At 42.8% G+C, this 54653-nt stretch overlaps 1 protein-coding gene across 4 annotated transcripts; it reads left to right on the top strand.

The window, feature by feature from the left end:
* Positions 1-3911: 3911 nt before the first annotated feature.
* On the top strand, positions 3912-33418 carry Chi3l2 (chitinase 3 like 2). 4 transcript variants are annotated; one of them, XM_042679182.1, is made up of 12 exons: positions 10559-10627; positions 21687-21801; positions 22691-22720; positions 23384-23585; positions 23899-23955; positions 26877-27027; positions 27735-27859; positions 28436-28565; positions 29868-30050; positions 30643-30759; positions 31899-32099; positions 33245-33418. In XM_042679182.1, exons 2-11 carry the CDS (start codon positions 21777-21779, stop codon positions 32055-32057), a joined length of 1179 nt encoding a protein of 392 aa, XP_042535116.1. In that variant the 5' UTR covers positions 10559-10627; positions 21687-21776; the 3' UTR covers positions 32058-32099; positions 33245-33418. The 4 variants fall into 4 exon arrangements, with proteins under 4 accessions (XP_042535097.1, XP_042535106.1, XP_042535116.1 ...); XM_042679163.1 differs by lacking the exons at positions 10559-10627; positions 21687-21801 and adding an exon at positions 3912-3996; XM_042679172.1 differs by lacking the exons at positions 10559-10627; positions 21687-21801 and adding an exon at positions 3912-3996 and having other exon boundaries at positions 31899-32103.
* Positions 33419-54653: the final 21235 nt, after the last annotated feature.

Here is a 54653-nt window from a genome sequence, read left to right as displayed (position 1 = left end):
CTTTTGCTCAAGGCTAGTGCTCTACTACTTGAGTCACAGCACCATTTCCTGCTTTTTATGAGTAGTTATTGGAGATAAGAGTCCCACAGACTTTCCTGTCCAGCTCACTTTGAACTTCGATCCTCAGATCTCAGCATCCTGAGTAGCTAGGATTATAGGGATGAGCCACGGGTGCCTGGCTTCTGTCCCAGCATCTTGTACATGCAGCTATCTCTGCCTCTCATCCCACTGCCTTCTAGTCACATTTTTTTTTTTGTAGTGGTGCTCAGGTTTTGAACTCTGTTCATTGCGATCAGGTATTCTTTTTTTGAGGGGAGGGGTCCAGTCGTGAGCCTGAACTCTGGGCCTGGGCGCTGTCCTTCAGCTCTTCAGCTCAAGGCTAGCGCTCTACCACTTGAACCACAGCGCCACCTCCGGCTTTTTTTTCTGCATATGTGGTGCTGAGGAATTGAACCCAGGGCCTCATGCATGCAAGGCACCTTCCCAGCCCCTATCAGGTATTCTTGAGCAATGTCCCTGGCTCAGTTTTGTGTTATTTTTCAGATAGGATCTGGTGATTTTGCTTCAGAGCCAATCCAGTTTATGCCTTCCAGGTAGCTGAGACAGCAAATAAGCATCATTATATCTGGACTACCTGTTGACTTGGGACAGTCTCACTCGTTTTTTGCCCAGGCTGGCCTCCAATGTGCCCCTCCTGGTAGCTGGAATTATAGGCATTAAGTCACCATACCTGGCTTTTGATTCATCTTTTATATCTTACTTAAATGCCTGTCATGAGAAGACTTCTTTGATTTCTGCTCTAATTTAGGCCAGAATTTCCTGTTGGGACTTCAGATCACACTGTCTCCTCTTTTCTTCTCCCTCTCCCTCTCCTTCTCCACTCCTCCTTTGCTCTCTTCTCCCCTCCAGTCTTGCCCTCTTCTGTACTCTTCTCCCCTCCCTTCTCTTCTCTTCTCTCTTCTCTTTCTTTTGCAGTATAGGAATGGAACCCAGGATCTTATCCATGCATGCATCCTAGGCAAGCATGCATTCAGTCCACAGGCTAGACTTTTTGTTGTTGTTGTTGGTTGTTGTTAGTTGTGGGGCTTGAACTCTGGGCCTGGGTACTGTCCCTGTGCTCTTCAGCTCAAGGTGAGTGCTCTACCACTTGAGCCACAGCACCAATTCTGGTTTTCTGATGGTTAATTGGAGATAGGAGTCTCATGGATGTTCCTGCCAGAGCTGGCTTTGAACTGCGATCTTAGCCTCCTGAGTAGCTGGGATTACAGGCATGAGCCATTGGCACCCAGCGTAGCCTTTTTTTGGAGACAGCATCTTGCTCATGTCAACCAGGCCGGTCTAGAATTCACAATCTTCTTCTCAGCCTGCTTAGTGATGAGATTACAGGTATGTACCTCCATGCCCAGGCAATACTGGAGATATCTTCCGTGTGAATTTTAATTAAGTAGTTGGAATTAGAAATTTCTTCTCACACCTGAATTACAATGGAATATCCATTGCCCACTTGTTTTCCCCATTTCCCCATCTTGTTTGTGCCTCTGTACTTTACCAATGTCAGCAACCAGCAAATTCTAACCATGTAGTGAAAGAATTTATTTATTTATTTATTTATTCGTGTATTTACTTTTGTCGGTTGTGGGGCTTGAACTCTGGGCTTGGGTGCTGTCCCTCAGCTCTTCAGCTCAAGGCTAGCACTCTACCATTTGAGCCACAGCACCACTTCCAATTTTATTTTATTTTTTACCAGTCCTGGGACTTGAACTCAGGGTCTAAATGCTGTCCTTGAGCCCCTTTGTGCTCAAGGTTAATGCTCTACTACTTGAGCCACAGCACCACTTCTGGCTTTTTCTGAGTAGTTTATTGGATATAAGAGTCTCATAGACTTTTCTGCTAGGGCTGGCTTTGAACCACAATCTTCAGCTCTCAGCCTCCTGAGTAGCTAGGATTATAGGCCACTGGCACCCAGCTAGAATTTAGAATTTGAAGTGTCAATAGAAAAGACAATATGAAAGACATTCAGGGAGCTAGAAATTATGCTGGGCACAGTTTCAGCAGTGGGGACATCAGGGCAGTGAGAGGCTGTCAGAACCAGAGTCCAACAGGGGCTCTCTGTCCTGGTCCTGTCTTCTTTGATGGACAACTGTCTTCTTCTTCTTTTTTTTCCTTAAGCAACAGAAACAAATAACAGAGACAGTAAGCCCTTAGCACAGTTTAGAACATAACAAATATTAAATATGTATTAATTGATGAACTCCTTACCCCATTCTTCTGGCTCACCCCAATAACAAAGCTAAAGAAAGCATGACACCAGTGTCCCAACAATTTTCTTCCTCTCCCCTCCCCTGTGACCAACTCAGGAAGAGCATTGTACAGAAGGACTAGCTGATAAGTGACCATGCCATGTGGGGAAGCTGAGGCAATGACAAAAGGCATGGGAAGATAACCAGAAGCAAGAGGGAGAGCCACAGCGGGAGAAGGCTGGGCGGAAGAGATCATGGCTAGGGTTGCTATGGGGGCGGGCAGCAGAGGGGGTTTGGATCCCAACCATGCCACATACGGGGAACTCAGCCAGGACTCTGTCTTCTTTCCTTGTGGGCTTCTTCAGAGAGAATCATGCCTCCTTTCCTCTCCTCTCACCTTGCTTTCCCAACACACACACACACACACACACACACACACACACACACACACACACACACACGATAATAATACCAGGACATGATAAATTATACAAGACTCTAGGCATCCAAAGTGAGACCAAAGGAGGAGGATATTTTTAGGGAGGAATGCAAAGGCCCAATGCCTATGAGCCTCTGATCATATTAAACAATATTAATCTAAATGAACTCCAGGAAACTGAAAAGAAGATAGATACATATGGTGTGTGTGTGTGTGTGTGTGTGTGTGTGTGTGTGTGTGTGTGTACACCAAGTAAGCATCTATCTCGAAACTGATGAATGTATCCCCTCCAACTGAGTATCCTGACTTGTGCACTTGGAATTAAATAGCGCATAAGGTCCAGCCATAGCTTCAAGATATATTTTTATCTTAGCAACCAAAAGAGATTATAATTGTAATTATTGAAGATCTTGGCTTGAAGCCAGCTTGGGAAGACAAATCTAAGAGACTCTTGTCTCCAATTAACCAGCAAAAAGCTGGAAGGGGTGGTATGGCTCAAATGGTAGAGTACTAGCCTTGGGCAAAATAGCCAAGTGAGAGCATGAGGCCCTAAGTTAAATAAAAACAAATAAAAATAATAAAAAAAATAAAATAAGACCCAAAGAGCCAACCTTTTTTAATCCTTTCCCTACTTCTCTGTTCACCTGTAGATTTTATTCTGAGTCATCTTCACACAGACAGCTGCCACCTCTTAAGCATCAGGCTGCTGAGTGCTTGGGGCTAAGTCATACTAACCCAAACTCAGTTCCAAGGAGATATCATTCTAGCCTGTCCAAGGACATTTTCCATCCAATATACCTTCCTGAATTATTGCAAAGGCCATGGGTAATTTTAACTAGGAAAAGGCTTTAAAAAATTAAGAGTGATATGGGTGCTGGTAGCTCATGCCTATAATCCTAGCTACTCAAAAGGCTGAGATCTGAGGATCGTAGTTCGAAGCCAGCCCAGGCAAAATAGTCTGTGAGATTCTTATCTCTAATAAACTACTCAGAAAAAGCCAGAAGTGGTGCTGTGGCTCAAGTGGTAAAGCACTAACCTTGAGCGAAAGAAGCTCAGGGATAGAGCCCAGGCTCTGAGTTCAAGCCCCAGGACTGGCAAGGAAGAAAAAAAGAATTAAGAGTGTTTGAGCCATTTACAACAATGGTTTGTCTAACAGTGCTCAAGTATCAGCGAATCAGACCACAGTATCAGCGAATCAGACTACAGTATCAGCAGCATCTGTGGGGCTGCAGGTGGGATGTGAGGTTGGAGCAGCAAGGAAGCTGTAGGTCGCTTGAGAAACCATGAACATCCAGTTCCCAGGGCGAACCTGCCTGGGTGAGTATAAAAACGACTTTGTTTCTCACTCAAAGGAAACCAAATGCAAATTGTACAGGTTGTATAGAGCCGAGCTACCAGTCCCCTGTTTATCAGGAAGCTCAGTGGTAGCCACAGAGCCCGTGCCAAAGGCTGTTTACCAGCTGGTGCCAGGGGAGGAGGTGGGGTCACACCCACAGGCCAACCAGCGGAAGCTGCCTGCTCCCTCAAGGTTGCTATGGGACTTCCTGCCACACACGTGCCAGGACAGTTCATGACGGAGGAGAAGCCACCCCTCACAAAGGTGAAAAATGTGAAGGGCCGACCATGGCCTCCCAGGAAAGATTTGAACTCACGGACCTCAGGCAGGAAGAACTGTAGGGATGGAGGCAGGAATTCCTGCCCTGAGATTCTGGTCTGCCATTTGGAAGTTGCTCAGGAAACTCTTTCCCTCGATAGCATGGGGGAAAGACTAACACCCACTGGCAGTGAGGTTTCTAGAATACTGTCTCCCATTAATTTTATTTTGTGCCGGTACTAGGTCTTGAACTCAGAGGCTGAGTGTCTTGCTTAGGTTGTTTTTTTTTTGCCCAAGGTTGTCACCTTCCCACTTGAGCTATACCTCCACTCTGGCTTGGTTAAGTGGAGACAAGAGTCTCAGAGAGGGGCTGGGAAGGTGGCTCAGTGGTAGAGCGCTTGCCTTGCATGCATGAGGCCCTGGGTTCGATTCCTCAGCACCACATAAGCAAAAAGAAAAAAAACCAGAAGTGGCGCTGTGGCTCAAGTGGTAGAGTGCTAGCCTTCAGCTGAAGTGCTCAAGGACAGCGCCCAGGCCCAGTTCAGGCCCCACGACTGGACCCCCCCCAAAAAATAAAAAAAGAGTCTCAGAGACTTTCCTGCTTGGGCTAGTTTTCTTGCCTGGGCTAGTTTTGAATTATAATACTCAGAACTCAGCCTCTTGAGTAGCTAGGATTACAGGCTGAGAGCCACCGGCATCCAGTGTCCCATCCATTTTAATGATTTCCTTTTCTTCCTTAGTTTCCAAGATTTCTTTTTTTTGGGGTGGAGGTGGTTTGGGTCCGGTCATGGGGCCTGAACTCTGGGCCTGGATGCTGTCCCTCAGCTCTTCAGCTCAAGGCTAGCACTCTACCACTTGAGCCACAGCGCCACTTCCGGCTTTTTTCTTTTTGCTTATGTGGTGCTGAGGAATCGAACCCAGGGCCTCATGCATGCAAGGCAAGCACTCTACCACTGAGCCACCTTCCCAGCCCCTCCAAGATTTCTTTATCCCTCCTCTTTTACTGTCAGCACAAGCTGAACATTCTGCTCATTATGCAATTTGTTTTCTTTATTTCCTTCCTTCTTTCCTCCTTTCCTTTTTTGTTCTTATCTTCTTGACTTTTGTCCCAAGATGTTTATCCATTGTTCCTTTCCGTACTGGAATTCGCAGATGGGCTCAGAGGAAGTAAAGGTTGAAGGAGCCAAAGGGACAAAATGGTGTGCTTTCCTTCAGCCTTATCATCTGAAATGATGCTCTCCTCCCAGGCCCCCCTGATTGCTTGTGCAAGCAATCTCCAGTACTTAACAACTCTTCATAATCATGATTTGCTAACACCCTATCATTGCAAAAATCAGTGATAGAGCTGTCTTGGCATCTGTTATTCTAGCTTCTTGGAGGCTGAGATCTGGAGGATCTATAAGGTTTGAGGCCACCTGGGCAGAAAAGTTTGTGAAACTCTTCAAAATAATCAAGAAAAAGCAGGGCTGGAAGGTGTGACTCAAGTGGTAAAGTGTCAGCTGAGAAGCAAGCCAAGGGAGTGTGAAGCCTTGAGTTCACACCCAAGTACCACCAAAAGAAATCAATAGCAGAAATTGTCCATTATCAACTCACCATCTTCTGTCTTGGTCTTGTATCATTTCTTCCTACTAATAGGATTCTTGTCCGCTAGAAACTCATGGAAATCCTTTGACACACCTTTATTGTAGTTTTGTTCATTTGTTTATTTGTTTTCAGACAACAGCCCAAGCTAGCCCGATCCTACTCACAATCCTCCTTTTTCTACTTCCTGTGTCCTAGGATTATAGTCCTGCACTAGCACGCCCTTCTGAAATCCTTCCCTTCAAAGAAAGGAGATGTGGAGTTCAGGTGAGGGAGATTTAGAACTATGCAGGCAGCACAGAGAAGAAGAGAATCAGGATCCACTCCAGAGGGGAGAGGCCTGAGGCCCCTGGATCAGAGCCGGCCTGTCTATGCTCTGAGCCTTCTGAATATGTGCTCTAAAGCAAAGGTCCAATGAAGATGTTCTCAGGAAAACATGAACATTACACTTGCCAAGTAGGGAAAGACAGGACTATGCTTGACATAAGGGTCGGGGAGGGGATAATAGAGATACAAGGAGAAATCCAGGAAGAGGTCATTGCTCTTCCTGCCCTGGGACTCCTCTTTGGAGAAATCTATTACATTTGCTTCCCACTAACTTAGCTCCTGTAATAAATCATTCACTCTTACACTCTGTCTCTTGGCCCTTATGGCCTTTCAGGTCTCCTATGGGGTAAGGTGGCTCTCTCTGGTCAGGGGGTTATACCTACTTACCAGTTACCAACAGGTAAATGGTCTGGGATTCTTCTTTTTATTGCTCCTTGCTAAACTCTCAAATTCTTACTCTATCTTTCTCAGTCCTTTCTGTCAATCATTTACTGAATTGAAACAATGAACCCAAGGCCTAGGTGGTAACATAATTGCCAAAGGACTAAATTATACAGCAATTTAAAGGTCTGTGAGTATGAAGAAGCCACATCCATATTGAAAAGCCTGCTTTGGCTTTGGCTGATGAGAACATGATTTGTTCAAAAGCAAAAAGACTATCTTTGGTGACTTTTAATAATCATTTCCTAAGAATCTGGTAGCTTACCTGAGATCCACGTGGCTACTAGATGAGAGTATAGGAATGTTGTATCACTAAAGTTTGACCAACCTCCCACTTGCATCAACTCAAAATCTAGAAATGCGGTAATATCTGAATTCTGTAGAAGATATTTCCTTACATTGTTACGGCCCTGTCTACCCGCAAAAGGCTAAGGGATAATACCTAAGCCCTGAGTTCAAGTCCCAATACCAGTACACACACACACACACACACACACACACACACACACACACACACACACACACACACACACACACACACACACACACACACACACACACACACACACACACACCAGGATAAGAAATTGGCTGGACCAAAGAGATTGGTTTTATAGACAGAGAAAGACAAAAACAAAGAACAAAAAACAGCTTGGCCATTTTAAAGTTAATTTCCTTGTAAGGCCCATTGATAAGTTATCTTTCAGTTATCTTAGGATAAGTTTTGTACAGAAGGATTAATGCAGAAGAAACATCACTACTGTGCCAACTAATATTAGCCTGTTTTTTTTTTTTTGTTTTTTTTTTTTGCCAGTTCTGGGACTTGAATTCAGGGCCTGGGCACTGTCCTTGAGCTTCTTTTGCTCAAGGCTAACACTCTACCATTTGAGCCACAGCGCCACTTCCGGCTTTTTCTGTTTATGTGCTGAGGAATGGAACCCAGGGCTTCATGAATGCTGGGCAATCACTTTACTACTAAGCCACATTCCCAGCCCCTAACTTGAGCCTGTTTGAGAATTTTTCCTGTTGTCTCTTTCTCTCCTGATTACCAACACCAACTCCCCACCCCCCTTCTCTTTGTGCCAGAACTGGGACTTGAACTCAGGGCTTCACACTCTCACTTAGCTTTCTTTTACTCAAGGCTGACTAGTATACCACTTGATCCACAACTCCACATCTGGCTTTTTGCTGGCTAATTTAGATAAGAGTCTCATGAACTTATTATTTTTTTTTGCAGGGGGGGCCCGGTCGTGGGGCCTGAACTCTGGGCCTGGGCGCTGTCCCTCAGCTCTTCTGCTCAAGGCTAGCGCTCTACCACTTGAGCCACAGCACCAATTCCAGCTTTTTTCTTTTTGCTTATGTGGTGCTGAGGAATTGAACCCAGGGCCTCATGCATGCAAGGCAAGCGCTCTGCCACTGAGCCACCTTCCCAGCCCATCATGAACTTATCATAATGCAATCCTCTTTTAACAGAAGCACTTTGATCAACCTTTCCCCTTTCCATTTATTCTCACATAGCATCCAGAACTATTGCATTAAAATCTAAGAATCACTCCTCTCGTAAAAACCCCATTGCGGGGTTGGAGCTGTGGCTCAGGCTGTAGAGAATGTGTCTAGCAAGCATGAGGTTTCAGGTTCTACTCCCACTACCACCAAAACACAACAAATGGCATGCCTACTTATTCAGACCTGTCCGGTTTTGTTTTGTCTGTCAGGGACTTAAACTCAAGGCCTGGGTGCTGCCCCTGAGCTTTCTTGCTCAAGGCTAGCACTCTACCACTTGAACCTCAGCTCCACTTTTGGCTTTTTTGGGGAGGGAGGAAGGGCAGGGATAGTTAATTGGAGATAAGAGTTTCATGAACTTTCCTTCCTGAACTGGCGTTGAACCACAATCCTGAGTAGTCGGGATTATAAGCACGAGCCACCAGCACCTGGCTTCTCTTCTTTTTCATTGCGACAAAGATTTGAACATCTAGAAATAAATAGAAACTACTATTTGATAGTATGCATTGCGTAGTTCACATGCATTGTCCTGGTTAATTTCCCCAGGCGTCCAGTAGGAGGTGTCTTATCTCCATGTTATCCAACCTTCCTAGACACTGCCTTGCAGAGGTCAGGACAGGTCCAAGGTGGATGATGAATGATCAGCTCAGTGCCTTGAGTGTCCCGGCTCCATTTCCACAGCATGAGTGCCTGTGGGTGGCTTGTTTCTCGTGACGGGCTGCTGCTGACATCCTCTTTATTTCTCTTCCCACTCAGCTCTCAGCCGTGCAGATGTGGCCACGCCTACGGAGGCCCCACTAACAGATCAGAGGCACTGTCTGTGCTCTCCCCCCACCCTCAGAAATAGGAAGGGGAGAAACTCTTAGCCCACATCCTGCTTTTAAGTGAAGTTCCCACAGGTGGGTCAACCAGGCAAAAACTGATGCAACATCTTTCAGTTCCTAGCAAACCTAGTCACTACGACGCTGGGCGCCCAAGAGATCACCTGTTCATTATCATCAACAAGAACGGACCTGCTGTGTACAGGGCCTGCTGGAAGTGTACAAATGAATGATGCATTAATTATTATTATTATTAGTGTGTGTGTGTGTGTGTGTGTGTGTGTGTGTGTGTGTGTGTGTGTGTGTAAGTCCTGGGGATTGAACTCAGGGCCTGGCTGCTCTCCATTAGCTTTTTTCACCCAAGGCTGGCTCTCCACCACTTGAGCCACCACTCCACTTCTGGTTTTCGGCTGGTTGTTTGGAGATAAGAGTTTTAGGGACTTTCCAACCAGGGCTGGCTTTGGGTGATCCTCAGATCTCAGCCTCCTGAGTAGCTAGGATTACAGGTGTGAGCCATTGCTGCCTGGCTCACTCATCCATTCCACACTTGCTCATTTAACAGTGACTTGTGGAGCACTTCCTTTTTGGTTTGTCTGTTCATTTGTTTATTTGTTCGTTTTGAGGGAAGAAAAGCCTAGGTTAGTCTCAGACACTCCATCTTCTTGCCTTTGCCTTCCAAGGGCTGGAATTATAGCTGTTCACTGCTAAATCAGGCTCTGAAGCACTGTTTTGTTTAAAACAAAAGTTCCAAGATACATGAGAGATGGGCAAGAAACAGCCTGGTGCTCACATCCCATTTCATGGAAGGAAGAAGGATTAAAGCCCTTTATTGAAGTTATTGTTTCTATCAGTCCAGCACACAAAGTCCAGAAGAATGTATGCGAGAGATTTTTTTAGCTCAGGTTTGACAGTAATTTCTCATGCGTCTCATAACTTCTCAGTGACCTTTCCGTGCAAGGTGGGTGTTGGGGATGGGGGCGGGGCCTTTGGTGTTCATTTTCTTCCTCTCTGCTTTTTCACTCGCCTGAGTTTATTTAGGCTCCCTGCAAGCTGCACAGGCTCATAGCGCTCAGCAGAGGGCAAATGCCCCTCTCCTTTACAGCTCTACTCCCTCTCTGAGTCCTAAGACTTGAAACTTCTCTCCTGTGTCCTCTTACTGGATATCCCACTGGTGCTAAGATGTGCTAAAAACAATTAATCTCTTCCTCAGACTTGAAAAATTACAGCAAGTTTAAGCCTAAACCAGGCCCCCAAAGCAAGGAGAGAAAGGTGAAGCCTCAAAAATTCAAGTGAGACCAAAGGACGATACTCTTAGGAGTGGAACACAATGGTGCAATGCCTATGTGTGTCTGCTCATATAATATAATATTTATTGAGCTGGATGCCAAGTGGCTTACACCTGTAATCCTAGCTACTCAGGAGGCTGAGATGTGAGGATCATGGTTTGAACATAGCCTGCATGGGCAGATACAGTACCTTCTCTGGACACTAGCACTGAGCCATACAACTGTTGTGTTACCTGCCAACTGCCACAAGAGGGCGATGTTTCTTTTGGTCACCTGCGGCTGGAGGTAGCTCAGAAGTAGAGGAGAGCTCTCCCTGCAGCCAAGATCTGGAGTAGGCGACAGTGCCTCAGCTTTGCATTTATATGGCAAGAAATAAACATCCTCATACCTGTCTGGTAAGTCTCAGTTCCCATGGTGCCCCTAAACTCTCATTCATCATCCCCAATTGTTCCTGTCTGCAATAGGGAACCTGATGCATACTGGAGACCTCTCTAAGGATCTACTCCTTCTTCCACTCTCTGAGCCTGATCCCACCACCCAGCTCAAAGCCTGCTCTCTGGAGAAAGCCAGCCTGGTTCATACACAGCAGTACAGAATTTCCCACAATCCTCTTTTCCAGCTTTGGTATTTGCCCTTAATTCTCTCCTCCATTTTTCCTTGCATATAGCACTTATGTGCAACCTCTTTCCCAGGTTACAAGCTGGAGCTGTAAATCAAGATATACTGATTGGAGTACATTATAATTTTTTAATTGACCCCAATACTATAAACAAAATATAAATATTTTTTATTTTTCTTTTTAAATTACCTTTAAGTAGTTGTACAAAGGAGTTGTCATTTATGAATATACTATATCATGATTAATGTCACCCCTTTCAACATTCTCACCCATCCCTCCCCAACCATCTCTCCCCTCACTCTTCTTTTTTTTCTTTGTGTGTGTGTGTGTGTGTGTGTGTGTGTGTGTGTGTGTGTGTTTTATTGTAAAGTTGATGTACAGAGGGGTTACAGTTATCTCTAACTTAATTGTAAAGCTTTTAAATGGGGACAAATCACAGAAATATAAAATATTCATTTACATAATACATAGAAAACTCTTAAAAATCAATAGTAAGATAATGGATAAACCAGGTGTGATGCCTGTAATCTTGGAATTCTGGAGGCTGAGACAGAAGAAGTACTTGCTACATAGCAAGATCCTGTTTCAAAAATAAATCAGCAAATAAGTAAACAGGTAAATGGATCATGAGATTAAAAATGGATAATCCAATAGAAATGAACAAGCAACTCAAAGGAATAAATAATATTGACTATAAATATATGAAAATAGTTGTGCTGCTTTTAATTTTAGTAGAAATTAAAACGAGGTGGTCAAGAATGCTGGTGCATGCCTATAATCCTGGCTATTCAGGAGGCAGAGGCAGGAGGATCATGATTCGAGGTTGGCCCAGGCAACAGAAACAAAAAATCAAAACAATAAAACAACTGGGCACTACTGGCTCATGCCTGTAATCCTAGCTACTCAGGAGGCTGAGATCTAAGGATCACGGTTCAAAGGCAGCCCAGGCAGGAAAGTCCCTGAGACTCTTATCTCAAATGAACCATCAAAAAGCCAGAAGTGGAACTATGGCTCAAGTGGTAGAGCACTCACCTTGATCTGAAGAGCTGAGGGATAGCGCCCAGGCCCAGAGTTCAAGCCCCATGACTGAAACAACAACAAAACAGAACTGCGACTCATGAGCACCTGCGCAGCAAGCATGAAGATCTGAGAAAGAAAGAGGAGAGAAAGAAAAAAAGAAAGAGAGAAAAGGGAAGAAAGAAGTTAAAATAAGGCATCATTTTATCTTGATTTTGACTTTTTGGTAGTACTGGGGTTTGGATTCTGGACCTTGCACTTGGTAGGCAAATGCTCTGTCATGTGAACAACATTTCAGCCTCAAGCATCATTTTTAATATGAAACAATGCTGAACAAAGGGTGAACAAATGCAGCAGTGGTACTCACTAACACTATGTTGAAAACAAATTATACAACATGTGGGTGGGGATGAGAGGGAAAAACTGGGAAAGATTGAAGAAAGGGGTGATATTGTTCAAAAAGAAATGTATGCTTAGTCAGGCACTGGTGGCTCATGCCTGTAATCCTAGATACCCAGGAGGCTGAGATCCGAGGATCATGGTTTGAAGCCAGCTTGTTCAGGGAAGTCTGTGGGACTCTTACTCCCAATAAACTACTCAGAAAAAGCTGGAACTGGCTGCATGCCTCAAGTGGTAGAGCTCTAGCCTTGAACAAAGAAGCTCAGAGACAGAGCTTAGGCCCAGAATTCAGGCCCCCAAGAGTGGCAAAACAAACAAACAAACAAAAGAAATGTACTCTTTTTCTGACTTATGTAACTGTAACCCCTTTGTACATCACTTTATAATAACAATAAAAAATTAGATACTTAAAAAAACCATATTGTCAGGCACAGGTGGCTCATGCCTATAATCTTAGCTACTCAGAAGGCTGACATCTGAGGATCACGGTTCAAAGCCAACCCTGGGCAGCAAAAGTCCCCATGGAGAATCTTATCTCCAATTAGCTACTCAAAAACCAGAAGTGGCACTGTGGCTCAAAGGTGGTAGACCATTAGCATTGAGCAAAAAGAGCTTAAGGACAGCACCTAGGCCCTGAGCTCAAGCCCCACAGCCAAAAATAAAAATAAAGAAAGAATGCTGATAACATCAGCATTTATTAGGGAGGAGTAATAGGTATTCCCTCCAGGTAACTGAGAGAGAGTATACTGGAGCTTATGTTGAGAAATTGGATAGAAATGGCTGGTAATTAACCAAGCTCATAGGAGCCTGTGTGTGTGTGTGTGTGTGTGTGTGTGTGTGTGTGTGTGTGTGTGTGTGTGTGACTGTGGCATTAGGAACTGTTGTAATACCCAACCAGACAGATGTGCCTATTGAAAAGTATATATAGAGCCAACTACTCTGGAGGAAGGGTAGTTGGAGGTTTGAAATTTGAAGTCATCCTATGTAAAAAGTTAGCAATACACTAATAGCTAGACTTAGTGGTGTTCACCTGTCATCCCTGCTATGCAGGAACTATAAATAGGAGAATCATGGCCCAGGCTGGCCCAGGCAAAAAATGCAAGACCCTATTCCAACAAGAACAAAAACAAAAAGGACTGAGGACATGGTTCAAGTGGCAGAGCACCACCCTAAAAAGGGCAAGAGCCTTTGTTCACACTTCAGTACCAAAGATAGAAAGAAAGAGAGAGAGAGGGAAGGAGGGACAGAGGGAAAGAGGGAAAAGCAAGCATACAAGCATATAAATTATATATCTGTTGTCATGCATCACTTAATGATGGGAAATGCATTGGTAGGTGATTTTGTTATTGTGTACACATCAAAGCATATACTTAGGCAAATCAAGTTAGCTACATCTCTGGGCAACATAGTCTTATGAGAACACTGTATTATTTGTGTCTTGCTTTAAATTTTTGTCTTTGTGTTTATTGTTGTATTTTGTTGTGTATATCTGTATGTGTGTGAGTGTGTGTGTGCACATACACACTGGTACTGGGCTTGAATGGGCCTGGGTGCTGTCCGTTAGCTTTTTGATTGAAGATTGGCATTCTATCACTTGAACCAGAGCTCTACTTTTGGCTTTTTGCTGGTTGACCAGAGATAAGAATCCCTTGAATTTTTCTGCCTGGACAGGTTTCAGAACTCAATCCTCAGGTCTCAACCTCCCGAGTACCTAGGATTACAGAGCTGGGCCATGTGCGTCTGGCTGTATCTGTATTGTGGTCACATGAAAGGAAGGTTCAGTGTAAATGTTTGAGTGAGAGGGAAAGACAAAGTGTATGGAAAGAGAGAGGGGGAGGGAGGGAGGAGAGGGGACAGAGGAGAGAAGAAAAGAGAGCTAGGAATACTACATACCAGGCTTAAGAGTAGTTTCTTTTCCTTCCTTCCTCCCTCCTCCTTCCTTAATTCCTTTGTCTGCCACCCCCCCTCCCCCAACCCCCACCAACCCTTTCTTCTTGCCAGAACTGGGGCTTGAACTTAGGGCCTTTCTTGGCTTTTTCACTCAATGCTGGCACTCTACCAGTTGGGCCACACCTCTACTTCTGGCATTTTGGTTAGTTGGAGATGAGAGTTTCATAGACTTTTTTCTGATTGGGCTGGCTTCAAACCAGGATCCTCAGATCTTAGCCTTTTGATTGGCTATGATTACAGGTGTGAGCCACTGGCACCTGGCAATAGTGTTGTATTAAAAAAAAATAATTCGTTTATTAAGATTGAGTGATTACATAAATCTCACAAATTTCATAGCATTGTGAGACAGTGGTACTTAGTTAAAGTCTCACACACACTTTTTTGTTGTTGTTGTTGGATATGGGGCCTGAATTCTGGGCCTGGGCACTGTCCCTCAGCTCTTCAGCTCAAGGCTCGCGCTCTACCACTTGAACCACAGCACCACTTTTGGTTTTTTCTGCTTATGTGGTGCTGAGAAATCAAACCCAGGGCCTCATGGATGCAAGGCAAGCACTGTACCACTGAGCTACCTTCCCAACCCAACACACACAAACATTTTAACCATCACAAGGCAATAGTGTTTTTATTTTTTTATGTATTTATATTTTTAAGAGAATGGGTACTTTCATTTTCTGCTTTCCATTCTCCTCTTCCTCCTCCTCCTCCTCCTCCTCCTCCTCCTCCTCCTCCTCCTCCTCTTCCTCCTTCTTTTTTTGACAGTCATAGGACTTGAACTCTGGGCCTGGGTGCTGTCCCTCAGGTCTTCAGCTCAAGGCTAGTGGTCTACCACTTGAGCCACAGCGCCACTTCCTATTTTCTGACTATTTATTGGAGATAAGAGTCTCAGGGACTTTCCTGCCTTGGCTGGCTTTGAACCATGATCCTCAGATTTCAGCCTCCTGAGTAGCTAGGATTACAGGTGTGAGCCACCGGCACCAGGCTTGCTTTCTATACTTATATCTCCTTTAGGATTTGGCTATTACACACATTTGTACAATTATACTTTAAAAATCTTCATTTTGGAAGGGAAACAAAACTATTTATACAGTTATTTCTCCATTCCAAGCATAAATTACTGGAAAGCTGAGATCAAATAACATTGAGTTCCTATTTGCTTTACTGTTTTAATTTAATTATTATTTATTCAATTTATTATTTATTTTAATTGATTTTCTGTTTGACCAGGCAGGTGCTTCATTTTGCATGTCCTATATTCCTGACAGTATTATATTTAGGTATACTTACAAATCCTTCTGCCTTGATGCACATCACATGCATCCTCTGTAGACCGTTAGGAGCACATCACATACTTTACATTTTCCTGAAATGTTCATTGGACTTGAATGCTGGATGACTGAAAGCCATACTTCCTTCTTGGGCTCTAATACTTGCATTCATTCATGTTCTCTACCTTTTTACCAATGGAGCTTTTAGTTTAAAATGCATTACTGACTTTTTTTTTGTCATTTGTAAGGCTTGAACTCAGGGCCTGGGTACTGTCCCTGTACTTTCCATTCAAGGCTAGTACCTTGAGCCACAGCACCACTTCTGGTTTTCTGTTGATTAATTGGAGATAAGAGTCTCATGGCTTTTCCTGCCTGGGGTGGCTTTAAACTGCGATCTTTGGATCTGTCTCCTTAGTAGCAAGGATTATAGGAGTGAGCCACTGGTGCCAGGCTGTATTAGTGACTGCATTGTGACTGGGAAAGAGCATGAGTATCGTAAGCAATGTCAAGGTTAGGTTTGAGTTGAAATAGGTAATGGTGCAGGGGAAAATCTTGCTTAGGAACCAATCCACAACTTGGCACTGGAATGGTAAATTATACCAGATTCTAGGCATTAACCCACAGCGAGACCAAAGGAGGATGCTCTTAGGGGAGGAACACAAGGGAGCAATGCCTATGTGTATCTGATCATATGGAGTAATATTTAGTGCCATGCAGAGGTGGTACATGCCTGTAATCCTAGCTACTCAGAAGGCTGAGATCTGAGGCTCACAGTTGGAAGGCACAGGGACAAGAAAGTCTCTAAGACTCTATGTCCAATTAACCAACAGAAAACCAGAAGTGGTGCTATGGCACAAAGTGATAGAGCACTAGCTCTGAGCAGAAAAGCTCAAGGACAGCACACAGGCTGTGAGTTCAAGACCTAAAACCAACAAAAAAGAAAATAGTAGTAGTAATATTTATTTAAATGAACACCAGGAAATGGAAACAAAGGTTTCTTCTTCTTTGCTATTTTTGATTTCTTTTCTTTTTATCTTGGTTATGTGTCTTTGGGAGAATAAGGATGGGGCACAGAAATGGAGCAACAAAGGGTGAACAAATGCAGCAGTGGTACTCACTAGACACTGTGTTGAAAATGAATTCTACAACTTTGGGGTGTAAGGGAAAAACTGGAACAGAGTGAGGGAAAGGGTGACATTGTCCAAACAGAAATGTACTCTTTACCTGACATATAACTGAGACCCCTCTGTACATCACCTGTATAATAACAATAAAAAAGTAAAAAGTATACAAAGAAAAAGAAAAAACAATCCACAACTTATTCCTGGAGGGAGACTTATTTAAGAAAGAGGTTTACATACAATGGTCCGGATGTTGACAAATGGAAGTCTAAATCTGATTGGTGGTTTCCCTCTGTCACCTGGGCACCACTGAAAGAGAAAAGACACATCACTTCGTTCACTGATATAATGAGACATAATTTTCAGGAAAGGGGAGATAAAATCCTTAATGATTTTTGATAATGTATTGTCAGTGGACAATGTCACCTGTTAAAATACTGAGAAGGATACCTGCAAAGAAATGCAAACAAGTTTTCAATTCACAAGCACATTTGAGAAATGATTGAGTTATCCTTTTTATAAGGGAAAGACAAAATGGCTCAAAAACCTCAACGTCAAACCTGAGACTTTGAAATTATTACAAGAGGAAGCAGGAAAACACTGGAACTTACAGACGTAAGCAGAAACTTTTTACGAAGAGTCCCAGGGGGCACAACAGATAGGAGAGAAACTTGACAAATGGGATTTCATCAAAATAAAAAGTTTCTGCACAACAAAGGACATAGTTCCTAAACTAGGAAGACATCCTACAGACTAGGACAAGATCTTTTGTTGTTGTTGTTGTTGGTTGTGGGGCCTGAACTCTGGGCTGGGTGCTGTCCCTGAGCTCTTCAGCTCAAGACTAGTGCTCTACCACTTGAGCCACTGTGCCACTTCCAGCTTTTTCTGCTTCTGTGGTGCTGAAGGATCGAACCCAAGGCTTCATACACACAAGGCAAGCACTGTACCACTGAGCCACCTTCCCAGTCCCTAGGACAAGATCTTTAACAAAAATACTTCTAACAAAGGCCTAATATCCAAAATATACAAGGAGCTCAAGAAATTAACCCCTCCCAAAGCCAGTAAACCAGTGATGAAATGGGCAGTGGAGAGTCTTCTCGAAAGAAAGATAAGAAAGGTAAGAAGGGCAAAGAAACATATGAGGAAATGTGCAACATCCCTGGTCGTAAAGGAAATGCAAATCCAACAGCTGTAAGATTCCATCTCAGTTAGATTGGCCAATGGTCATGGTCATGAATTTGAACAACAAATGTTGGCAGGGATGTGGGGAAAAGGAATCCTATTGCCCCACTGGTGGAATTTAAACCAGTACTACCACTCTGGACAGCCATCTGGAGGTTCCTTAAAAACAAAACACAGCACTGTGCTACAACCCAGCCATGCCACTCCTAAGCATCTTCCCAGAACATCACAAGCCAGGATACCGTAGGGACATTTGCCCATCTATGTGCATTGCTGCAATATTCACAACACCCAAGTGATGGAAACAGCCCAGATGCATGGATCAAAAAAAATGTAGCACCTATATACAATGGAATTTTACATAGCCATTAGAAAGAATGACATCATGTCATTTGCTGGGAAATGGGCTGACCTAGAACAAATTGTATTAAGTGAGACAAGTCAAGAGACAGAGATTCAGAGAAACAAATGGTGCCTGTTTTCTCTCATATGTAAAGATAAATCTGAAATACTTGGGGATATGATGTTATACAGGACTCTAGGCATTCACACACAGTGAGACCAAGGGAAGAGACTCTTAGGGGAGGAAGACAAAGACACAATCTCTCTGTGCTTCTGAGCATATAAAATTATATTTGTTGAATGAATTCCAGGAAATGGAAACAAGAGGTTTTTCTTTTCCTTTTCTTTTTGTCTTGGTTGTTCAGGTATCTGATTTGGAGGGGTAAGGGAGGCACAGAAGTGGAGGGGCAAAGGGTGAATAAATGTAGCGGTGGTACTCACTAGACACTATGTTGAAAATGAACTCTGCAACGTGTGGACGGGGACAAGAAGGAAAAACTGGGGGACAGAGAGGGAAGGGATGACAGTGTCCAGAAATAAATGTGCTCACTACCTGACTTATGAAATAGTAACCCCTTTGTACATCACCATGACAATGACAATAAAAATGTCGAGCAATTTAAAAAAAGAAGAGAGGGACTGGGAATGTGGCTGACTGTTAGAGTGCTTGCCTAGCCTGCATGAAGCCCTGGGTTCGATTCCTTAGTATCACATACACAGAAAAGGCCAGAAGTGGTGTTATGGGTCAAGTGGTAGAACACTAGCCTTGAGCAATAGAAGCTCAGGGACAGTGCCCAGGCCCTGAGTTCAAGCCCAGGACTGGCAAAAAAAAAAAGAAGAGAAGGAAAGATGGAAAAGATGGATGTAAGATGGAAAGACCCCATTTCAGACTAACAAAGAATACTAAATTGAGATCAAGAAGCTGGAGGTTGCTGGGCAAAATAGTTGATGCATGTACTTCCAGCTACTTGTGAGATTTTTTTTTTTTAGATTGAAAGGACTGATTCAAGACCAGCCTGGATAAAACATTAGTGAGACCCTATTCCAGCAAGGCACATAGTTGTATTCCTAGTCATGCAGTAAGCATAGTTAGAAGGATCATAATCCAGAGGCAACCCTGGACAAAATGTGTGAGATCCTATTGGAGATGAACAGCAAGCTAAGGAAAACCAAACAAGGTTTGGAAGCATGGCTCAAGAGGTAAAGTGCCTATCTAGCAAGTGCAAGGCCCTGAGTTCAAATCTCACTACTACCAGAAGAGAAAGGGAGGAAGAGGTGGAGGAGAATAGGGGAGAAGAAGAGTAGAAAGAGGGTGAGCTCAATAAATTAACAATCCCCTCTATAACTAATAAACTAGTAAATAAATGGGCCAAGGAACTTAGGAGAGACTTCTCAGAAGAAGTAAGAATGGCCAATAGACACATGAGGAAATGCTCAACATCCATAAAAGAAATGTAACTTGGGGATTCCATCTCACCCCAGTTAGACTGGCCAACACCAAGAATTTGAACAACAACAAATGCTGGCTTGGCTACGAAGGAAAAGGAATCCTATCTCACTGTTGGTGTGAATGTAAACTAGTATAACTGCTCTGGCAGGTGATTTGAAGGTTCCTCAAACAACTACACATGGAACTTCCCTACAAGTCAGCCAGAGCACTCTTGAGCATCTACCCAGATCATTACAAGCTGGGATACGGTAAAGACACATCCCTGTTTAATGCTGCACTATTCACATAGCCAAGTTATGGAAACGGCCTGGATGACCTAGAGCAGATGACTGGAGAGATGAAATATGTTATGTGTACAACAATGGAGTTTTACGCATTCATTGAAAAGAATAGTATTATTATATCATTTGCAGGGAAATGGATGGACCTCGGACAAATCATGCTAAGTGAGGTAATCCAAGCTCAAAGAGACAAATGATAGATGTTTTCTCTAATGTGTGGAAGCTAGTTCTAAAACATGACATGATATTGGACATGATGTTGTCCTGTGCAGGATTCCAGGCAGGCACACACAGTCAGAGTAAAGGAGGACATGCTTAGGGGAGGAACACAGATGTGTAACTTCTCTGAACATTTAAAATACTATTTATCAAATTAATTATAGGAAGTGAAAACACGGGCATTTTGTCATTATTGTTGGTCGTGATGGTGGTAGCGTTTGTTTCTGCTTTGGGTTTTCTTGGGGGCAGAAAGGAGGGTCACATAAATGGAGGGAGGAAGGATAAACAAATGCAGTCATGCTATGCAATATACACTCTAAAGAAAATGAACTATGTAACTCGTGGGCAGGGATGGAAGGGAGAAACTGAGGGAAGGTGAAGGAAGGGGTGACACCATATGTAGTAACATTGCAAAAAAAGAATTGTACTCATGATCTGACTTAAGAAATGGCAACCCCTCTGTACAATAATAAATAATAATAACAATACAATTATTGAAAAATGAATCTCAGCTATTTTTTCCTTCTTATGTGGCTCATACCTCATAATTGGGAAATGACATGCCTGAAGTTCACAGGATGCAAGAAGGTTCTTGGAACTAATGTTAGCGTGAGGACAGAGACAGAAAAGACAAGAGACACAATGATAGAGAAAGAGAGCAAAAAGGTTCCATAGAGACCGGAGAGATAGGTGAGGGCCCGTATATGCTCTGCTGTGAGGATCTGATCTTTGAATCTGTGGCACAATTCTGTTCCCAAAAATTAATAGGGGATCCATAATTAACACGTTAAGTGTTTTATTTTGTTTCATACAAGTTTTTGTACTTAGAACTGCACAATCAAGTTGGGTTGACAGACTTGTGCATCAATATATTATAATACAATGTGGAGATGAGAAAATAACTAGATTATGCTATGAATAGAGGAGACAGCTGTACTCAGCTAGGGGAGAAGGAGCCAAGGCCACCCCTGCAGTATTGTTTGGGGGTGCCCTGTGAAGCAGAGCTTCTGGTGGAACCAGCTGAGATGGAAGTCTAATGTTCTTTTGTTCTGGTACGGATGCTTGAACTCAGGGCCTGGATTGCTGTCCCTGACCTGTTTTGCTCAAGGCTAGTGCTCTACTACTTGTGCCACAGTTCCACTTCTGGCTTTTTGGTGCTTAATTGGAGATAAGAGTCCCATGAGCTTTTCTACCCAAGCTGGCTACCAACCCTGACCCTCAGATCTCGGCCTGCTGAATAGCTAGGATTACAGGTGTGAGTCATGGATACCTGGCAAGTACGGTTTAATTAACCAAAACCAAGCAGATCGGTGGTGACATGTATGCATATTTAGATGAGGAAAAAGACTCTGGATGGAGAAGGGGGACTAGGAAGCGAAGGGCAATACAGAGAGGAGGAGACAAAGTGTCCCCTTCTCTTTCCAAGGACAAATTCCTTTGAGATTAGATGAGAAAGTCCCATCAGAGGTTCTATTTATAGTCACTCTTTCCTAACAGAAAATGATGGTGTTGCTTAAGTTGGGCTCACTGCTTGGAAATTTCACAAGGTAGACTTGTCAGGGCAAGTTCTTGGAATCTCCTGGATTTCTTATTGCTTCTTTCCTTCCAGTAACTAGACTATTGATACCTCAGAATAAAAAGGGGAGAGCAGGTGCCTTCATCTCAGCACAAGCTTGCCAAAGCTATCAGAGCCACTACCATGGATCAGAAGTGTCTCTGGGCAGGTGAGTATAGTACTGATAATTCCACAGGGCAGTTAGTGAAGGGAAAATGAGTGACACAGGCCTCTGGAAGAAGTGACATGGCTCCTTGCCTGGCACTTCTGTCTTCTGTTTCTCCGTTCAGCTCAGTGTCAGAAATATCAAGTTAAGCCAGGTGTTTTAACAGCAGTGGAATTAATAACAAATGTAGAAGTTTGTGATAATAATGGCATTGAGACCATAAGAAGAGAAGGTGAAAATATTCTAGTAGGTGTTTTGAGCTGAAAGTTGCCTTTAGGGGACAATTGCTGGGGGCTGGTGACTCATGCCTGTAATCCTAGCTCCTCAGGAGGCTGAGATCTCCCACACTCATTTATGCCCTTTTCTAACTTTACCTTGCTTTACAAGTGAGTTCCTTTTCCATAGGGTGAGTTTCATTTCAACTTGTGGCAGTGCTGGTCCTGCATCATCCCAGGGAAAGGATGAATAATGATCCTTTGTTCTTTTCAAAGGGCCCCAAGGACAATCTAGTTACACAGTGATCTTGTCCACAATGTAACACTGGACTAGACTATGGGCCCACTGAGTGCAGGGAAAGTATCAAATTCATTTCAGCTTCCTCACTATCCTGAAAACCTTTTGGTAGAGAGCAGGTGATTCAATGAAACTTTGCTGATCAATGAATGAGCAAATGAATTCCTGCTTTGGAAAATGATTCTGCCTAGGCCTTACAGCGATCAAGACACTCCATTACTGGGGACTTCAAATCCCTATGGAGACTAGGTATCTGTGGCTAGAGAACCCAGAAGTGTGGCCACATGTTGAATGTTGATACACTCATGCCCTCACGGCCATCATCTGGGGAAAATAAACCTGGTTTGGCTCAACTCGTTTCTCTTTCCATCCATTACAGGTCTAGTGATCTTGATGCTCCTCCAGGGAGGTAAGTAGGTGTAATTACTGCATAAGTGTCCTGGGGTTGGTGCCTAAAATTCTGATGTTTCTGTCCCGGGTCCATTTTTCTATTGATTACTTTCTCACATTCAGACACTAATGTATTTATGATTCTGAGATTTTGTTTTGTGTATTTATGTGTTTGTCCTTCTCTCTCTCCTCCCTCTCTTTCTCCCCTTCTCCCTCCCCCTCTTTTCCTCTCCCTCTCTTAAACAATCTTCTCTCCTCTCTTCTCCTCTCTTTTCCTCTCCTCTCCTCTTCTCTTCTGTGCCAATACTGAGGTTGAAACTCGGACACATGTATACAATATACACACACATTTATTTACCTATGTCATTCGTTCATCTATGCATAAACTTAATCTCAGTGCTATACATATATCATGTTTATTTACTTGTGTCCTTTATCTATGCATATATTGAATCTCAGTGCTTGGTGGGCATTTTATATACTGGTGATATGTCTGACCTTTAATGTAATTCTTAACCACAGCCCGGGTACACAAAAGCCAGTGGGCCCATTAGGATGACTCAAAGGCTCTGGTTGAATTAGTGAAGAATTCAATTGCTATCTTGGGGGAGCATCTTTTAGTGTAGTTTTTTGGATTCTAAGGCAATAGAACTAGAATCTAATTGGCTATACTCTATTCCAGGATCGGCCTACAAACTTGTTTGCTATTTTACCAACTGGTCCCATGAAAGACAGGAACCAGGAAAATTCACCTATGAGGATATTGACCCTTTCCTCTGCTCTCATCTCATCTACGCCTTTGCCGGCATCAGTAACCATAAGGTCATCGTCAATGACAAGAATGCTGCAATGCTTTATCAGACCATCAACAATCTCAAAACCAAGTCAGTAGGATGGTGTGGGAACTTGCCAGTCAGGTTTGGGGCAAGTACATATCAAACCGCTCATAAGCTGTCTCATTCCTTTATGCATTCATTCATCTGTATTTCTTTTTCTATAATTCAGATCTTATCTGTTCTTTTCAATCCTTCCTTCCTTCCTCCCCCTCTTCCTTCCTTCCTTCCTTCCTTCCTTGCGTCGAAGCCATAACTGAGCAACCAGGTCGTTTGTCTAGATCTTTCGCATCAGAAATTCTACCTTATAGGCAAAGGTTTCTCTGGGAACAGAAAAGAAACAAAGTTTATTTTTCTACTCTAGGAATCCCAACCTGAAAATTCTCTTGTCCATTGGAGGATACCTGTTTGGCTCCAAAGGGTAAGATCACAATCCTTTATTTTGCTTATTCTTTTAATTTCTGATAAGCATTGTAACTTTTCTTTCTTGTTCCAGAGACCTTGAACTAGGCATTGTGGTGGTGGGCGAGGGTGGGGGGAGGTTCCCAGTGGCAAAATGGACCAGGATTTTGTCACAAATAATGTCAGAGCGCTAGGTTTTATGTGTTTTGGAACTTTGAACCCACATACTTGATGCCTGAGTAAACTGGAGCATGAGCTATAGTCTGTAACTCAATTATTTATGCAATGGGTTTTTACATATTTCATATGTGGATTATAGAGACATGGGTTTATTGGGAAATGCAACTTTTTAATCACTGGGATTTTATACTATGGAGTAGGTTCAGTGGTAATTTCCACTCAAAAACCCAATCCTGACCCACAGCTGTGGTGCTACACAGTGCCCTGGGTCAGGGCCGTGAAGCTAGTGGCTGTGAGATCAAGCAGGCAGAGGAAATAGTCTGCTTTGCTTTAAAACAAAAAAGTTAATGTTTCAAATCATACAGTATAGTAAATCATATTTTCTAGTCATATAACAGTGATATTTCATTTATTTATAGCAAGAGTTAAAGAAGTACAACTATGAAAGGATAAGATCCCTTTTTTTCACTTGTCAACGACAGTTAAATTACTTTTGAATTTCTTATGCGTTGATTTGTTAAAATATTGACTATTTTTTCAATTTTATTTTTTTATATTAGCTTATATTATTCCTGGAGGTGGAATTTGTCTCCATACATGTTTACACTGTATTCCAATCAATTCCACCCCCTCTCTCACACTCTCCGCCCCCTCCCCAACAGCATCTCCAACAGTGTCCTTGTTTCATTTTATTCCCCTTGGTTTTCCTTGCCAAGTGCTGGCATTTTTTAAGTCTGAATGTCTTAAACTGAGCCAGCAGAGTTTCAGTTGCTAAGGAAATCTGATGGTACAACTTCCTCATCCAGCCTGTCATTCTTCAGTTCTAGATGAGGCAGAAAAAAAAAAAGTGGCAGTCAAGCCAGGGTCAGTAGCTTGCACCTGTAATTCTACTTAGAAGGCTGAGATCTGGGTAAGGAGATCTCAGTTGCCTCAGTGACTTTGTTGCTTTGTTTAGGGAAGTTTCTGATAGGCAAAAAAGTCTGTGGGACTCCATCTCCAATTAACCAGCAAAATGCCAATCTGGAGGTCAAGTGGCACCAGCCATGAGTAAGAGAGCTGATCAAGAACACAAGGCCCTGAGTAGAAGACCCAGTACTAGAGGGGGAAAAAAGTAGATGTGAGACTTATAGACTTCTATATATAGAATGAGCTGCCTAAATTAATTAACTCGACCATAATTATCCTTCAATTATGAATGGGGTTCCAAGGCATCTGCTTTTCTACAATTCTCTTTTTACCTAATTGCTTAAATTCTGATTCAGTTAGAAATGTTCTCATTCATTCAATAAATGATTTATCCAGTGCTTATTAGGTACTGGTGTGGTGGTGCTAAGTAGGATACTGGGGTTAAATGATGATGGTTTCAATTCTCCTTAACCAAATTCAAATTGTGTTTAAGATGCATAGTTTCAGATAAGTTCTTCAACAGCTATAAGTCTCAAGGGTTTTTGTAACTATACTAACTCTACTTCAGACTGATGTGAGGGTAGCCAATGCAAACAATTGGGTAGTGCCCATGTGCAATAAAGAGCTAATAATCACTATTATATCAATATTCTTATGATTATTAGGTAAGTGCCATATTTTGGCTTAGATGTTGCCCCAAATATTTAAATATATGCAATTTACACACTTGCCTCTGAGGAGCAAACACATCAACTTTTTCTTTCTCTCTCTTTTTGTGCTGGAACTAGGGCTAGAACTCAGGACCTTATGCTCTTGCTCACTCAGAATTGGTACTCTGTCAGTATGGCTGGAGCCACACGCCCCCCACTTCCAGCTTTTTGTTGGTTAATTAGAGATAAGAGTCTCTTGTATTTGTATGCTGGGACTGGCTTTGTGATTCTTCAATTCTTAGCCTCCTGAATAGCTAGTTTTACAAACCTGAGCCACTGCTCATCAATTTCTATTATATATTCATCTTTCCTAAACTTGGAGGTGTCTTTCCAGACATTATAACCACTTTGAATGCAAGCAAAAAGATAAGAACTGATTTCTACCATAAGTTTCTGTCAATCCAATTTACTGTTGTCTCATTCACTCAGAAGCTAAGATCATACAAAAATCTGAATATACTATTGACTAAAATAAAATTAATTCAAGACTCTGCTCTCAGGACCTCTTACTCTTGCTTAGTTTTTTCACTTAAGGCTAACACTCAGTACCCCTTCTGGCTTTTTCTGTGATTAATTGGAGATAAGAGTCTCAGAAACTTTCCTGTGTGGGCTGGCTTTGAACCATGATCCTCAGATCTCAGCCTCCCAATTAACTAGGATTATAGCATAAGCCACTGGCACCTGGCAGAATTCTTACTAGAACTAGATTCTGAAAAAATGGACCTAGAAGCCCAAGGCCAAGGTCTAGTTGAGAAGAAGGCTCTGATGTACCTTTCTAGTGGTTTGGTCAAGGAGATAGTCTTTGTCAAAGGCAGCTCCATTCCCCAGCAGAGAACCAGTCCTCCTTTATCTGACCTGATCTGGCTTAACAATATTTCTCCTCATCACTTCCATAAGAGAAGAGATTGATATAGACAAAGAGTAAGTGGTTTTTTTTATTCAGTACTTGTACAAAGAGGTTACAATTTCATAAATTAGACTACGAGTACAGTGCTTCTTGGCCAATGTAACTTTTTCCATTGTTCTTCCCCATGTTTTTTTGGAAAGGAAAACTGCTTTGGGATTTTAGTAAAAAAAAAAAAAAATGTTGTACTCAGACTATGGCTTATTCTTTCATTAAAACATCTGTATTGATTTTACCCAGGTTCCACCCCATGGTTGATTCTTCTACATCACGCTTGGAATTTATTAACTCTGTAATCCCGTTTCTGAGGAACCATAATTTTGATGGATTAGATATAAGCTGGATCTATCCAGATAGGAAAGACAACGCTCAATTCACTGGGCTGATTCATGTAAGCCAGACTCCACGGGACACTCACAGTGTGTGTGTGTGTGTGTGTGTGTGTGTGTGTGTGTGTGTGTGTGTGTGTGTGTGAAGTCTAACAGATTTTCCTGCCCAGGCTGGCTTTAAACCATGATCCTCAGATCTCAGCCTCTTGAGTAGTTAGGATCACAGGCATGAGCTGCCTGTGTCCAGCCTCACAACTTCTAATATGCATAGCTTTTAATGGCACATTGGGAGGGAAAATGGAAGAGATTGGGACTGCTTAGAAGATAAAGCTCTTGCCTTTTAGAACTTCCTACTGTTGGTGAAGAAGTTCCTGTTTCTAGTTTAGAGCACAAACAGTACCAAATGACAGGGCCCCCTGACCCAGTAAGCAGAACTCCAAAATAGAGCAATGTCCACATAAGAGAACATGGGCCATAGACTGTCCCGAGTTTTTAGATAGCTTCTTAGAAGATAGATCAGATAGATCAGAAAATCTAGCAGAAAGAAACTCAAGTAGTTCCATCGTAGGTGCAGTGAGGCTGGAGTCCTCTGTTTAACATGGAGCTATCCTAAACAGATATAGGCACAACACATCCTCTTGTGGGACAGGGAGGAACAAGTCAATCTCTCTCATCAGATGTGGCTCTAGAAACTTCATGCTTCCAGGTTAGAAGCTTAGTGTTGAATTATGGAAGGAAGGATCTGACATCTTGTTTTATTGTTTGGTAGGAGTTAGCAGAAGCCTTTCAGAATGACTCTGTAAAATCCACCAAAACAAGGCTTCTCTTGACTGCTGGCGTGTCTGCTGGAAGGCAGATGATTGATAATAGCTATCAGATCCAGAAACTGGCAGAGTGAGTACTTCAAGAGGTCTTTCCAAGACTTTCCCTCAATTTTGATCCATGCAAATTAAAATGAAAGCACCCATCCCAGAAGACCACATGGACACAGTTGCATAGAACAAAGGGATTTATTGCCAGCAGGGCTGACAAGGCCAATTCTCTCTCAGGAGAGGGAGGAATGGTGCCTGTCTTTGTTCGGGGCATCTTTAAACAGTCAGGAGACTAGAGGGGTGAGGTAATCTAGTGCACCACTGGTCACAGAAGATGGTGCCTGGGTGGGGTGGAGTTTAGGTCTGGGCAGGGAACCATAACATCATCTAGTCCAGAGAAACCGGTGGGAGCCCCCAGGAGAGTTCTCTTTTCTTTGTGAAGGGCAGAGTAGAGTTTAGTTTTGGGTAGTGGGTGTTCTGTTGATGCAGCTGAGGGCTAGAGATACATACTGAGGGCCTAGGATGGAGACTGTCAAGCCCCAAATGGAAGAGGACATGGTAACACAAATGACATGCCAGCATGGCAGGAGGAAGCAAAGAAGAAGGGTCACTGACCAAACCCTATCATTCAGCCTTTCTCGGTTTTTTGGCATTTTAGAGACGTGGATTTCATCAATCTCCTGTCTTTTGACTTCCATGGACCTTGGGAAAAGCCCCTCGTCACTGGACACAATAGCCCTCTAAGAAAGGGGCAGCTGGACAAAGGGTCAGGCTCTTACTATAATGTGGTGAGTGGCACAGTGGCTATTGGGAGGGGCTGAGGAGAACCCAGCATCAAGAACTACTTCTGTCTTGAACCAAGGAACAACAATGTGCCCAGTAGAATCTCAGGTAATCCTAGCAGCCAGAGAATACAGTGGAAATGCTTTGCTCACAGAGCAATAACATATCACCTGAAAAATGTCAGATCTAGTTATTGACTCTAAGCTTAATACCTTGTCCAACATGTCACCACCCCAAACTTCTCCATACATTTCTTAATACCTACACAGATAATTAGAATCTGCACTCCTGTGTCCCTCCATATTTCTTCTTCTTCTTCCTCTTCCTCTTCCTCTTCCTCTTCCTCTTCTTCTTCTTCTTCTTCTTCTTCTTCTTCTTCTTCTTCTTCTTCTTCTTCTTCTTCTTCTTCTTCTTCTTCTTCTTCTTCTTCTTCTTCTTCTTCTTCTTCTTCCTCTTCCTCCTCCTCTTCCTCCTCTTCCTCCTCCTCCTCTTCTTCTTCTTCTTCCTCCCCCTCATCTTCCTCTTCCTCCTCCTCATCTTCCTCTTCCTCTCCTCCTCCTCCTCTTCTTCTCCTCCTCTTCCTTCTCCTCCTCTTCTTCTTCTTCTTTTTTGTTGGTCATGGGGTTTGAATTCTGGGCCTAGGTGCTGTCCCTGAGCTCTTCAGCTCAAGGCAAGTACTCTACCACTTGACCTACAGTGCCACTTCCAGTTTTCTGAGTGGTTTACTGGAGATCAGAGTCTCATGGACTTTCCTGCCTGGGTTGGCTTTGAACCATGATCCTCATATCTCAGCCTCCTGATTACAGGTGTGAGTCATTGGCACCCAGACATATTTCTTCTTTGAGTTGATCTTCCAGAGCTGGGTACTGATGGCTCACATCTATAATCCTAGTTAGTTAGGTGGCTAAAATTTGAGGATTGTGGGTCAAAGCCATTCCAAACAGATAAATTCATGAGACTCTTTATCTCCAACTAGCCAGAAAATAAGTGGAGGTGTGGTTCAAGTGTTATAGCACCAGCCTTGAATGAAAAAGCCAAAGTGAAAGCATGAGGCCCTGAGTTCAAGTCCCATTACTGGCACAAACATACAAACACAGAAGTTGATTTCCCAAATCACACTGTGAGTTTGGCTGGACAGAAATAATAATTACAATAAATATTCTGGTGCTCGTGGGGCTATCTACACTTGGATGTAGGAAACGCCATCACAAAGTCACCTATGTGAAGTTTGGGATGGAAGCTAAGCAAAACCTGACATCTTCCCCTACCCTACACATCCTGAACCTCCATCTTCCATCTCTTTCTAGGAGTATGCTGTGGGGTACTGGATACACAAGGGAATGCCTGCAGAAAAGGTGATCATGGGAATCCCCACGTATGGACACTCCTTCACACTGGCATCTGCGAACACTGACCTGGGGGCCCGTGCCTCTGGTCCTGGAGCTGCTGGTCCCTTCACCAAGTCTTTAGGCATCCTGGCCTATTATGAGGTAGCTGGAATTTCCATGTGGCCTCATCTGCCTGTCATGTCTGGGAAGGAGGGCTAGCTCTAGTCTGACAGTAAAGAGAAATGCATGTTAAACGGTGGAGAAGGAACTACACAGGACTAATGGGACATCTAAGAGGAGCTCTGACTTTGAAAAATAAGCTGAGCGGTAGAGTACTTGTGGTTCACACCTGTGCTCCTAGACAATCAGAAGCCTGAGATTTGAGGATCATGGTTCAAAGTCAGCCGGGGCAGGAAATTCTGTGAGATTCTTATCTCTAATTTACCAAAAAGCCAAAAGTGGGGCTGTGGCTCAAGTGGTAGAGCATTAGGCTTGAGTACAAAATCTCAGGGATACCATCCAAGCCCTAAGTTCAAGCCCTAAGACACACACACACACACACACACACACACACACACACACACACAAAAGCTGAAACTGGAAGGTGAACCATCACCTTGGACCATCCATTCTGTACAATGAATTGGGTCATTTCCCCAAGGCTTCACTAACTAATCTTCTCTGTCTTCCTCATTATGTTCCAAAAAGAGCCCATTACTGACCTTCTTGATCTCTCTCGCCCCTCCCCCCCCAGATCTGCCAGTTCCTGCAAGGAGCCAAGATCACCAGGCTTCAGGATCAGCAGGTCCCCTATGCAGTCAAGGGGAACCAGTGGGTGGGTTACGATGATGTGGAGAGTATGAAGACTAAGGTAGGCAAGAGGGGGGAACAGGGGATGTACAGATGTGGTCAAATGTCACGTTTTTGAGGTCTTAAGGGTCTAGGATTGAATCCTGTGTCCTAGCAGCCCATATCTAATAGTGATTCTAAGCCACACTTGTGAGCACCTGTAATACAGGAGGGAGAGGTGGAAAGGATACACAAAAGTATTAGGAGTAAGCTGGATGTCAGGTGGCTCATGCTTATATTCCCAGCTACTTTGGAGACTGAGATCTGAGGATCCAGTCTCAGATCGAAGCCAGTCTGGGGAAGACTTATTTCTGTCCCAATTCTAATCTCCAATCAACCAGGAAAAAAAAACAACTGGAAGTGGAGGTAGTGCACCAGTGGAAGAGTACTTGAGCTTAAGCCCTGGTACAAGTACATCTTCCCTTGGAAGTGGCGCTGTGGCTCAAGCGGTAGAGTGCTCGCCTTGAGCTGAAGAGCTGAGGGACAGCACCCAGGCCCAGAGTTCAAGCCCCACGACCACCCCCCCCCCCAAAAAAAGTTGATAACCTTCCACTTTAAGCAACTGGGAAAATAAGAACTAACTATATAACTCAAAAAAACAGAAGGAGGAGTGAAGTACATCTTCCCATACCCCTTACCCCATACACAGAATTGAGAATAAGTGGAAAAGTGAGGAGAGAAGTAAGGTATGAGGGCAGGGAGACATTAGTACCTACAGAGAATAGTTGGTTATGTAACTTGTTGACTCACAGAAGCCCCTCAGTCTATCTCATGGATTACCTGTCCACAAGGGCCCAGATGAGAGCCTACCAGTCCTCAAGGCCAGTGGGAAGATGCAAGAGTGTAATAGACAACTCTAGGACATTTCTCTTGCCAAGAGCTTGATTTCTACCCTTATCTAGAGAGCATTCATAGCCTCTGTGAATGCTGGGCCTGGGGTGTAGACACAATGTGGGCCAGAGAAGAGTGGGGACTCTCTGGTAGTGAGTAGTCTTCTCTTCCTCCTCTTGAGTCACCTTTCCTTCAGGGACTCTCCAATTTCATGAAACCAGAAAGTCTGTGCCTGTATTCTGAGCTCAAATTCTCATCTGAAGTGGACTTGATCATGGGCATTTAAAGGCCTCTTCGAATCTCTGCATGTCCCTCTCTTGCATCCCACAGGTTGAGTTTCTAAAGAATTTAAACCTTGGAGGAGCCATGATCTGGTCTGTTGACCTGGATGACTTCACAGGAAAATCCTGCCACCAGGGCCCCTATCCCCTTGTTCAAGCTGTCAAGAAAAGCCTTGGAAACCTCATCGCTTCTCAGCCTTTTGGCTAAGATCAAGTGTGGAAACCTATGAAGTTAACAAAACAGTTTGAGGCAGGTACTGGGGCTGGGTAGATTGCTGGACAGAATAGAGCACAGGAGATAAGGGAAAGGAGGGGGAGGGAATCATATTTACAGATCTGGATGGATCTTTTCTCATATTCCTTTGAGTCTGTTGTGTGCTCTCCCTCCCTCCCTCCCTCCCTTCCTCCCTCTCCCCTCCCTCCCTCCGCCCCCCCCCCCTCACCAGTATTGAGATCTGAACTCAGTGCCTTTGACTCTTGCTTGCTCTTTTGCTCAAAGCTGGCACTCTACCACTTGAGCTGCACCTCCTCTTGTGGCCTTTGCTGGTTCATTTGAGTTAAGAGCCTCTTGGGCTTGTCTGCCCTCAGGTACTGGTTTCAAACCACAATCCTCAGGTCTAAGCCCCCTGAGGATTACAGGTGTGAGCCACAGTGCCTGGGTGCTATGCATTCTTACAGGTGAGGCCGCCTCTGTCCAGAGGTTCTAATAATAAGTTGGACTACTACTTAGTAATCAGTAGGGTTAAATACTGACCCCATAATAATTATTAGTTATAAAAACCTCTGACAGTTTTCAGACTGCTGAGAAATTTATTATCAGTCATTCCCTCATTTCCCAATGTGCTCTCCTCCCACCCCCAAATGATCCTGCCTATTTAAGACAGTTGGGGGTGGGGTCTCATTATCAACATGCTTTTGCTGGATTCTACCTGTTACCTTGAAGGCCAATGTCCCCTGCTACTTCATCCCTAGGCCCCAGGCTCCCTAGATGAATTATATGTCCTGTTGACAGGTGAAAGCTGTTGCTAACCACCCAGCCCTGGAGAGATCCATTGGTTCCAGGGAAAGGGGGTGAGGATCAAGGGCCTGGGACACACCACCAACTGACAAGTGAGGAGGGCCAACACTATTATCCTAGAAGAAACATCTAGAACAGCTTAGAAAATCCTGGATAGGGGTTGGAGTCATGGCTCAGTGGATAGAGGGCTAGCCAATAAGCAAAAGTGTCAGGTACTAAGTTCAAGTCCTAGTCTCAGACCTAAAAAAAAGAAAAGAAAAGAAAAGAAAATCCTGGTTAGACAATGGGCAGGAATCTTCTAGCTGGGAGCATCTGTAGTTTTAGTAGCTTGGCTTCCATTTACTGAATTGGACTTTGAAATATTCTTTCCATTCTAGGCTGAACTGAAAGCTGAACCGATGAGCTCTTGCTGCCTGCTGCTCCACATGAGTTCCCTGTGAGAGTCCCCTTGGCAAGCTGGCCTCCACACCTTTCTTCCAAACATCCTCAGACATTTTCCTTGCAGTTGTTGATTTGTGTTTGTTTTTACAGCACAACTAAACAAAATTAAAAAGTCTTTTACTCCAATAAATGTGGCCTCATTTGTATAGTTTTTGATGCTGTCAATCGAGCTGTCTTATCCCTACTTCTTGTGGGGCCTAGGACTAATATATAGATGGAAAACTATCATATGATTAAATGCTACAGAGAGCTAGCATACTATTAAAATACAACTTATGTCTCTAAATGAACAAACAGACTTTATAACAATCTAGAGAATTAAATTTGAGTTCAAAATTCTGAAACTCCAAGGGATTCTATATCAGAATGTGACTTCAGTGTGGTTTCCAGCCCCCAGTCCTCTTTCGTTTTTGTGCTGATACTGGGGCTGTAGCTCAGGGCCTTGTACTCTTGCTTAGCTTTTCAATCAAGACTGGCATTCTTGCTATTGAGCCATACCTCCATTTCTGACTTTTTGCTGGTTAATTGGAGTTAAGAGTCTTATGGACTTGTTTGCCTTGGCTGGTTTTGAACCTCATATTCTCAGACCTCAGCCTCCAGAATAACCAAAATTACAGGCATGAGACACTGGGGCCTGGCAAAAGGTACAATTCTATTTTTGCCAGTTTTGGGGTTGAACTCAGGACTTCATGCTTTTACTTGCATTCTTTGCCCAAGATTCAAATTCTACCACTTGAACCATACTTCCAGCTCTCTCCAGTTCTCTCTCTCTCTCTCTCTCTTTTTTGTTGGTCGTGGGGCTTGAACTCTGGGCTTGGGCGCTATCCCTGTGCTCTTCAGCTCAAGGCTAACACTCTACCACTTGAGCTACAGTGCCACTTCCGGTTTCCTAGTGGTTTATTGGAGATAAGAGTCTCACAGACTTTCCTGCCCGGGCTGGCTTTGAACCATGATCCTCAGATCTCAGCCTCCTTAGTAGCTTGGATTACAGGTGTGAGCCATTGGTGCCCGGCTCTCTCCAGTTCTCTTCTTTCCACATTTGCCCTTGACTCACAGAACAGGAGCCTCAGCTGCATGCACACACCTGTGGACATCTCAAACTTGACATCTGTGTATACCTCATCCCTCCATACACACAAATAGCCCTGAGCTAGGTATGGGCACAGCAGTGTGAGCTCCATCCTCCATGATAATGGGGCCAGAGAACTGGCCTGTGTTGGTCCTATAAGAAGGCAAGGGATGCTGAGGCAGGGATTCTGGCAGCTGGGTCAGGCTTTAGACGGGGGTGCATTTGAGCACCAGGGAGATGTGCCACAGTCCTGCAGGGTGCTCACCCACAGGGAGGGAAGCAGCTGGAAGACAGTGGGATGGTTAAACGATCTACCATCCATTTTGTAAATCGTGTGTGTGTGTGCGCGCGCGCTTGCCTTCTTGGGCCATTGTTTAATCAGTGGCCTTCTTAAGAATAGCTGAGACCTGGCTATTATTTTTTTAAATATTCTTGTTAGGTTTTAGTTTTTTTCTATACTAAACTAGTTTGCATTGCATTGCCTAATGAGAATCTGCTTTGTTCTCATAACTCCATGTTGCTCCCACAGCTCACTTGCCTCTCTCCCCCACGGACCACTCCTGGTTCTCAGGAAAACTTCACCCCTGACCTTATCTGAAAGTAGAGGACCGGCCTTGTCTGAAAGTGCAGGACTGTTGGCATCAGAAGGGGAACCCTACCATAAATTCCACACAGGACAGTTTGCACTGTAAATCACAAACAGGACAGAACAAAGACATTCCAGAGAAGATCTTACACTTGAATACATAAAAACCCCACCCCCTCCATTCCACTTATTTCTCCAATCCTGCTTAGTGTTTCATGGGGTCCCTTTGCTGCCATGTTTAAAACCTGTTTTGGTCTGCTGAGGTCTCTACCTTCTTTCTTTCCTTTCATACATTTGATCTTTCTTAACAGTTCCAGTACTGGAGCTTGAACTCAGAGCTTTGTGTTATTGCTTGGCTTTTTCTGCTCAAGGCTGGCATTCTACCACTTAAGCCACACCTCCACTTCCAGCTTTTTGCTGGTTAATTGGATGTGTCTACTGGGATTGCTCTACCTAACCCGGCTTTGAACTGCGATCCTCAGATCTCAGTTTCCTGAGTAGCTATGATTACAGACATGAGCCACTGTGTTCCGCTTGTGAATAAAATTTTATTGGCACACAACCATGCCTACTTTATTTACAGACTTTCTGGCTGCTTTCTCCCTATAACAACAGAGTTTAGAAGTTTACACAAAGACAGTTAAAGCCTCTTGCCTGGCCCTTTATGGAGAAGTTTCTAAAACATGGTGTATGGATTCCTCTTGCCCAAGCTCAAGGCTATTTCTGAGGATGGATAATTTTAATTTTAGGATGTCTTTGTGACTCTGGACAAACTCTCTCTGGCCTTTTCATGTCACAGTGTCTCCTCTGGAAAATGGAGGTAGTAAGAGTAGCTATTTCCCAGTGATATGGCCAAGTAAGTTATATCAAAGTATTGTGTTTAGACATTAAGGGTATTATTCGTGCTTGCTATTACTTCCATTAAAAGCAAAACTTTAGACACAATAAATGTAAAAGTTTATGTGACTAAAAAATGATTTATGAATCAGGCAGCACTCCGAGCTGGAAAAGGTTCAGAGAGCTCTGCTCTGCAATATGGATGATAATTATATACAGATCAAGGGTGTGAATGGCAGAAATAGGTCAACTGGTTACAGTTAGAAGTTTGCCTTATTTAGCAATGGCTGAGATCTGGCTATTATTTTTTAAAAAATCCTAAAGTAGGTTTTAGTTTATTTCTATACTAAGCTAGTTTGCATTGCAGTTCATTATGTAAGAATTCAAGATATAGAGACAAGATCAGATCAAATTTAATGGAATTCTATTATCCAGGTGTAATGAGCACACAATAGAGTGTGGAAAGCTACCAAACACATTAGTTTAGACTTTGTCTGAAGCCTAAGTGTCCATTAAAGATCTCTGACTTGGCCTTAAGCCCTGAACTCCATGCAAGTCTCTCATATTGCTGTGAGCAGAGAATTTTATTTGCAGACATCTGAGAGAAGACTGAAGCGAGCAGGGCATGGCTGGGGTTGGAAAAAGACACTGGCCAATCTTTCATTTCTATTTTTCTTTCTTACCTTCTTATATTTTTCCCCTTTGTCTTTGGCCCTCCCCAACCCTCAGACTGCCCCTTGAGTAGTTCTTTGAAAGCTAAATGTATTATACTAAACAAGATCCAAAAGGAAGAAGCAACAGGTCAGGCTATCTCTGCCTAAATCACAGTTCTGCTACTTCTCAGTGTAGCCTTTGACAGTTCAGGTACTTGCGATATTGTTCCAAAACTTTTTTCACTCAAGGCTGGTGCTCTACCACTTGAGCACAGCTTCACCTCTAGCTTTTTGAGATAAGAACCTCATGGACTTTTCCTACCTAGGCTGTCTTTGAATAGCAATCCTCAGCAACCACAATCCTCAGATATCAACCTCCTGAGAAACTAGGATTACAAATGTAAACCATCGATGCTTAGCTTGTGTTTACTATTTAATAACAAGCAGAAATAAACTTAACACATTTAGGAAATTCTATCCTGTACTCATGCTATGTTAAGCTACAATTAGCTTCTATGTTTTTGATAGCCAATGAAAATTGGAAAATAAAATTAGTTACACAATTGTTGGTGTCCAGAAAATCAGAATAAGCTAATAATACACATATAACTATTTTAGTTTGGTGTGTGTGTGTGTGTGTGTGTGTGTGTGTGTGTGTGTTGCCACTCCTAGGGCTTGAGCTCAGGGCACGGGCATTGTCCCTGAGCTTCTTTTGCTCAAGGCTACCCTCTACCACTTGAGCCACAGCACCACTTCTGCTCTTTTTGTTTGTGTGTTTGCTTCTGAACTGAGGAATCAAACTCTGGGCTTTGTGCATGCTAGGCAAGCCCTCTACTAGTAAGCCACATTCCCAGTCTTACTATTTTAGCTTTTAAGACCAGAAATATACTTCCTTAAGGACTTTTATAACCAGACCACTGTTTAATGTGAAGACTGACATCTTTACACAGAGGATGTCACCTATAGCATCCCTCAAAAGGAAGGGAGGGCATAAGCCTCAAATTCATTCCGTCAAAGTAAACCTATAGGGAGCTAAGAAAATAAAAGGTAGGAAGCTGGGATATAGATCAATAGTAGAGCACTTGTCCACCATGCGTAAGGTCCTGGGTCTGATACCCAGCACTGCAAAAATAAATAATTAAACAAGTTAGTAAAGGCAGGTTTAGCCCTCCACTCCTCTGTTTATAGTGGTACTCCCAAGATGGCATGTGTCTGCCCAATGACTGTCCAACATGGCAGCTCATGATGTTGCAACTGAGCCCCTGAGATGCCAAACTGAGAGATGTTGTCTCTATTAGGTAAATATTGCCAGATTTTGAAGACTTTGTAACTTATTCCTTTGTATGAGCTTTTGCAAAATGGTTTAAGACAAATTCTCATACTATAGTATGGAGCTCTTTGAAGACATTATTCTGAGTGAAATAAGTCAGATGCAAAAAGACAAAAGGTCCCATTTGATGAAATGTCTGTCAAGAGCAAAGCCATAAAAACAGAAAGTAGAAAGGTGGTTACCAAGGTTGGGGGTGAAGAAGAATGGGAAGTTGGGTTTTAGTGGATAATATACTTTCCATTTGCAACATGAACTAGTTCTAGAGAATTGTTACATGGCCATGTGACTGTAATTAACACTTCTGTGCAGAAAACACCTTGTATAATTAATTGATGCTAATAATTTTTTTTTTTTGCCAGTCCTGGGGCTTGAACTCAGGGGGCTTGAGTCCAGGGGCTTGAACTGTCCCTGAGCTGCTTTTGCTCAAGGCTAGCGCTCCTACCACTTGAGCCACAGCACCATTTCTGGATTTTTCTGTTTATGTGGTGCTAAGGAATCGAACCCAGGGCTTCATGCATGAGTGGCAAGCACTCTACCACCTTCCCAGCCCTAAAAATGTTTTTCTAGTATGTATTCGGTTGAAATCTCATTTAAAACTTTAAAATATATCTACCACAATGTATTTAGCTCAAAATTCTCCAGACCAGCAGTTTGGGCTGGGATGAGCTGGGCACTTCTGGTCTTTGCTGGGCTGTCTTATGCATCTATGTTCAATTAGTAGTTCACTAAATAGTTCTGGATGCTTCCTGGCTGTCAGCTGGGACCATGGGAGTGAGTAGCCACATGTGTTTCATTATTCCTCAGGCTAGCCCTGCTTACATGGCTGTCTCTGTTTGACAAAAGTGTGTGGGCAAAAGCTACACAGACTCTTCAGGACCAGACCCAGAACTCACACAGGGTCACTCTAGTTGTACTCTATTAATCAGAGCAGATCATAAGGCAAACTCAGCTCTAGGGACAGAAAGGAGGTGTAAAGCAAATCCACCTCCTGATACATTGATTAAGAAAGCACTACATCTATTTTTACAATGAATGAACATGAATATCCCATAGTGTTTACTGTAAACGGAAGCAGTTGATGATAAGAATATAGAGGCTATAGACTGCACCTTCTCACTTCTCTCCTTCCCTCCAATTTCTCCCTTCTCTCCTTTCCCTTCCATACCCTCCTCTCCCTTCTCTTTCTCTTTTTTTCTCCCCTCTTTCCTTTCTCCCTTGTTCCTTTCCTCCCTCCCTTGCCTTGCTCATTTTAAGTTGTGACTCTCCTTTTACTCGAAGGGTAGCTTCTTATAATTTCTCCCATCTGATCTCTCATATGCAAAAATACTCCACGCTAGACTCTCTCCATCAGAGTATGCCTCCTCCCTATATGCTTTAAGTGATGTGAGCTCTCTGGAAGCAAGAACCCTTTCCCCATTCACTCATGTGCACTTGAAAAAAAATGCAATTATGAAGCTATATATATGGTTATACGTATGTCAATTAAACCAAATTTATTAATAATGTACTCATATCTAGATACCTATCTCTGTTTGCTTGTGCCAGTCCTAGGGCTTGAATACAGGGCCTGAGCACTGTTTCCGAGATTTTTTTTTGTTTTATGTTTTGCTTAAGGCTCATGCTCTACCATTAAAGCCACAGCTCTACTTCCAGGTTGTTTTTTTTTTCTGGTTAATTGGAGATAGGCTTCAAACTGTAATCCAGAGACCTCAGCCTGCAGAGTAGCCAAGATTATAGGCACGAGCCACCTATGCTTGTCTCCTATTGCCTTTTGCTTTGTTCTATTGATGTAAGAAGTACTTAGAAAATCTATTATGATTGTGGAGAGGTATTTTTCTTGTTCTACATCTGCCTTTTTCTACATTTATTCTCTCTCTCCCTCCCTCCTTCTCTCTCTGTGTGTCTCTGTGTCTGTGTCTGTCTGTCTGTCTGTCTCTCTCTTACTGTGTGCTTATACAATGGCTTAAACTCAGTCTGGGTGCTATCTCTGAGCTGTTTTCCTCAAGGCCATCACTCTACCAGTTGAGTTTCTCCTTTACTTTTGTTCTTGTTTTTTAATAGTTAACTGAAGATAAGAGTCTCATGGACATTTTTGCCTTTGCTAGCTTCAAATTGAGATCCTCAGATCTCAATTTCTAGGATTATAGGCATGAGCTACCATCACTGACTTAAGGACACTATTCTTATCATGGAAGTCCCATCTCAAGACCCAACTAATTTAATCACTTCTCAGAGGCCCTACTTCCAAATTATACCACATTGGAGGGTATGACTTCAAATACAAATTTTGTGTGGACACAAACATTCAGTCCACAACCTTCTGTCTCCATTTATGACCTTCCAAAATCCATATTTTTCTTGCATGGAAAACACATTTATTCCATCCCAACTGGCCCTAAAGTCTTAACCCATTCCGCCATTAATTCTAAGGTCTAAAGTCTCATTTAAACCTCATCTAAGCCAGATATAGGTGTGATGACATGTACAATTCATCTTAAGGCAAATTCCTTCCCAGCTATAAACTTGTGAAACTACAAAAGACACGATTCCAATAGAGTGGTGGTACAATCATAGGATTAAGACTTTCATTCCAAAAGGGAGAAATGGAAAGGAGGAAAGGGATGATAGGTTGCAGCTAAGTCCAAAACCTAGCAAGAGTAGGGCCACTAATCTTAAGGCTATAGGATGCTCTTTGTTTGGATGTTCTACCTTTAGAGCATAACTGAGGTGACCCTTGATGTTCTGCAGGGTGGTCCTCTGCCTCCAGTGGCTCTGGGTAGCCACTGTGTTGAAATGGCAACAATGTCCTCTACCCTTTGGACTGACAGGCAGCCCCGATGATCTCTGACTACTTTTTGCTATGCCTATCTTGGAAGAGGCTTAGGAAACAGACATTTATTTCTAACAACTTTGGAGGCTTGGGAGCACAAGACATGGTACCAGCAGACTTGGTTCTCAGTAAGGGCTTTCTTTCTAACGTGTTAAAGTGTTGTTGTTTTTTATTCTCACAGGACCAAGAAAACAAGACTCAGAGCTATGTCCTTATCTAAAGATTCTATTGTTATCATAGGAGCTCCTCTAAATCCAAAGATCTCCCAAAACCCATTTTCAGCTAACATCATTAGAAGTTAAAGGTTCCATCTATGAGATCCATAGCAGCACCATCTATAGAGAAAAGATTCCAAAGACAGAGTGTTTGTGGGCACATGTAACACACAAATTTTCTGAACTAAAGCTCTGTGTGTGTGTGTGCCCACTGAGAATCAAACCCAATGCCTATGCATTGCAGACAAAGGCTCTGCTTCAGAGCTACCTCACCAGACCTAAAGTGTGTGTGTGTGTGTGTGTGTGTGTGTGTGTGTGTGTGTGTGTGTGTGTGTGTGTTGGTACAGAGTTTGAACTCAGGGTTTGGCTTTCACATGCCTCAAGACTGGCTTCTACCACTTGAACCATATCTCTACTTCTAGACTTTTACTGATTAATTGGAGATGAGTCTCTTGGATTTGTCTATATGGGCTTGCTTTTAACCAGGATCTTCAGATCTCAGCCTCCTGAGTAGCTAGGGTTTCAGGTATGAACTTTAGTGTCTGGCTTTTAGTTTGTTTTAAACCAAGGGAGGTTTGAAGCATTCTGAAGCACAGCTATAGAGATATAGAAGGGACCAGTAGTGATCTGAGAGAGGAGTTAATACTAGAAACCATTCATCTTTTCTGCAGGTGTACCAGCATAGTACACAATGCTTTCATGCTCACCATTATGGCTATGAGCTGTTCTTTTTATTGTTGTTGTTGGTGGTGGTGGTCGTCATCGTGGGGTTTGAACTCTGGGCCTGGGTATTGTCCCTGAGCTCTTTGGCTCAAGGCAAGCACTTGACCACTTAAGCTACAGCACCACTTCCAGTTTTCTGGTGGTTAATTGGGGATAAGAGTCTCATGGACTTTCCTTGCCTAGTCTGGCTTTGAACTGCTATCCTCAGATCTCAGCCTCCTGAGTAGCTAGGATTATAGGCATGAGCCACCAGTGCCTGGCTCAAGCTTTTTTTTTTTAAGTCAGTAGTGGGGTTTGAACTCAGGGCCTGGGCACTGTCCACGTGCCCAAGGCTAGCACTTTGCCACTTGAGCCATAGAGCCACTTCCATTTTTGAGTGGTTAATTGGAGATAAGAGTGTCATGGGGATGTTCTGCCTAGGCTTGTTTCAAACAATGATCCTCATAGGTCAGTATCCTGAGTAGCTAGGATTACAGGTGAGCCATTGGCACACAGCTGGCTATGAGCTTTATAGAAATTCTTGTCAAACTGCAAACACAAGTGAAATCTCCCCCTGTGACTGATGGATCCACTTGTACTTTTAAAGCAGATAGTTGTTTAGATATCTTTCTACAGGACATGACTTAAAAGACAGCAGAAGATTCCTACTCCCTAAGATGTCTTGCACAAGCCTGTTTTCCTGTGTATGAAACACTCCCAGAAGTTACTCCCATAAAAAGTAGTTCATTTAGCGTTAGGGCCATGGCTCACGATAGAGCACCTGCCTAGTAAACATGAAGCCCTTAGATCATATCCCAGTACTGCCAAAAATAAATTAATTACTTTGATGCTCAATAAATGTATATCTGAGAATCTTATTTTGCACAGAAATAGATTTTAGATGTAGTCCGGAAACCAGCATTGTATCATGTGGAATTCTGAAGTAGTTTTCAGTCTCTGGGGGATGAGGTATATGTGCAAATATTCTGACATTGTAATTATCATCTGTGGAGAGTTTATTATATAGTTGATTTACCACTGAAAAATTCCCTGAAAAGTTGGCTTTAGTATCTTCTTTTGCTGAGACATTGTGAATAAACAATTTTTCCAGATTCCCAGGCCTGTGAAAGTATTTGAACCTCCATCTATATAACCATTCCAATGACGTGATTGCTTCAAACAGTCTATAAAAATAAGTGAGGAGTTATCTCAAATGGTACTAACAAAATGCTAGAGAAGCAGGGTGAAGAAGATAATCACTTCTTTTTTTGGGGGGGGGGGGGTCCGGTTGTGGAGCCTGAACTCTGGGCCTGGGCGCTGTCCCTCAGCTATTGATCTCAAGGCTAGTGCCCTACCACTTGAGGCACAGTGCCACTTCCAGCTTTTTTTCTTTTTGCTTATGTGATGCTGAGGAATCAAACCCAGGGCCTCATGCATGCAAGGCAAGTGCTCTACCACTGAGCTACCTTCCCAGCCCCGATTACTTCTTCTTGTCATGATCAGGTAAGCAATGGTGGAAAACATTTGAGAGGTAAATTCAGGATGAAGACATTCTCCATTCTATAGACAGTCTCAGCCGAGGGACTGAAATGAGACTGCTTTTGAGCATACAGATTTAATATGAGATTTATACTGAGGGACTCACAGGAGGTAAGCAGGTTCTGGAATCTTTATGACAGGCAAATGAGAAAGAGCTCTTTTCATGAGGTAACAGAGTCATTAAACCTCAGGCAGCCCCCATGCTCCCCAAGGAATTGTGGCTGTTTACTGACTAGATTTAGAAAGAAAAGGAAGGTATTTCAGCTAACTATCATCATGATGGCTCTGGAATGGTGCTTATAGAAAGTGAATGACGGTCTGGAGAAGAGGGGACTCCAGAACCAGTAAGAAGAACCTGTGTAGAACTTAGTTGTAGACACTATTGAAAGGGATGGGTCAAGAAGACTCATTAGATGAGGTCATAGTTACATGGTGAAATCTTCAGGGGTCAGGATAAATTTGGAGCCTTCATGGAAATATGGGTATAAGCAAGAGGTACTAGCCTAGAGGAAGAGCCATCTAGAAAGTGTCAGTTCAGCATCTGTTGACCATTGTTGTTAGATACCAAGACCAAAGAAACTTAGGAAAGTATCACCATGGGAAGGGGCTTTCTGAATAAAGAGGAAATAAGCAAATCCCACATTAAGGGTAATATGACAAGAAGAGTTGAAGGAATAGGAAAAGTAAAACTGATAGAAGGGTGATCATGAATTTTGAAGCAAGAACAATAGGCCACAATCCTCTACATCTTTTCCCAAGGAAGGTCCTGTGTTCTTACCATGAAAGAAAAGAAAAGAATGAATGAATGCAAAGTTAATGTTTCTGCCTGAAAAACAAATGAGCAAAATAACCAATAGTTGCTCTCACCATCCAAATAGATGATATATCCCACTGTTCATAAACCATTGTGAAGTCTTATAAGCTATTTGATAATGGAGCTTATTGGTCTAGTTCTTGGCCTTGAGTCTAATCTTTTCTTCTTATAAAACAAAATCAAGATAACATTATTTCCTTATCAATAATGGGTTTGAGCTTTGTGAGCACTGCCAACACCAACATTTTAGAGGCAAGGAGGCAACAGGATAAAGGAGAATCTGATAAGACAAAGGAGAGGAGGAAGAAAGTGTAAATGGAGATTTAGAGAAAGCACAACTTTCCACCTAGGCAAGGTGCCAAATTGATCCTCCCCACTGCTAAAGAACCTTTTCAACTGGGACACACAGATTATCTCTTGCTATTTTTGTTGCTCTACTACTTTTTACCTTCAAATTCAAAGCAATACACTGAGATGTATGATCCTGACCAAAATATAGGGACAACATTCATTCCCTGGTGCTAAGCCTCCCATTCCTCTGTAGCTTCTCCCAGAAGTCTGGGTGGACTTCAATGATCTTATGACTGGGAGTGGAGGGCAGGAGGCTTTTGGAAGAGACCCCAAAGCTTTGTCAGCCTCAGTGGGTTGGAAGCCTATAGTCTTTTTAGTTTGTGTTCCTGTACTAGAGCTTGAATGCAAGACTTGGCACTCTTGCTTGTTTTTTCTGGTCAGGGTGTGTCATCTACTACTTAAGCCATTCCTCTAATTCCAGCTTTCTACTAATTAATTAGATATAATTCTCTGGAATTTGTCTACTCAGCCTGACTTCAAAAGTGACCCTCCAATCTCTGCCTCCTAATACCTAGGGTTATAGGTGTAAGCCACTAGCATCTGCTCTGCAGAGGGTCAGAAGTAGACCCAAAGAATCAAACATAGGGAAAGCTTCAGCAAAAGTGTGGTCATTGGCTTACAATGGCTGTTCCACCACTAATGCCTCCCTCCAGGTCATCATCCTTGCTACTCTTCATGCTCACAGCTGAGATAGGGATGATTTTTTTGGGGGGTAGTAGAATACCATATTGTGGTTGCCTAGTTCTTCATACGTTGGAAACAACATAATCCTATGTATTACCACTCCAAAAAAGCAGTGTTCATTACTTTGTGTTGATTGGAGCGGGGGAATGAATGTTGGTACTGGGGCTTGAATTAAGAATGTTGGCACTGTCTTTTAGCCTTTTCATTCAAAGCTGGCACTCTATCACTTGAACTACACGTCCACTTCTGGTTTTCTAATTGGAGATAACAATCTCATGGACCCTCCTGTTCAGGCTGTCTATGAACTGTGACTCTCAGATCTTAGTCTTCTGAGTAGTTAGAATTAACAGGCATGAGCTACCAGCACCTGGCTCATTACTTAAAAAAAAAAAAAAAAAGGACAGTTGAAAATTTTCTAAGTTTAAAGGATTGAGGTCATTGGAGTAAAAATCCTAACACTGAAACCAATAAATTGTGGTCTTTATTGTTTAGTTTTGTTTTTGGGTGAACTCTGGGCCTGGGCGCTGTCCCTCAGCTCTTCAGCTGAAGGCTAGTGCTCTACCACTTAAACCACAGCGTCACTCCAGCTTTTTTCTTTATGCTTATGTGGTGCTGAGGAATCAAACCCAGGGTCTCAGGCATGCAAGGCAAGTGTTCTACCACTGAGCCATTTTCCCAGCCCAGATTGTGGTCTTTGAAAATGCTCATAATAATAAATTAACAAGGTGAGACATAGACATATTTCTTCTCTGTGATCATATCTTTACTAAATATTCTCTAAGAGGTCACAAGAGAGGCATCATCACTCTGTCTTACAAAGCTGTTAACCAAGGCACAGATGAGTTATATAACTCATTCTAGATCATATAAGGGATCCACAGAATCTAAAGTAAACATGGACTGTTTGCTTCCTGGTGGGAGGGGGACAGCTTATTTCTTCAAAAGGGAAAAACTCAACTACACAACTACATTTGCTAATCAAGAATATCCAGGAAGTGTGCAGTGCCTCAAGAGGTAGAGCACTTGCCTTGAGCTGAAGAGCTGAGAGACAGTGCCCTGGCTCGAAGTTTAAAATCCATGACGACAAAAAAAGAAAAAAAATCTGCAAAGAATATTTTTTTTTGGGGGGGAGGGGGCGTCCGGTCGTAGGGCCTGAACTCTGGGCCTAGGTGCTATCCCTCAGCTCTTCAGCTCAAGGCTAGAACTCTACCACTTGAGCCACAGTGCCACTTCTGGCTTTTTTCTTTTTGCTTATGTGATACTGAGGAATCGAACCCATGGCCTCAGGCATGCAAGGCAAGCGCTCTACCACTGAGCCACCTTACCAGCCCCATAAAGAAAAAAAATCTTCAAAATTTAAGCCGGGCGGCAGTGGCTCAAGTGGCTTGTAATCCTAGCTACTTAGGAGGCTGAGATCTGAGGATTGAGGTTCAAAGCCAGCCCAAGCAGGAAAGTCCATGAGAGTCTTATCTCCAATAAACCACTCACAAAACTGGAAGTAGCCCAGTGGCTCAAGTGGTAGTGCGCTTACCTTGAGCTGAAGAGCTAAGGGACAGCATTCAGGCCCAGAGTGCAAGCCCTATGACTGGAAAAAAAAAAAGGAAAGAAAAGAATACCTAATTGTATTTTCTCTGTCTCACTTTTCACGTTGGGAAAATGGAAAGATAGTAGCACCTATGATGATCATTGAATAAATGTAAGTAATTTTCCCAGAACAATGCTTGGTAAACAAGTGCTCAGTAAGCAGTAGTCACTGTTGTTATTAGCATGGAGAGAAGGCTACAATATATCAAAATCAGGCACTAACTTTTAAAGTTCTTTACTTTTCTCAGATATATGCCTAAGACATCATTATCACTGAGGTGCTTACTAATTCTGGATTCACTGCAGGACAACAAGATTTTGTCTTAATATACCTCCTGCCTTTGAGACTTAAAACAGGAAAGGTATTTGTAAATCTATGGTTTCTTAAGAAGTCTAGACTTCCTCTCCCCCAACAAGTTTTCTCTAATACTTTTTTACCCTCTTCTGGGTACCAAGTTCTGGCTAGCAGCAGACATGATCTTTCATCAACCAACCCAGTACTGGCCAGGCCTGAAACAAATGATGTCCAGCCCAAGATCCAAAGACAATTTAGGGAAGACCAACTAACTACTGGTGGACTACAATGAAGATAGTCTTCTATCCAACCATAACCCAGTTTTGGCATTGATAAAGAACTTGGGCTTTGCTCTTGGTAGAATAACTCAAACTGTAGGGACACTAATCCTGGATCACCTACTCCATTCAGAATGAAAGAAATGAGGATGGAAATAGAGATAAGTAAAAAACAGAGATAAGTCAAGATGAGAGGTTGCATGAGCATTCTTCTGGCTTCTCCTTTCCTATGACATCTCAATGTTGAAATGACTTCTCTTTTCCACTATTACTATTGCTTTGTTTTGTAACTTCCTTGTGAGTTTATGACACTAAGAAGACACTGATACGATCTAAGGAAGAGAAAATGAACTGTGCCTCCAAGGATGAGAGGGTCAATGACCAAGAAGAGGGCAGGGGATAGAGCACACCAGGTTAGGAGACAGGTAAGTGGGTTATGGAAGGCAGAATCACAAACAGAATCCATGGTATCAGCTTTCATATGTGAGGCAATCCTGGCTAAAAGCAGGAAGACACTCAGACTGACATTTTTCTCTTGCAATGCCCCAGCCAGCCCATTGCTTCCTTCATGGTGACTCTTAGCTCAGCTCAGGTAGGGGCAGTGACAGTGGCAGTTCTGGCAACAGCTTTACACAGCACAGTGTCAACAGATTCTTTACCAATAGTGCCAGCGGCCTGGACCCTGAGCCCACAGACAAGAATGACTTCTCCCATTGCTTGAGTGGACAGACCTCCATTTGGTACAAATGGGCCTCATTTGACATCTCCTGCTCCTGTTGTAAGTAATGATAATGTATGCTGATGCCACATTGCTCTCTATCATTTTACTCTAATGGCCTTTGCTTCTTTACTAAAAGATCTTTGAGGTAATTAATCCCAATCTCCCAACCAGATACTATTACTCCACAACACCATTTTTTTTAAACACAGGCCTTCATACTTACTAGCAAACACTAACTGTTTGAGCTACACCTTCAGTCCTTTAGCTTTTCAGCTTAATTTTAGGTACAGGGTTTCAAGTTTTTGCCTAGGGCTGGCTTCCATCTGTGATCCACCTATCCTCACCTCCTAAGTGACTGGGAATCCAGGCATGAGTCACCATGCCCACCTATTTTTGAGACAAGGTCTTCCTGACTTCCTGCATGGGCTGCTTTCCAACTTCAGTCCTTCTAGCTCTATTTCCTGACCAGGTGGGATTACAGGTACCTACCACCATGTCCAGCAACCACCCCTTCCCTATGGCTAGCCTTACAGCATGCAGTGCTCTTTCTTGGGTCTTGTGTAGCAGAAACAGGGGGATTCAAGGAGCATTTCTGATCTCTCCGTTTCTGAAAGGATGGAATCAGATGGAAATATGAGGGAAAGAACAGGCAGGAAAATAATTTGGTAGGTATAATAAAAATATTCTTTTTACCAAAATGTATGTCTAATTTTTAAAAATTTAATATGAGAATAAAGTAATACTAAGCACTGGTGGCTTGTACCTGTAATCCTTGTTAATCCAGAGGCTTAGGTCTGAGGATCATGGTTCAAAGCCAGCCTGGACAAACAAATACAAGATTCTTCAATTAACCAGCAAAAGGCTGGAAGTGGAGGTGTGATAAGAGTGGTAGATCAACAACCTTCAGCAAGAAAAGCTAAGCAAAAGTGCAATGCTCTAAGTTTAATCTCTAGTCTCTCTCTTTCCCTCTCTCTCTCTAACTCTCTCTCTCACTCACACACACACACACACACACATACATACACAGGACCAAACATTAAATATTTTAGCATTTGTGAGCTGTATGATCTCAGTAGCAACTGCTTGAATTTCAAACAATTTTTATCCTTTTTTCCCCCTGTACTTTCTCCTTGTTTTTTCTAATATGTCTAAACTATCTCCAGTTCCTGAAATTCCACGTTCTATTTTCCTATTGCACTGGAGAGGCTTTCAACACTATTTTTTTTTATGTCCTAGACTTCAATTTGATATTTTTATGGGGGTGTGGTGCTGGGGTTGTTGGTGCTGTGGCAATCCCTTCAACTTCCCAATAAATATGGAATGAACAAAATGACACAATATACCTGCTGGTATGCCAGGCAGCTGAACAACTTGTTCTGTAATTTTTTTTAACAGTGTTTTGGGCATGGAGGGAGGAGAAAAATCCAAGGAATTTTTGAGTATGGAAGATTGGTAACTAGTCTGAATGATTTCCCCAGGCCCACAGAAAAGAGGCAGTCTGAAATCCCCTAAAGTAGAGTAGTTCTGGAGATAACAGATGCTCCTATAGCCTTGCCTTTTAGGGAAATGGTACAGCTGCACTCCAGCTTCTCTGTGGGGTGCAAGAAGATCCTTGACTTTCTGCTAGTGCTTCCCTTGTAATTCAAGCTCGATCCCATCTCTCAGTTTCTCTTTGATGGCGACTTGGGAGGTGGAATCATTTTATCATTTTACTCTTTAGTGGTGCACATTCGGGGACCCAGAGGATAAACACCATATCCTCCTCCTTGTGCTAGTATGTTGCATTGTAGAGGACAGGGCCTATTGGCACTTTGTTTTGTTTTTTGCCAGTCCTGGGCTTGAACTCGGCCTGGGCACTGTCTCTGAATTACCACTTGACCCACAGCACCACTTCAGACTTCTTCTGAGTATTGGAGATAAAGGCTCTCCTGCCCAGGCTGGCTTCAACTTAAGATCCTCAGATCTCAGCCTCCTGAGTTGCCAGGATTACAGGCGTGCTATGGGCAATCTTTGTCAAAAGTGGCACAGGAGTCATCCATAGTGTTGCCCACATTACATTACCAGGCTCTTCTCTTCCTTCCTCCGGAAGTGGAGCACCACATCCCAGTACCTGTTCAGTTCCTCTAGCACCATGGCTCAAGCACTGGCAAGTCATGGATCGCCTTGATGACATCATCAGAGGCGGCCAGCACCGGCACGTCAAGGAACGCCTTGATGACATCATCAGAGGCGGCCACGTCGGAGGCCGGGTTCTCAGAAGCGAAGGAAATGGCAAGGAGGGCGCGGAGAGGCCGCAGTGGCCAGGGCTGCTGCAGCAGGGATCCAGACAGGTCTTGCTTCCTGATTTTTATAGGATGATTTTCCTGGGTAAAACATATTGTACATTATAGGATTAGCCTCTTATAGTTAAACGAATTATTGGCTTCGTCCCTTTAATTCACCTCGTTTGTGTTGACCAGCTAGGGCTTGGAGTTTTTGCTTCCATTTTCTTGTATGTGTGGGAATACCTGCTCTTTCTACTTGATGAAGAACTCTTTTGGCTCACTCTTTTCCTCCAGTCGTTGTATTACTCCTCACAATCCTAGCATTTACTATTGAACTAATTATTTTCTATTTTAAATTTATTTGTATGGCTTTTTGGGGGGACGGGTGCAGGTGGCTGATCATATTCTTAAGTAGTCCATCCAGGTGTCCCTTGAGCCCTTGAGTCTTTCCATAGGTGCAAATGTTGCATTGTTCCCAGTCTCCCTGAAAAGTACACTCCAGGATATTACACTTGGCAGTAATCAATACCACTATGGGCTCATGCTTTCTTTTCCTTAGAATTCTTAGCACCAGTCAGATGTTCTCTTCTTCTCCCTTGCATTCCAATCACAGATTCAGACCATTTCTACCCAAACCTTATTCCCCTTCATGGTGGAAAAAGCGGGCATCTTTGTTTCATTACTGATCTTAAAAAAAAAAAAAAGTTCTTTCTGGATGTCAGTGGCTGATGCTTATCATCCTAGCTACTCAGGAGACTGAGATCTAATGATTGTTGTTTGAAGCCAGCCCAGGCAGGGGAAAATCCTTGAGACTCTTCAATTAATCACCAAAAGACCAGGAGGGGAGTTGTGTCTCAGCAGTGTCAGCCTTGAGGGAAAAAGCAAAGGAACACCACCCATGCCATGCACCTACACACACACACACACACACACACACACACACACACACACACACACACACACACACACACACACACACACACACACACACAAATTGTTACCTGTACTAGGGATTGAACCTAGGACCTTGTCCATGGAAAGCATACTAGGAAAATACGTTTTACGACTTGATCCATGGCACCAGGCCTTTTGTATTCCATTTTTGAGACAAGGTCTCACTCATGAGCCCTGAGTAATAAGTTCGCAAGTGAGCTCTACCACCTGATCAAAGTCATTCTTCACTTTAAAGGAAAAGTTCGATGTCTTTTATCACTGAGTATAGATTTGCTGTGAGTTTGTTATATATGATTTTATCTTGAGGTAGTTTCCTCTTATTACTAGGTTGTTGAATGTTATTTATCACGAAAGGATGAAACTTCTGTCAAATTCTTTTTTCACATTAATTTGACAAAAAGTCATTCTCCCAAGAGTAAATCTTATTTAGTTATGGTGCCCCTTTAACATACTCTTCAATTCAGTTTGCTAAAACTTTCTTATTTTATTTTTTGTGTGTTGTAGCTGTTGGGTACTAGAGGTCTCACACATGCAAGGCAATACTCCACGACGAAGTTACATCCCTAGCCCCAAATTTGCTAATATTTGGCTGAAGATATTTCTATCAGTGTTCAGAAGAAATGCTGCTGTGTAGTTTTCTTGTAGTATATTTGTCTGATTTGAGTATCACAGAAATGCTTTTTATAAAATGAGCTAGCAAGTATCCCTTCTAAATACATTTTTTTTTTGGTCGTGGGGCTTGAACTCTGGACTTGGGCTCTGTCCCTGTGCTCTTCATCTCAAGGGAGCACTCTACCACTTGAGCCACAGTGCCACTTCCGGTTTTCTAGTGGTTTATTGGAGATAAGAGTCTCATGGAGTTTCTTGTCCCGGCTGGCTTTGATCCAGATCCTCAGATCTCAGCCTCCTGAGTAGCTAGGGTTACAGGTATGAGCCACCAGTGCCCGGCTTAAATACTTATTTTTTAAATATGAGGATTGGTGTTAATTTTACCCATGAAGCCAGTGAGTCCAGGGCTTCTCTTTATTGGGACATGGTTGATTACTGATTCCATTACCTATTTCATATTTCCTCGTTCTTTGTCATTTAGCCTAGGTAAGATATATATTTTTACAAATTGATCTGATTCATCTAGAGTATCCAATTTGTTGGTATACAATGTCTACTCTTTTTTTCTGTAAAATTGGTAATGTTCCCATTTTTATTATTTTAGTAAATTGAGTTTCCTCTGTGTGTGTATGTGTCTAGCTAAGGGTTTGTCCATTGTTGTTTTTAAAATGAGTTTTTTGTTTCACTGATTGTTCTTTTTCTAATTATTATTTTGTTTCTGGGTTTGTTGTTGTTGTTGTTTTTATGGTCCAATGTGGGGTTGAATTCAGAAGCTGGGTGCTATCCCTTGTTAGGTTTTTAAAAAGAGGTAGCTGAGTTAGAACAGCACCATGCATGTGGTATTCAGGTAAGGGGTAGGTTTATTCATCATTCTGGCTGGTACCAGGCCATGTTGGCCCTCCATGAAGCTGGCAAAGAGGGTGTTTGGCTCTGGCTTAGCCTTATATAGGATAGGGGCGGGAAAGGTGTGTCCAAGTAAAGGGAAGTGGGACCAGGTAAGAAGAAGTGGGACCAGGCAGGAGAAAAGTGTGGCCACATCAGACCCAGATGTGACCTAGGCGGATGCAGATGTGACCTCTTCCAGGTGTCCCAGTTGCCTAGGTAACGCAGGTACTGGGCGGGGTCTGCTTGCCATACAGGAAGGGACTTTACATCCCTGAGCTCTTTTGCTCAAGGCAAGCACTTAAACACTTAAGCCACAGCACCACTTCCAGTTTTCTGGTGGTTAATTGGAGATAAGAGTCTCATGGAATTTCCTTGCCTAGTCTGGCTTTGAACTGCTATCCTCAGATCTCAGCCTCCTGAATAGCTAGGATTATAGGCATGAGCCACCAGTGCCTGGCTCAAGCTTTTTTTTTTTTTAAGTCAGTAGTGGGGCTTGAACCCAGGGCCTGGGCACTGTCCATGTACTCAAGGCTGGCACTTTGCCACTTGAGCCATAGAGCCACTTCCATTTTTGAGTGGTTAATTAGAGATAAGGATGTCATGGGGAAGTTCCGCCTAGGCTGGCTTCAAACAGTGATCCTCATAGGTCAGTATCCTGAGTAGCTAGGATTACAGGTGAGCCATTGGCACACAGCTGTCTATGAGCTTTATAGAAGTTCTTGTCAAACTGCAAACACAAGTGAAATCTCCCCCTGTGACTGATGGATCCACTTGTACTTTTAAAGCAGATAGTTGTTTAGATATCTTTCTACAGGACACGACTTAAAAGACAGCAGAAGATTCCTACTCCCTAAGATGTCTTACACAAGCAAGACGTCTCTGTATAAAACACTCCCAGAAGTTACTCCCACAAAAAGTAGTTCATTTAGGGTTGGGGCCATGGCTCATGATACAGCACTTGCATAGTAAACATGAAGCCCTTAGTTCATATCCCAGTACTGCCAAAAATAAATTAATTACTTTGATGCTCAATAAATGTGTATTTGAGAATCTTATTTTGTAAAGAAATAGATTTTAGATGTAGTCCAGGAACCAGCATTGTATCACGTAGAATTCTGAAGTAGTTTTCAGTCTCTGGGGGATGAGGTATATGTGCAAATATTCTGACATTGTAATTATCATCTGTGGAGAGTTTATTATATAGTTGATTTACCACTGAAAAATTCCCTGAAAAGTTAGCATTGGTATCTTCTTTTGCTGAGACATTGAGAATAAACAATTTTTCCAGATTCCCAGGCCTGTGAAAGTATTAGAACCTCCATCTATATAACCATTCTAATGACGTGATTGCTTCAAACAATCTATAAAAATAAGTGAGGAGTTATCTCAAATGGTACTAACAAAATGCTAGAGAAGCAGGGAGGAAGAAGATGATCACTTCTTCTTGTCATGATCAGGTAAGCAATGGTGGAAAACATTTGAGAAGTAAATTCAGGATGAAGACATTCTCCATTCTATAGACAGTCTCAGCCGAGGGACTGAAATGAGACTGCTTTTGAGCATACAGATTTAATATGAGATTTATACTGAGGGACTCACAGGAGGTAAGCAGGTTCTGGAATCTTTATGACAGGCAAATGAGAAAGAGCTCTTTTCATGAGGTAACAGAGTCATTAAACCTCAGGCAGCCCCCATGCTCCCCAAGGAATTGTGGCTGTTTACTGACTAGATTTAGAAAGAAAAGGAAGGTATTTCAGCTAACTATCATCATGATGGCTCTGGAATGGTGCTTATAGGAAGTGAATGAAGGTCCGGAGGAGAGGGGACTCCAGAACCAGTAAGAAGAACCTGTGTAGAACTTAGTTGTAGACACTATTGAAAGGGATGGGTCAAGAAGACTCATTAGATGAGATCATAGTTACATGGTAAAATCTTCAGGGGTCAGGATAAATTTGGAGCCTTCATGGAAATATGGGTATAGCCTAGAGGAAGAGCCATCTAGAAAGTGTCAATTCAGCATCTGTTGACCATTGTTGTTAGATACCAAGACCAAAGAAACTTAGGAAAGTATCACCATGGGAAGGGGCTTTCTGAAAAAAGAGGAAATAAGCAAATCCCACATTAAGAGTAATATGACAAGAAGAG

Source organism: Dipodomys spectabilis, unplaced genomic scaffold, assembly GCF_019054845.1.
Source record: "Dipodomys spectabilis isolate Male_0828 unplaced genomic scaffold, ASM1905484v1 ptg000002l, whole genome shotgun sequence".
NCBI lineage: Eukaryota > Metazoa > Chordata > Mammalia > Rodentia > Heteromyidae > Dipodomys > Dipodomys spectabilis.
This window is presented reverse-complemented; position numbering and strand designations above follow the sequence as displayed.

Coding starts and splice junctions, on each gene's coding strand:
- Chi3l2 (XM_042679163.1), top strand. CDS start 3,963: ATGAACATCCAGTTCCCAGGGCGAACCTGCCTGG. Junction 3,997..22,690: donor CCCAGGGCGAACCTGCCTGG/GTGAGTATAAAA, acceptor CATCCATTACAG/GTCTAGTGATCTTGATGCTC. Junction 23,586..23,898: donor ATCAACAATCTCAAAACCAA/GTCAGTAGGATG, acceptor TTTCTACTCTAG/GAATCCCAACCTGAAAATTC.